Source organism: Nyctereutes procyonoides, unplaced genomic scaffold, assembly GCF_905146905.1.
Source record: "Nyctereutes procyonoides isolate TBG_1078 unplaced genomic scaffold, NYPRO_anot_genome, whole genome shotgun sequence".
Classification (NCBI taxonomy): Eukaryota; Metazoa; Chordata; class Mammalia; order Carnivora; family Canidae; genus Nyctereutes; species Nyctereutes procyonoides.
In genome coordinates, this window is record NW_026575125.1 from 71,620,897 (window position 1) to 71,692,985 (window position 72,089).

At 38.7% G+C, this 72,089-nt stretch overlaps 1 pseudogene; it reads right to left on the reverse strand.

Moving 5' to 3' along the window:
* Positions 1–21,481: 21,481 nt before the first annotated feature.
* Positions 21,482–21,607, reverse strand: LOC129519021 (U4 spliceosomal RNA; annotated as a pseudogene).
* Between the last annotated feature and the right edge of the window lie 50,482 nt (positions 21,608–72,089).

Here is a 72,089-nt window from a genome sequence, read left to right on the forward strand (position 1 = left end):
TTAACCTTTCCTCCTGGTCTTTTGTTTTTCTCTTTTTTCCTCAGCTTCCTTCCTTGCCATCAATTTGTCTTCTATGTTGCTACCTCTTTCTTCCAATTCATTAACCCTCATCGTTAAGACCTCCAGTTTGGATTACATCTCACTTAATTGATTTTTATTTTCAGCCTGATTAGATCTTAATTCTGCAGTCATGAAGTCTCTAGAATACTTTATGCTTTTTTCCAGAGCCACCAGTCGCTTTATAATTATGCTTCTGAATTGGCTTTCTGACATCGAATTATAATCCAAATTCTTTGTGGCAAAGAGTACTGTTTCTGCTTCTTTCTTTTGCGTTCAGTTCTACCTTCTAGTCATTTTGCTCAGTGCAGAGGGTCTCTATGAGCAGCTGAGTCAAGAATATCAACCACAACTTAAGTAAATTTCACCCTAGATGATTCTGCCAAGGTCAGAGACCAGAAATTGAAAACAAAGATCAGAACAAAATAAAACAGAAGGACCACTAAATTGCAAAACATATTTTAAAACAAACTAGTAAAAAATAAAAGGCCAAGAAACCCAAAAAAGAAGAAAAAAAAGAAAATAGAAAAAAGGAAGAGAAATAAGTAAAAGTAAAGTGGGAAAAAAGGGAGAAAAAAAGGGGAGACTGGGAGTTGGTGACAAATTTGTATTGGAGGGAGAATGTAGTCTACCTGAGTGGACCTAGAGGTTGATCCTCTTGGTTCTGAATATATTAAGTTTTGTATGTTAGAAGATGCTCAATCCCAAACTTATATAAAGAAGAAATACTTGTAGAGAGCTCCACCATTGACCATGAAAACGTATATGAGAAAAAAAAGGGGGTAGAATGGGAATGAAAAGAGAATATAATCTCACAGAATGAATAAGCATGATATACCACTTGGTTCTGGGTGCATGCTAGTCATGTTTTAGAAGGTATTAACTCTTGCCATTGTAGAACAAAATGATGTAGAGAAAACAAAAAAACACAAAACAAACAAACAAAAACACATATCTTATACATCTCCCAAAATTAAATTGAGTATGTTGAAGAGAATCTAGAAGTGGTAAATATACCTAAGACATGTAATTGTAGAAATATGAAAGTCAAAAAGGAAGAAACTGAAAAATGAAGAGGTGGTAAAATATTATAGTTAAGGTGGGAAAAGCAAAAAATATTGGAAATTTTTAGTCTAATATAAAAATGAGTTGTACTGGAAAAGGGAAAAAAATAGTAAGGGTACCCTCTAGTTCTATATACCGTAAATCCCTCGACTTCCCCTGTAGCTTTCCAGCGCTGCTTGGACAAGAACTCACTCTTCCCTGTCCTTCCAGCTGGTCTTCTGGGGAAGGGGCCTGCTGTGCTGATTCTCAGGTGTGTGTACTTGGTGGAGATGCTCCGCCCACACACCCCACCCGTGTGCCAGGCTCAGTGGGTGCTGTTTACCCCTTGAGGCCTCTGTTCCCTGGGTCCCCGCCCCTCCCAGGCACAGAGTGAAACAAGGAGGAAAAATAACAATGGTGGTGGCCAGAATTACAGCCCTGGAAGCAGCTCCCTGCAGTAACTACTGCAGTCTCTCAGTGTGCACTGGCTAGGTGCTCCTGGGATGGCGGGTGCGCTGATCTGCACAGCTTGGGGGTGCCCAGCAGCAGGAGCATCCTCACTGTCCTGTGCCCTCCAGGCCTCCGCCTGTCCCAGGGGAGCGCAGGATCCTGGGCTGCGTCTGCTCGGCGCCCTGGGATCCGCGGCCTATGCTGCTGGAATTGGCTCCTGGGGCTGTGGCTCCCAAAGGCAGCAGGGCGCAGACACCTCCGTCCAGAGCCACCTGCCTGACCTACCGGCTTCTCCCCGAGGCCCCACCGGGTGCGTGCTCCAGCCCTTTACCGGGATCGGTCCAGTCTGTGGCATGCTCTCCCCGGGTGCACTTCCTCTATTAGTGATTCCGGGGAAACTGGAGGTTCCAATGCCCTTCCTGTGGTTCTGCCCAGTTTCCCAGCTAAACGCTTTTCTGTCCGGGAAGAATCCGGTGCGGATTTTTTAAAGTTCCTGCTTCTCGGGGGCTGGGCTTTCCCATCCTGGAGGCTTTCACCGCCTGCCTTTAGCCTGGCTCCTTACGGGGCCCCTCCCCCACTTGATTCTTTTTATTTTTTTTTTCTGCCTTCCTACCTTGTTAGAAGCGAAAACCCTTCTCTCTGTAGCGTTCCAGCTGTTCTCTCTTTAAATCTCAGGTTGAATTCATAGGTTTTCAGGACGATTTGAAAGTTATCTAGGTTAGTTGGTGGGGACAGGTGAGTTGAGGACCCCTCCCTACTCCTCTGCCATCTTGCCCTGCCTCCATATATCTTTTCAAATTAGTGTTTTAGTATTTTCACTTACTTTGCATAAATACCCAGTAGTGGACTTATTGGATCATGTGGTAGTTTTATTTTTAATTTTTTGAGGAACCACAATATTGTTTTTCACAGTGGCTATACCAATTTGCATTCCCACTGTCAGTATACAAGCATTCTTTTTTCTCCACATCCTCACAACACTTGTTGTTTCTTGTCTTTTTTTTTTTATTTGAACAATTCTGATAGGTGTGAAGTGTTAGCTCATTGTGGTTTTGATTTGCATTTACCTGATGAATAGTGGTGTTGAGCATCTTTTTATGTGTATGTTGACCATCTGTATGTCTTCTTTGGAAAATTTTAAACAAAAGAAATTTATTTTCTCACAGTTCTGGAGCCCAGAAGTGTTAACAGGTTGGTTTCTTCTGAGGCCTCTTTCCTCGGCTTATAGATGGCCATTTTCTCCTTTTGTCTTCACATGGTCCTAACTTTGCATATCTGTTTTCTAATTTACTCTTCTTATAAGGACAGCAATCATATTAGATTAGGATCCACATTTATGATGCCACTTGATCTTAATTACCTCTTTAAAATCTCTATCTCCAAATGCAGCCACATTCTGATGTACTGGATGTTAGAACTTCAACATATGAATTTGTGGGGAACACAATTTGGCCCCTACCACCACCTTTGGGTTCCACTAGACAAATATGTTTATATTTTTGCATAACCCATATAAAGTTAAGCCACCATGTTGTTCAATTTCAACCCAACGTTGCATGTAAATAAATGTAAACTCAACATATAATAAATAATTGAAAATATTAAAATACTAACTGAAGTATTGGGAAATGCCACAAAGAGGTTCCAAAGTGTACACATAATTATTTTTAATCTTTCTCATCCAATTATCTCTTCAAAATCCCTATCATTGTAATATGTAGCTAATCTGAACATCTTTCCCTTTTATCTTTTTACTTCTTGATACTACAAGTCATCCAACCCCTGTTAACTCTTGTTCTTTTTTCCCCTATCTTCTCCCATTTTTGATCTATTATTTTCTTGTTTTATAATTACTTTCTTGTACTTCCAATAGAAATCATAAAGCCAGTCTTGGATTTTTTTTCATTTCCACACATCAGCAACTACACAAATTTGTCTCAATTGCAAATACAGCAAAGGCCTATTAACCTATCCCAAGTTATTTTCTGTTACCATAACTGAAAAAAAAATACTGACTATTCTGCAATTAAAGAAAATATTTGTTTCACTCTATTCCCTCTCTACAGCCATTTATTTTTCTTTCTTCCCTATATCTCTTCTAACTGATGTTAAGCCTACCTGTATTTCTCAAATTCTAAGGGAAAGATTTTATATAAGACTTTCTTCTCAGGGGTTGAAATGTTTTTGTGGTAGTGTAGAGCTATGACAATAGCTACCACCCTTCAGAGACCAAAGCAAGATTTCTCTCACTGCTGTATCAAGCTAGTCTAGTGACATCAGTGCACATATTATTGATAGAGATGCCCTAACAGTAAATAATATGTGGAGTAGCCAGACAACTATAAGATATTAGGTGACAGGTGCTGTCTCCCCTATCCAACAACAACAAAAAAAATCTTTCCTCCACTGACACCAATACAATTTCTATAATTTCAAGTGTTTGTCTCTCATTGGCTTTAGTAACTGAAGGGCCCTGATCAAATGTAAGTGTATATCCTGAGAACAAAAAGAAATTAGTACACTTAGCAAAGATAATGCCTTTGAGTGAATGTGACAGTGGACAGCTAAGTTTTAATGGATATATGGGCTTGGGACAGGCAGGAACATTTTAGGGTTTGGGAGGCTACTCAGGATGGTCAAGATAAGTAAGAGGTGGAATAAAGGCAGTGAATGCATGGGAAAGATAATGGGAAAACCCAACGACAGAAAGGTGTTGAACACAAGTATTTCTCACATATGTTCAATTATTTTCCACTGCAGCTGAAAAAAAACATTACTGTAAGTGTTAGTCTTGGTCATGGAGTAAAAGATATGTGCCCTGCCCTTTAGCTCAAATGCCAAGAGAGTCGCTCATAAATAAAACTTTCAAATTCTTAGTCAATGTGACTAAAACCACTGAAATCTCTTTATTTTCCCTCACTTCTACTCCAAGTCTTTCACATGTCACCAATAACTATACTATTAATCAAATAGAGATCCCCGAAGCTATAGCACTTATACCGTATTTGGCATACTATGCTTAAGAATCACAGAAACTTGTATTTCCTTGTGTGTTGAAAATATATCCATTTAGAAAACTCATTTGTGGGCAGCCTGGGTGGCTCAGCAGTTTAGTGCCACCTTCAGCCCAGGGCGTGATCCTGGAGATCTGGAATTGAGTCCCACGTTGGGCTCCCTGCATGGAGCCTGATTTTCCCTCTGCCTGTGTCTCTGCCTCTCTCTGTGTCTCTCATGAATAAATAAATAAAATCTCTAAAAATAAATAAATAAAGTCTTTAGAAAACTCATTTGCATCATTTTGAACTAGAATTCCTTTTTATTTTTCTTTGTGTCTCAGGATGGCCGTCTGCTTGGCTATCAGTTCACTCCCTTGATATTTTTCTCTCACTTTATATACTGCTTTTTAGAACTCAAAATTGTGTTTGTTCTCCTCCAAGGAGATTTCCTGAATTTGTATATGTGATAAACACTGCACTATGCTGGACTGGAGAAGCAGAATCTTGGGGCATCTTTACAGATCTGTTGCAACCAATTATCATGACTTATTTATTTTCTGCATATTTTCATTCTCTGTGATGTCTTTTATCCAAGGAGCTTAGAAAGTTTTTCAAAATATAGCCCTCACAGAACTCCTGGAAGTAAGAAGAGTAGATAAGGGATAGAAAGAAAATCAACCCATACAGCCTCCAAATGAAAAGAAAATTTCCTCTGCTCAATACAGTAGAGGAAGATCAGTCTTGGAAATATTCAGGTTAAAGAAACAAGCCTAAAAAATACAAAAATACATTGCCCCCCCCCACAGAATCAGGAATGAATGTAGGCACTCAAAAGTTATAAATAAATTACTTTTGTATTTCTCTCTTATAGAAAATCTCTGGAGACAAGAGCTATAGCAGGTAGCTTCTCAGAGGTGGTAAGATCGGAGAAGGACAAACAGTGTATGTTCTCACTCATTTGGGGAATATGAATAATAGTGAAGGGGAATATAAGGGAAGGGAGAAGAAATGTGTGGGAGATATCAGAAAGGGACACAGAACATAAAGACTTCTAACTCTGGGAAATGAACTAGGGGTGGTGGAAGGGGAGGAGGGCGGGGGGTGGGGGTGAATGGGTGACGGGCATGGAGGGGGACACTTGACGGGATGAGCACTGGGTGTTATTCTGTATGTTGGTAAATTGAACACCAATAAAAATTAATTTATAAAAAAAAAGATTTTAGAGGTGATAAGATTTTATTTTTATTTTTTATTTTTTTATTTATGATAGTCACAGAGAGAGAGAGAGAGAGAGAGAGAGAGAGAGGCAGAGACACAGGCAGAGGGAGAAGCAGGCTCCATGCACCGGGAGCCTGATGTGGGATTCGATCCCGGGTCTCCAGGATCGCGCCCTGGGCCAAAGGCAGGTGCCAAACCGCTGCGCCACCCAGGGATCCCGAGGTGATAAGATTTTAAATGTTCAGATGTGATTGTCACTGGCAACTTTTCCCTGACAGAGGAAGAGAGAGAAGATGACCTTGAAGCGGAATAGGGTTATGGCAATGGATCTATTTCTGCAATTGGCAAATCTCTACCATTAAGATATCTGAAGATAGTGTCAAGGGTGTGGACATCTGTGTTGGTCACTTCAAAGCAACTAGGGCAAGGTGGTAGGTTTAGAACAAATGAAAAGAAAAGGATTAACTTTATTTATAATGATTACTAAGCCAGTTCTCACTTCCCCTTAAAGACTCAGGCTGAAGGAGGGAGTGGGGAGAACAGTGATGCAAAAGCCTCTACATCATTCAAAAGTACTCATGCTCCTCCTTTCCATACTACCTTTGGGAAAGAGAGAAGGAGAGGGAGAGAGAAAGGAAGAGAGCTGCCTGATTTACAATGGGGATATTAAAATTATAAGTAATGTAAATACCATACTTATAATTAATACTTATTGACTGATTACAAAGTATCAAGCACTGTGAAAAACCTTTACATTCATAATCTCATAATCTTTAATTCTCATAATAACTTTACAAGGTAAGTCCTAATAATATCCTCCTGTAGCAAATGGGGAAGTGAAAATTCAGAAAGCTTAAATTATTTGTCAAGATTACAAGGCTAGTAAGCTGCAGAGCCAAGATGTGAACCCAGGTCTGTCTGACCTCAAAGCCCTTATCATCAGCCCCTCTGCCACCTTGCTTCTCTGTCTGAGAGGCTTTGGCAGCTCTGATTATATACCTGTAAATACATTCCAGTCTGACTGCAAACCTGGTGGGTGGTACTGATGTTACATAGGAAGCTCTAAGAAGAGGAAGAAAATCAAACAAAACACATTTGGCTGATATTAAATAATCCTTTCCTTACCTTCTTAGCCCATTTAGCCATAGAAAAATAGAAAAACATATTAATGATATAAATAAGTTTAGTTGGCAGTGGAGAGTGTCACTGGTCTATGGATATGGTAAATGAGAGTCCTCAAGTAGCTCCAGAAAATATCTGATTACACAATAATCATAAGTAATCTTTCTTTTGTTATCTTTCTTTCTGTATCAAAAATTACTTTGCAGCATAATCACCATCTATAAAACTGCTTAAAATGTAGAAACCTGGGGTGCCTAGGTGGCTCATTTGGTTAAGCATCTGCCTTTGGCTCAGGTCATGATCCTAGGACCCAGGGATCGAGCCCCACACAGGGCTCCCTGCTCAGCGGGGAGCCTGCTTTTCCCTCTACATCTGCCTGCCACTCCCTTCACTTGTACTCAATAATAAATAAATAAATAATTTACATCTTTTAAAAATGTATAAACCTATTTTTTATGTCTTTCCAATCACCATCTACAGTAACTCTCCCCCTTTTGGGGTCCACAAACAAATGTGGTATTTTCTGTTGCTTCCGGTCCTACACTGCCATATTCCATCTGTTTGCTTTTTCTACCAACAATACCTTCCCTAAATTCTGCTTGACTTTCTATAAAACTTATCTGCTTAGTGTTACATTTCCTTATAGCCCAGAAATTATAAGTAAAAACTAACTTTGTGATAAAGTATTGATAATAATTTAAAGGCTTACCATTTTCAGATCATATTGGCATTTGAACTTCAATAAGCTAATGTTAAGATAACAAGCCTTAGGTAGAGCCAGTGAAGTATTCTGGGTGAGGATCATTGGCAGCAAGCCATTTGAATCACATCCTTTAAGAAACTGGAAGCTTTGATGATATATAAAGCCAGCCTGGTGCTACATGGAGGCAGAGGTTAGTACACCATAACAGGTGTCTCATCAGCCCTGGCTGTAGTACAGAAGAAGCTAACCCCAAAGAAATATTGATTAGCAAAATTGCTCCTTAGCACAAAGAAAGAACTCTTCCATGTTGGAGAAAGTATGGCTAGAATAGCTCTATTTACATAAAGGACATCTGTCTAAAATACTTTGTTATTAGAAAACAATAGGTCATATAGATAAGTTGTCTTCCTTTGGTTGGTATGAATTCCAGCTCTGTTGACAGCAAAAAATGAAATCAAAATGAATAAATGAATAAAGGTTAAAAAAGAGAATGTAAATTTAAGTCATAAAGCATTATTCTATATAGATGGACATTCCCTATATACTAATAATGCAATCCAGCTCATTTTACTGTTATTTGAAATAAAAGAAAAAAATTTGTAGACAACATAGCTATTATCTTCTTTTCCTTTCAAATGAATAAAAATCAACAAATATATACTTACCTTCCCCTTTTGTGAGAATCTGAACATGATTGGAGTGTTGACATATTCCAACTTGAACATGTCAAGTGAAAAAAACTCTACTAGAAAGTTCAGGGGGCATAACAAAGTAATTCTTTAAAATAAAGAACATTTTGGAAAAATAAAATCTTTTTTTAAAAAAGGTGAGGGGGCCCTGGCTGCCTCCATTGGTGAAGTATGAGACTCTTGGTCTTGGGATTGTGACTTCAAGCTGCACTTTGTGTGTGGATATTGAAATAAAATCTTAAAAAAATAAACAAAATAAGGAGCATTTTGGCACTTCTGTCGGTGTTGTTTTTTCCTAGCAACCATTTACCCAACTTATTCCAAATTCTGCTCTGTCACTCACACTGCTAAAATCATTCAGTGCCTTTCCATGGATTATGGGTTAAATACAAACTCCTTAATATGATGTCTTAGTTCATTCAGGCTCCTACAACAAAATACCATAGACCAGGTGACTTATAAACAATAGAAATTTATTTCTCACAGTCCTGGAGGCTGGGAAGTCCAAGATAAAGGAACTGGTAGATTTAGTGTCTGATGAGAGCCTGTTTTGTAACTTTTTTTTTATTTTACTTATTTATGATAGTCACAGAGAGAGACAGAGAGAGAGAAGCAGAGACATAGGCAGAGGGAGAGGGAGAAGCAGACTCCATGCAGGGAGCCCGACGTGGGATTCGATCCCAGGTCTCCAGGATCGCGCCCTGGGCCAAAGGCAGGCGCTAAACCGCTGCGCCACCCAGGGATCCCCTGTTTTGTAACTTATAGATGGTATCCTTTTGCTGTATCCTCACATAATGGAAGGAACAAGTGAGATTCCTGGGGTCTTTTTCATAAGGACAAAAATCCCATTCAGAGAGCTCCACCCTCATGATCGAATCACCTTCCAAAGGTTCCACGTCCAAATACATTCACACTGGAAATTTTGGGAAGACACATTCAATCTGTAGCACATAATTTGCATAGTCTTGCATGATCTTATTCCTAAGTACCTCCTGCCCTCTCAATACAACCCATTGGCACTTAGATATTCAGTACTTCTGGGCTACTTTCAGTTCCCCAAATTACATATTTCTTATCCTGACCTCTCAGATGCATCTGCTTCTCACTAGAAAATATTTTAAGACCACATTACTTCTGCCCTAGATTTGGTTGGTGGCCTCCCAGATGACCTTTATCTCTACTTTCCCCCATTCCAATTATTCTCCTTACTATAGCTATAATCACTACCATCTTAATTGGCTTACTGTACCTCTCTTAAGGAATTCAAAACATGCTAATTTGATTATGTCTTAAGTTTATTTAGGAGCTCCCCATTTTTTTCAGGATAAAAATTAAAACTCCTTAGCATCAAATAGGCTATCCATGGCAAAATATCCCACCTGTCTTTCCAGCCACATAGCTCTCTACCATTTCACCTTCAATCCATGATCAATCTGCTGATCCCTCTAAATTCTGCACTCCCTCCCCCAAAAAAACTTCATTTATAGGAAGACTACATGTCACTACTAAGCTGTGATTTCAGATGTTCCAAAAAGACTCTGCCTCAAAATATCTTACACAATGCCCCCCTCATGCTTGTTATATAAGCACCTGAATGTACATCACTGGAGACTTATTTCTCTGGGTTTATAATGCATATGCAACTCATATGACCAATTCATTCATTATTAGTCATGCTTTAGTGTACCTTTATCGATTTCTTTCTTTTATGAAAACTAGCTTTAAGTAATAAATTAAGAAAGCAGAATCTTTATTAATATTAATAAATAATCCATTATATTTGTGTAGAATATAATAGTATAAAATAAACTTTATATTCTTATTTAATTCTTGATTTTATGTGATAGATATTTAAAAGTGGAGGAGCTGAAGCTTTAATAGATTAAATGAAGAGGGAATAATGAGGGAAAGCACTGTAGAAAGAAAAGATGAAAGATTATCAAAGTATCTTCATTTCAAACCAGTGAACTCTTTTTTGGCTTCTTCATTGGCCTCTACATTACACTAAATATTTGGATACTGAAAGCTTGTATAAGATTGGAATTTTGTAAATCATACATGTAACAATTGACTTTTTGATTCTTCAGAATATCCTAGCATTCTGCAGATGTTAATAAAGCAAAACTGCTTCAGAAAAGCAAAACTATTTCTCAAGTCACCCAAGTGACTGAAGTGAGATATAATCAGTACAACTCATACCTACATCAAACCTATTATTAGGGATTTTTGTGTCCAGCAACGAAAAATCAAGACAAGTCACAAGCTTATCACCAGACTCATTTGGCAAGACTCAGTTCCAAGAATAAGTATAAAATACTTTGATTATTTCCTTTAAATGAGGGTATTTTCTGATTCAACAAAAGTAATCTTATTCAGTCTAGGCAAAACAACTCTGAGAAGAACAAGTCTCCCAGATAATGAACTTTTATTAAACATTTTGCTTAAAAGTATTATAGAAACAAATTATGAATGGAAACAATTTTCTAAGTTTGGGGAAGATAAACAAGGCCAAATTTTCATTAGGCATTCCCAGATTAATATTTACATATGACCAACCACAAATGGAATTTCAAGAACACAGAAATTTTAAAAAGTGAGTGGTTGTGCTTTCCTATAAAATATATTAATGTATTAAAACTATATTAAAACTATATTAAATGTATTAAATTTATTATTTAATATAAAATTATATTAAATGTATATTGATGTATTAAATAATGTATTAAATTTATTATTTAATATAAAATTATATTAAATGTATATTAATGTATTAAAACTATATTAAAACTATAATTGAAACAAAACATAGAGGGGCACCTGGGTGGATCAGTCAGTTAAGCAGTTGCCTTCTGCTCAGGTTATGATCTTGGGGTCCTGGAATCTTGCCCCACATTGAGCTCTCCACTCAGCAGGGAGTCTGCTTCTTTCTCTCCCTCTGCCCCTCCCCCCATTTGTGCTCTCTCATGCTTTCTCAAATATATAAATAAAATCTTTTTTAAAAAAGAAACAACTCACAGAAACAAAATCCATAAATATTAACAACTAGATTGAATCTACATAAAAAATCATAAGAATTTGTTCTGAAAGGATGTTTATACTAGTGGAATTTGGTAGCTATGAAGGATTTGAACAAAGAAATACTAAGCACTTTCAACTCAATTTACAAATACCTAATGCCAACCTGCCCACCTTCAACTCATTCATTCAAAAATATTGGTTAAGTCTTTATTACTATGATTCTAGTACAATTCTAGTTGATAGTTCAGACACAAAGGTGAGTAAAATGCAGTCTTTGTGTCCAAGAAACAACTGAATAAGACAAATGACAGCTACACCAATAATTATGTCACAAAATGGAAAGAGAAATAATACAGTCTATTATAGAGAGCACAGAGAAGGGGTATCTTTCTGGAAGGGCTTATGAAAGTCTGAGGCTACTAATAACTGTCAAAAGAAAACATGTTTGGAAGTGTTCCAAACTCATTAACTGCAGTGCTTGGCTCAAATTAAATGAGCATATAAATTTTGCTGCCTTTAAAAGCACTAAATATTTTAAGGTTTTATTTATTTATTTATTTATTTATTTATTTATTTATTTATTTAAGAACTAGATAAACAGCACAAGTGGGGGGAGAGGTAGAGGAAGAAGCAGACCCTCCTGAGCAAAGGAGCCCAAAGGGGGGATCCCAGGGACTCAGGGATCATGACCTGGGCCAAAGGCAGAAGCTTAACCAACTGAGTTACCCAGGTGCCCCTAAGAGTACTAAATTAAAAGGAGTTACATAGTGTAGTTTTGATGGTGGGGTTAGGGAGGGTTAGAGGTTTAGATTACAAGTAATTATAAATGAAATACTCCCCTGGAACCTACTTCACTTCTTTCATTGTCTTGCAATTATCTTACTACCTGTAGCCAAGAAATGCTACCAAAATTGATAATCTAACAACTTTTAAGCACTTTGGCTTCTAGGAGAATCAAAGCATACTAAAAGAGAGATAATACAGCTATATATTTCTGCTCAATGTTTGTAATCTCTTAGTTCAGTCACTAAATTTGCTTTACCCAGTGCCGGTAAGATTTCTATAAAGCTTAAAAAAGATGAATTGTATATTCAGACTAAATTTATTACTTCTTCTCAAAACAATATCTCTATTGGAGTTTGAACCTGAACCTTTGATCACAAATAAGTAGGGTTGTGGGCTCCTGGGTGGATCAGTCAATTAAGTAAGTGACCTTCTGCTAAGGTCCTGATCTCAAGGTCCTGGGACAGAGCCCCGCATTGGGAATCCCTGCTCAGCGGGGAGTCCACCTCTCCCTCTCCCTCAGACCCTATCTCTGCTCATGTGCTCTTTCCATCTCTCAAATAAATAGATAAACAAAACAAAACAAAACAAAAAACCAAGGGGACTTGTGGAAGATAGCGGAGGAGTAGGGGTCCTCAACTCACCCAGCCCCACCAACTAACCTAGATAACTTTCAAACCAGCCTGAAAACCAACAAATTCAACCTGAGATTGAAGAGCTGATAGATAGAACAGCTGGAACACTACAGAGAGAAGGATTTTTGCTTCTAACAAAGAAGGAAGGCGGAAAAAAAAAAGAATCACGAGGGGGAGGGGCCCCACGAGGAGCCAGGCTAAGGCCGAGTGGCGAGAGTACCCAGGGCAGGAAAGCCCAACCCCGGAGAAGCGGGAACTCTAAAAAATCCACACCAGATTCTTCCTGGACAGAAAGACACTTAGCAGGAAAATCAAGCAGAATCACAGGAGAGGCAGTGGAGCCTCCAGTCTCCCGGAGTCAATAATAGGAAGTGTGTGCCTCTGGGAAAAGCGCGCCACAGACTGTGGGCCAATCTCAGTAAAGGACTGGAATGTTCACCCAGCAGGGCATCAGGGAGAAGCCAGTCGGTCAGGTGGGCGGCTCCCGGCGGAGGGGGGTGACCCCTTCCCTCGGGAGCCACAGCCCCAGGAGCGTGCTTCCAGCAGTGCAGGGCCTGGATCCCAGGGTGCCGAGCAGACACAGCACAAGATCCTGCACTCCCTCTGGAGCAGGCTGAGGCGGGGAGGGCTCAGGACAGCGAGGACTCTCCTGCTGCCGTGGGCAGCTCCCTGCTGTGCAGATCAGCGCCCTCCCCCCCTCTGCCCCTTCCCCCCCCACCTCGGGAGCAACTAGGCCAGTGTGGACTGGGAAACTGCATTACTTACTGTGGGGAGCTGACTCCAGAGTTGGAGATCTGGCCGCAGCCAGTGTGGTTGTTCCTCCTTGTGTCGCCGTGTGCCTGGGACGGATCAGGGCTGCCAGGGAACAGAGGCATCACGGGGTAAACAGCTCCCAGTGAGCCCAGCACCCAGCAGGGGGCAGGGCATCTCCCCAGTTGCACACACCTAAGTATCAGCACAACAGACCCTCCCCCAGAAGACCAGCCGGAAGAACAGGAGAGGAGTGAGATCTTGACCAAGCAGCACTGGAAAGCTCCAGGGGAAATTGAGGGACTTATATAGAACTAGAGGATACTCCTCCTTTTCCCCCTTTTTCCAGTAAAACTCATTTTTATATCAGACTGTAAATTTCCAATATTTTTTTCTCCTTTCCCACCTCAACTACAATATTTCACCACTTCTTCATTTTTAAGATTCTTCCTTTTTGACTTTCATATTTCTACAATTACAGGTCCTAGATATATTTTCCACTTCTAGATTCCCTTCAACATACTCAACTTAATTTTGGGAGATATACAAGATGTTACTTTGTTTTGTGTTTTTTGTTTCCTCTGCCTCATTTTGTTCTACAATGGCTGAAGTTAATACCTTCTAAAACATGACTAACATGGACCCAGAACTAAGTGGGATACTGTACTGATTCATTCTCTGAGATTCCTCATTCCCATTCTGCCCCCCTTTGTTATCTCATTTATGTTTTTGTGGTCAATGTTGGGGCCTTCTACAAGTATTTCTGGTTAATATAAATTTGGGACTGAGCATCTTCTAACATAAGAATTTAATATACTCAGAGACAAGTGGATCACCCTCTAGAACCCCTAAGGTAGACTACATTCTACCTCCACTACAACTTCATCACCATCTCCCAGCCCATCTCCCAGCCCCCCCCCCCTCATTTTTTTCCTTCTCCTTTTCAAAAATTTTTTCTTTCTTTTCCTTTCCTCTTCTTCTTTGGGATTCTTGGCCTTTTATTTTTGACTACTTTGTTTTAAAATTTGTTTTGTTGGGACCCCTGGGTGGCGCAGGTTCCCGGTGCATGGAGCCTGCTTCTCCCTCTGCCTATGTCTCTGCCTCTCTCTCTCTCTCGCTGTGTGCCTATCATAAATAAATTAAAAAAATAAAAATAAAATAAAATAAAATTTGTTTTGCAATTTAGTGGTCCTTCTGTTTTATTTTGTTCTGATCTGTGTTTTCAATTTCTGGTCTCTGACATGGCAGAATCATCTAGGGTGAAATTTACTTAGGTCGTGGTTGATATTCTTCACACAACCCACTCATACAGCCACTTTGCACTGAAAAATTACTAGAAAGAGGAACTCACCACAAAAGAAGAATCAGAAACAGTACTAGTACTCTGCCACAGAGTTAGAGAATTTGGATTATAATTCGATGTCAGAAAGCCAATTATAAAGCTACTGGTGGCTCTGGAAAAAAGCATAAAGGACTACAGAGATTTCATAATTATAGAATTTAGATCTAATCAGGCTGAAATTAAAACTCAATTAAGTGAGATGCAATCCAAACTGGAGGTCCTAATGATGAGGGTTAATGAGTTGGAAGAAAGAGGTAGCGACATAGAAGACAAGTTGATGGCAAGGAAGGAAGTTGAGAAAAAAAGAGAAAAACAATTAAAAGACCATGAGTAAAGGTTAAGGAAAATAAATGATAGATTCAGAAGGAAAAATCTAGGTAAAATGGGGTTCTAGAAAGCGCCGAGAAGGACAGAAGGACAGACAGCATATTTGGACAAATCATAGCTGAGAACTTCCCTAATTTGGGGAGAGGAACAGGAATTCAGATCCAGGAGATAGAGAGGTCCCCCCCAAAAATCAATAAAAACCATTCAACACCTCAAAATTTAATTGTGAAACTTGCAAAATGCAAAGACAAACAGAAAATCCTTAAAGCAGCAAGAGACAAGAGATCCCTACATTATATGGGGAGAAATATTAGAAAAACAGCAGACCTGTCCACAAAGACCTGGTAGGCTAGAAAGGGCTAGCAGGATATATTCAGGGTCCTAAATGAGAACAACATGCAGCCAAGAATACTTTATCCAGCAAGGCTCTCATTCAGAATAGAAGGAGAGATAAAGAACTTCCAAGACAGGCAGGAACTAGAAGGATATGTGACCACCAAACCAGCTCTGCAAGAAATATTAAGGGGACCCTGTAAAAGGAAGAGGAAGCCCAAAGAAATAATCCACAAAAACAGGGACTGAATAGGCATTACGATGACACTAAATTCATATTTTTCAATAGTAACTCTGAACGTGATTGGGCTTAATGTTCCCATGAAAAGATGCAGGGTTTCAGACTGGATAAAAAAGCAAGACCCATCTATTTGCTGTCTACAAGAGATTCATTTTAGACATAAGGACACCTACAGCCTGAAAATAAAAGGTTGGAGAACCATTTACCATTCAAACGGTCCTCAAAAGAAAGCAGGGGTAGCAATCCTCATATCAGATAAATTAAAGTTTATCCCAAAGACTGTAGTTTGAGATGAAGAGGGACACTATATCATACTTTAAGGGTCTATTCACAAGTGGAACTAACAATCATGAATATTTACACCCTTAATGTGGAGCTGCCAAGTAGATCAATCAATTAAAAACCAAAGTAAAGACATACTTAAATAATAATAATAAAATAGTAGTAGACTTCAACATGGCATTTTCTGCAAATGACAGATATTCTAAGAGCAACATCTCCAAAGGAACAAGAGCTTTAAATGATACACTGGACCAAATGGATTTCACAGATATTTACAGAACTTTGCAACTGAATACACAGTCTTCTCAAGTGCACATGGAACTTTCTCCAGAATAGACCACATACTGGGTCACAAAATAGGCCTCAGATTATACTAATTGTTTGGGATTGTCTCCTGCATATTTTCAGACCAGAATGCTTTGAAACTAGAACTCTAACACAAGAAGAAATTTGGAAGAAACACAAACACGTGGAGGTTAAAGGTCACCCTGCTAAAAGATGAATGGGCCAACCAGGAAATGAGAGAAGAATTTAAAAAGATTCATGGAAACTCATGAAAATAAAGATACAACTGTTCAAAATCTTTGAGATACAGCAAAAGCAGCCCTAAGAGGAAAATACATCACAATACAAGCATCTCATAAAAATTAGAAAACACTCAAATACACAAGCTAACCTTGCACCTAAAGGAACTGGAGAAAGAAGAGCAACAAAGACCCACACCAAGCAGAAGAATAGAGATAATAAAGATTCGAGCAGAACTGAATGAAATAGAGACCAGAGGAACTATAGAACAGATCAACAAAACCACGAGTTGGTTCCTTGAAACAGTTAATAAGGTAGATGAACCATTAGCCAGCCTTATTAAAAGGAAAAAAAGACTCAAATTAATAATATCATGAATGAAAAAGAAGAGATCACAACCAATACCAAGGAAATACAAACAATTTTAAAAAACATATTATGAGAAGTAATACACCAATAAATTAGGCAATCTAGAAGAAATGGATGCATTTCTGGAAAACCACAAACTACCAAAACTGGAACAGGAAGAGGTAGAAAACCTGAACAGGCCAATAATCTGGGAGGAAATTGAAGAAGTCATCAAAAACCTCCCAAGACACAAAAGAAGGAGAATTATAGACCAATATCCCTGATGAACACAGATGCAAAAATTCCCAACAAAATACTACCCAATAGGGGCAGCCTGGGTGGCTCAGCGGTTAAGAGCCGCCTTCAGCCCAGGGCGTGATCCTGGACACCCGGGATCGAGTCCCACATCAAGCTCCCTTCATGGAGCCTGCTTCTCCCTTTACCTGTTTCCGCCTCTCTCTCTCTCTCTCTCTCTCTCTCTCTCTCTCTCTCTCTCATAAATAAATAAAATCTTTAAAAATAAAAAAAGATACTACCCAATAGGATCCAATAGTACATTTAGAAGATTAGTCATCATGACCAAGTGGGATTTATCCCTGGGATGCAAGGCTGGTTCAACACCTGTAAAGCAATCAACATGATAGATCTTATCAACACGAGAAAAAACAAGAACCATAGGATCCTCTCAATAGACTCAGAGAAAGCATTTGACAAAAGAGAGCATCCATTCCTTAACAAAACTCTTTAGAGTGTAGGGAGAGAGGGAACATTCCTCAGCATCTTAGAAGCCATCTACGAAAAGCCCACAGCAAATATCATTCTCAATGGGGAAACACAGGGAGGTTTTCACTAAGATCAGGAACATGACAGGGGATGTCCACTCTCACCACTGCTATTCAACATAGTACTAGAAGTCCTAGCCTCAGCAATCAGACAAGAAAAAGAAATAAAAAGCATTCAAATTGGCAAAGAAGTCAAACTCTCCCTCTTCGCAGATGACATGATACTGTACCCAGAATACCCAAAAGACTCCACCCCAAGATTGCTAGAACTCTTACATCAATTCAATAGTGTGGCAGGATACAATATCAATTCCCAGAAATCAGTGGCATTTCTATACACTAACAATGAGACTGAAGAAAGAGTAATTAAGGAGTCAATCCCATTTACAATTGCACCCAAAACCACAAAATGTCTAGGAATAAACATAACCAAAGAGGAAAAGGATCTATACCCTAAAAACTATAGAACACTTCTGAAAGAAACTGAGGAAGACACAAAGAGATAGAAAAATATTGCATGCTCATGGATTGGAAGAATTAATATTGTGAAAATGTCAACGATACTCAGGGCAAATTACACATTCAATGCAATCCTTATCAAAATACCATGGACTTTCTTCAGGGATTTGGAACAAATCATCTTAAGATTTGTGTGGAATCAGAAAAGACCCAGAATAGCCACGGGAATATTGAAAAAGAAAGCCAGAGCCGGGGGCATCACAATGCCGGATTTCAAGTTGTACTACAAAGCTGTGATCACGAAGACCGTGTGGTACTGGCACAAAAACAGACACATAGGTCAATAAAACCAAATAGAGAACCCAGAAATGGACCCCAACTCTATGGTCAACTAATTTTGGACTAAGCAGGAAAGATTATCCACTCACAAAAGGACAGTCTCTTCAATAAATGGTGCTGGGAAAATTGGATGGCCACATGCGGAAGCATGAAGCTAGACCATTCTCTTACACCATACACAAAGATAAACTCAAAATGGATGAAAGATCTAAATGGGAGACAAGAATCCATCGAAATCCTAGAGGTGAACACAGGCAACCCCCTTTTTTTAACTTGGCCACAGCTACCTCTTGCAATATCCATTTATGAAGGCAAGGGAAAGAAAAGCAAAATGAACTATTGGGACTTAAGATAAAAAACTTCTGTACAGCAAAAAACTGTCAACAAAACTAAAATAGAACCTATAGAATGGGACAACATATTTGCAAATGACCTATCAGATAAAGGGCTAGTATCCAAGATCTATAAAGAACTTATGAACCTCAACACCCAAGAAACAATCCAAACATGAAATGGGCAAAAGACATGAACAGAAATTTCACCAAAGAAGACATAGATAGACCTGGCCAACAAGCACATGAGAAAATGCTCCATATCACTTGCCATCAGGGAAATAGAAATCAAAACTACAATGAGATACCACCTCAAACCAGTGAGAATGGTGAAAATTAACTAAAATATAAGAAAAAGACAGTCTCATTAGGTCTTAGTATTGTACAATAACAAATAATAACCATGATTTTCAACAGTTTCGTCTTAGATAAGAACTGATTTTTTCTTTCTTTCTTTCTTTCTTTCTTTCTTTCTTTCTTTCTTTCTTTCTTTCTCTTTCTTTCTTTCTTCTTTCTTTCTTTCTTTCTTTCTTTCTTTCTCTTCTTTCTTTCTTTCTCTCTCTCTCTCTCTCTCTTTCTTTCTCTCCTTCTCCTTCTCCTTCTCCTTCTCCTTCTCCTTCTCCTTCTCCTTCTTCTTTCAGAACTGGTTCTTTCTCCCATAGCTCAATCCCACAACTTCTGGTGTACACTCAAACACACATGTATGCATAGGCACTCCCCCTTTTAAGAACTCACTTGTTCATTTCAATTCTCTTCAGAAGAATATCAGAGCAATAAGGTCAGTTTTATTGTCCCAGGTCTATATTTTACAAACTGTGTGACCTTAGACTAATTATTTACTCTTTCTGAATGCCAGCATTTTCAATTCTACAAAGTTAACAGTCATGCCTACATCTCACAGATTTGTGGACAGCTTTAAATGAGATAACCAGTATGAATGCACTTTTAAAACCCTGAGATACTAGACAGAACAGAAGGAACTGTACTATTTTCATGATAACTGTTGTCTGTAGTGTCTGAGACAGGTTTGACTGTGCCCTGCCGTCCAATGGGGGTGAGTTAGGCAGAATGCTTGGTACATATACAACATACTTAAAGACACACACAAACATACACACACAAACATAGTATGGTCCTGAACTTATAATATGTGACAAACTGTTTTTTTCCCTATTGAAGTATTCTTCCCTGGTAATACCATGAAGATACATTAGTTGTTCAGGGCTGAAAAATTTTAATTTAGTATATGATGGCAATAGTAATAGTGCCCGGTAACTCATTAGGGCTCATTTAGTATATGGCAATGACATTGTATTAAATAATATCTCCATAATTGAAGTGTCTTTAAACTTCCCGTGGGACTGTTGGATCTCTTCTCCCAGAGCTACAGATTCAAACAGCTAAAGATTCAAGCCCTTCCCACCTTAACTTTTTTTTTATTGGAGTTCAATTTGCCAACATATAGCATAGCACCCAGTGCTTATCCCATCAAATGCCCCCTTCAGTGCCCCCCACCTCAACTTTTAAACAATGACCAGTTTGTACTTGATAATTTATATGACTTCAAGGTGGGTAAGCTTTCAGATGCTAATTCTCACAAGAATATTCACCCAGCGTGAAGGCATTTCTAGCTCTTTCAAATAACATGCATTTTCACAGTGTCCTTAACACCATACCATTGTTGCTGAAGCCAGAGAAGTAATTCTTCCATATGCTAGTAGAAGAATCCTAAATTGCAGTATAAAGGTAGGCAGCTGTTTAATGACAGGAAACTTTATTTCTGTACCCCTCAGATAAAATCATTTGGAAATTGTGCACTGAACATTCATATTTAGACCTGACAATAAATTGAGTTTATTCAACTTATCATAGATTATCAATATGTGCAATGAATATTAGCCCTCCAAATAAAAACTGAGACTTACTACCCAGCATCAAAATTCAGGATTCAGAGTTAGAAAGACAATCCACTTGAACATAAGGTGAACAATTCACCCTATGTCAACTAGCTTATGTTCTATTTGGCCAACTTATAATAAAAACCACTAAAAGATACGAGAATGTGGTACCTAGGGTTGGGGAAGTATTGATATAATCATTAACAATTATTTGGGCAACCAGATAATCCAAAGTCTACAAATTAATCTTCAATATATATATACACTCTCAGAGCCCTATTTAGGTCATAAATGGATCAGAACCAAGACTTTTAGAAACAATATCCAAATATGAATCCTACCATATTGTGTCATCCGTTGTGCCTATAGCCTTCAATATTATCCAACTATAGTAGTAATTATTGCTGGTTTATCTGTTATTTTCTAATCAGTAGAGTAGCACAAAGGGATAGAGGTGAGGTTCCCATGGGAACCATATGCTGGTAAAAATATCATTAAAGTCGCATCATCAGGACTTAGCTATTCATCTAAGCAAGTGACACCAATGTGATGTGAAAATGACAAAACTGACCCACCAGCAATTGGACATGAACTCTGTGTTCGGTTTTTGTTTTTGTTTTTGAGTTGTAAAGAGAAGATAAATTGATTCATCTCTAGTCTCTCACTCAGGATGCTGTTACCAAGGAAACTATCACTTTTATAAGAAGATTGCATGGTTTAAGGGTAGAAACTGGCATCTTCTGTACATATTATTGCTTAAATATTGTCTTGAAAAACACAAAATAAAACTTTCAAACTAGAGCAATTCTGTATTTACACCCTAGCATTGAAAAAAGACATGCCTATCCAAATTAAATTAGGAAAAGTTTTCAATTAGCAATAATCGCACCTTAGATAAACTTCATTGGCTATGATACTGCCACTGCAAACAAAGGGTAGTGGAAGAGGAGGCGGGTGGGGGAATGGGGGACTGGGTAATGGGCACTGAGGAGGGCACTTGATGGGATGAGCGCTTGGTGTTATACTATATGTTGGCAAAATGAAATTCAATAAAAACAAAAACAAATTAAGAAAGAAACCTAAAGTTTACGGAGAAAACAAACAAACAAAAAAACCCACCAAATAGAAATTGCTTTATGAAATAATGATATCTATGATATTTAGAAAACTTGCACAGTTTATGTTAATCCAAATGGCTGGGCTTTTATTTCTGCCACAGATCTGCTTTATATAACAACACTAACTAATGGCCCCATCTACTGCCCTGCTCAATCCATCACCATGTTTACAGTGAGGTCACTCTTCTCAAGGGCTTGTTCCAACCAAAGATAGCATGGCAGTAGTACAAATAGAGACCCATTACTCAGAGATGCAGGACTCTTCCAATTGGGTAACTTTAACTCAAGAGCTCCTATAGGACTAGCCAAAACTCTTGAACTGTGCTGCAGTCTTTCTACCCAATCCTCTTTATTTTCCTCTCTCCTTCACAAGTAACTGATGTACATCAAGACCTGAAGGCTATCCCTCAAATCTTATCCAGTTCTCTCAAATCTTATCTCTCAAATCTTATCTCAAAACTTCCTCTTGAATCTTCAATGGAATTTATCTCATAAATATATTGCACATCCAATCCCATCTTGACATTTTCTCAGAGGACCATAACACAAATAAATGGTGATAGCAGAGGTACAATAAAATAGGCAGAAATATGGGCTTTTGAAACTGGCTCACTCACTACCTAATGTGGAAAAAAATACTATCTTGAGTGTTATGTAAGTTTCAGATAGTCCCTAGTAGAAAGTGGCATTCCAATTGATAAATTTCACTTATAATGACCTGGGGAAATGTTCCAGTGGAGGAACAATGCTCTACAATGCTCTCGTAGAAACAATAATTTAGGCATTTTAGAAATAGAAACCAAAAGAACAGTAGAACAGATAAATTAAACTAGGATCTGGTTCATTGAAAGAATTAAAAAGATAGATAAATCCCTAGCCAGTCTTATCAAAAAGAAGAGAGAAAGGACCCAAATTAATAAAATCATGAATTAACGAGGAGAGATCATGACCAACACCAAAGAAATACAAATGATTTTAAGAACATATTATGAGCAACTATAAGCCAAAAAATTAGGCAATCTGGAAGAAATGGTTGTGTTCCTGGAAACTTATAAACTACCAAAATGGAAACAGGAAGAAATAGAAAACTTGAACAGACCCATAACCAGCAAGGAAATTGAAGCAGTCATAAAATCCTCTTAAAAAACGAGACTCCAGGGCCAGATGACTTCCCAGGGGGATTCTACAAAATATTTTTTTTATTTTTTTAAAATATTTTATTTATTCATGAGACAGAGAGAGAGAGAGAGAGAGAGAGAGAGAGAAGCAGAGACACAGGCAGAGGGAGAAGCAGGCTCCATGCAGGGAACCTGATATGGGACTTGATTCTGGGTCTCCAGGATCACGCCCTGGGCTGAAGGCAGTGCTAAACTGCTGAGCCACCCGGGCTGCCCACTACAAAATATTTAAAGAAGAAATAATGTGTATTCTACAGAAGCTATTTCAAAGGATACAATTGAAGGGAATATTTCCAAACTCATTCTGAGGCCAGCATTATCTTGATCCCAAAACCAGACAAAGACCCCACCAAAAAGTAGAATTAAAGACCAATAACCCTGATGAACATGGATGCAAAAAGTCACACCAAGACACTAGCCAATAGGATCCAACAGGACGTTAAGAGGATTATTCAGCCTGACCAAGTGGGATTTATCCCTGGGATGCAAGGGTGGTTCAACACTCATAAAACAATTAACGTGATAGATCACATCAATACAGGAAAAGACAAGAACCATACGATCCTCTCCATAGATTCAGAAAAAGCATTTGGCAAAATATAGCATCCTTTCTTGATTAAAATTCTTCACTGTGTGGGGATAAAGGGAACATATCTCAGTATCATAAACTTCATCTATGAAAAGCCCACAGCAAATATTCTTAATGGGGAAAAATTGAGAGGTTTTCCCCCAAGGTCAGGAATATGACAGGGATGCCCACTTTCACCACTGTTGTTTTTACAGAGCTGGAACAAATAATCCTAAAATTTGTGTAGAACCAGAAAAGACCCCAAAGAGCCAGGGGAATATTGAAAAAGAAAACCAAAGCTGGGTGTATCCCAATGCCTGCCTTCAAGCTGTATTACAAAGCTGTGATCATCAAGACAGCATGGTATTGTCACAAAAAAGACCCATAGATTAATGGAACAGAATGGTGAACCCAGAAATGGACTCTCAACTCTACTATGGTCAGCTAATCTTTGACAAAGCAAGAAAAATTATCCAATGGTAAAAAAAAAAGACAGTCTCTTCAATAAATGGTACTGGAAAAATTGAACAGCCATATGCAGAAAAATGAAACTAGACCATACTCTTACACCATAAATAAAGATAAACTCAGAATGGATGAAAGACCTAAATGTGAGAAGGAATCTATCAAAGTCCTAGAGGAGAACAATGGCATCAAACTTTTGACCTGGGCTTCAGGAACTTATTTCAAAACATGTCTCTAAAAGCAAGGGAAACAAAAGCAAAAATGAACTATTGGGACTTAATCAAAATAAAAAGCTTCTGCACGACAAAGGAAACAGCCAACAAAATGAAAAGGCATCCTACAGAATGGGAGAAGATATCTGCAAATGATATATCAGATTAGGGTTATTATTCAAGTCCTATAAAGAACTTATCAAACTAAACACCCAAAAAATAATCCAGTTAGGAAATGGGCAGAAAACATGAACAGATATTTATCAAAAAAAGACAAAATGGCCAAGAGACACATCACTTGACATCAGGGAAATACAAATAAAAACCACAATGAGATACCACCTCAAACCAGTCAGTATGGCTAAAATCAGTAAGACAGGAAACAACAAATGTTGGTGAGGATACAGATAAAAGGGAACCTTCTCACACTGTTGGCAGGAATGCAAGCTGGTACAGCCACTCTGGAAGACACTATGGATGTTCCTCAAGAAGTTAAGAATAGAGCTATCCTACCACCCAGCAATTGCACTACTAGGTATTTACCCCAAAAATACAAATGTAGTGATCTAAAGGGGCACCTGCAAGCTAATATTCATAGCAGCAATGTCCACAATAGTGAAACTGTGGAAAGAGCCAAGATATCCATCAACAGATGAATGGATAGAGAAGATGTGAGATATATATAGGATGAATACTTACCATTTACATCAATGTGGATGTAAATGGAGGGAATTATGCTGAGAGAAATAATCAGAGAAAGACAATTATTATATGGTTTAACTTATATGTGGAATATAAGAAGCAGGGCAGAGGATCATAGGGGAAGGGAGGGAAAACTGTATGGGAAGTCATCAGAAACGGAGAAAGACCTTGAAAGACTCTTAACTCTTGGAAGCAAACTGAGGGTCACTGACAGAGAGGTGGGTGGGGAGATGGGGTAAGTGGGTGATGATCATTAAGGAGGGTTTGTGATGGCATGAGCACTGGGTTATATGCAAATGATGAATTATTGAAAACTACATCTGAAAGTAATGATGTAATATATGTTGGCTAATTGAATTTAAATACAAAAATAATTCAGGCATTTAAAGACATGGGAAGAATATGTCTATAAGAACAATGGAGTAGACTGGCGATTGCTAAGTTGTATGAACAAAAGCGGGTTAATAAGAAACATAGAGGTAAAAAAAAAGAAACTTAGAGGTTAACTAAGTGTTAACAGTTAAAGGGTAAAGTTTAAAATCACAGAACCTCTTTAGTAGATTAATAGAGGCATTTATCTTCTGTAGTAAAAGAACAAACACTGTGAGGAAAAGACACAGGATCTTATAGTCAAAGTCATAGAGCTCTAGAGATATATATATTTCTTAGGATTTTATTTATTTATTTATTTATTTATTTATTTATTTAAGAGACAGTGCACAAGTGGGGGGGGGTTGGTTAGAGGGAGTGGGACAAGCAGACTCCTCACTGAGTGAGAAGCTAGCAGGGTGGGCGGGGTGGCAGTGCTGGAGGCAGGGCTTTATCCTAAGACCCCAATCATGAATGGAGCTAAAATCAGACATTTAACTGACTAAGCCACCCAGGAGCCCCTCTAGAGACACTTAGTCTCAAAGCAAGTATGTTATGCTTAGGTTAGGTCCCTGGATGGAAAAACCTGGAACCTTAAAATGCAAGGAGACATTTGGATTGATTCTCCTGAAAATGTTTTTTCTGCAGACCCCCAAGTCCTCAGAACTTGTAGAGATGTCCCACCTTCCCTATAAGCAGTGTGCTGGAAATGCTGTAGAGACTTCTCCCCTACAAAATTATAGTATCTATTTGTCCATCCTTCCAGCCCTCGGAAGATGTTCCTACCTCCTTTCCTGGATACAAGTTATATAACTAGGGTTAAATCCCCAGATCACCTGTCTGAGGACATGTTCAGTCTGATAAAGGGAAAAAAGAAAATTATACCCTGAAGAAAGTGCAAGAATTAGCTAGCTTGTACCAGCAAGAGTCAGGGAAATACTCCTGGGAGTGGATTTTGAAGGTGTTTGATTAAGTCTTCCAGAATATAAGACTGTATAAACAAGAATGCATTAATTTAGTGGTATTTTCTGGGGACATCGGATTTAATACTCTTGCAAAGACCCCAGAGGATTGAGGCAAACTCACTGCTATTGTGATTCTTAGAAGCCTAGAGAAAGCAATGGCCTATGTTGAATAAAGTGGAAATGTCTGAAGTACCTTAGCATACAGTACTGGAAGAAATATAAAGTCTCAAGGAGGTGGGCCAGCTGGAAAAAATATATTATAGAGTCCAGAAGACCCAACCAAGGATAGTATTCCACAGAAGACCCCAGAGAACATACTTTTCACCAAGGCCAACAGAAATGCACTGACAAAAGGGGCACCAGCATCACTGAGAATTTCAGTGTTGGCTCTCCTCTGCAGACCAAAGATGATAGAAGGAGATTTGGTCACAGAACTGGACTTATTAATATCTATGGAGATAATAAGGCCCTAAAGTAATAGAAGACAAAGGACAAGGTGTAACTGCCCCAGGTCAGGAGGACACAATTACAATAACAACCAGTAATGTAGAAGGACTGTCAAGTAGTTTTCACATATAGGGATTTGTGGAGATGGTTGATAGAATATGGCATTCCTAGGAGCAATATAGATGAACTGCCAACAACATTTATAAGCTGAAAAGACAAGAGTTGATGAGCAAGAGGCTAAGGGAGATTACCTCAATAAAAAGTTGTGATCTTTTCATCAGTTTCCAGACAATTTTTGGAATTTTGCTGTAGTCAAGGCTATTTCTACTTAATCTTCCTTTCTTTCTCCTCTCCTTTACAGATGTCAGATCTGTAATGTGGTCTAAAGGTTCTCCATGACAATTTAGCTCCCTGTTCTTTATACTTAGTAATTTCTCCTAATAAATCTTTGCATGTCTTATCCTGTCTTGGTTTCTGTTTCTGAAGGATTTGAACTAACTTACTTCTCAAAGACAGTACAAAATTGGCTTGTGGCTAAACTGTTGCTACAAAATAGTTTAAATGCCACACTTTTTTGCAGTCCTTCTATTAACAGATGGCATCTGTGTCTTCACACTTTGGATGTGAACTGGCCTTAGGACTTTTTGGTCAATAAGTGTAGTAGAAGTAATGTTATAAGAATTCTGAGCCTGAGATTCAATAGATTTTGCAAATTTCTTCTTCCATTCTAGTTACCCAGCTACTGTTACCATATAAACAAGTCTAAGACCACAGATGTCTTTCCAGTGGCACCTTTTGAGAGAGAATGTTCTAAGGAAAAACACTGGGAGGGATCCCTGGGTGGCGCAACGGTTTGGCGCCTGCCTTTGGCCCAGGGCGCGATCCTGGAGACCCAGGATCGAATCCCACGTCAGGCTCCTGGTGCATGGAGCCTGCTTCTCCCTCTGCCTGTGTCTCTGCCTCTCTCTCTCTCTCTCTCTCTCTGTGTGTGACTATCATAAATAAATAAAAATTAAAGAAAAACACTGGGAAATGTAAAATCCAATCAGATAATGTTGGAAAGTGAAGGCATTTTGCCTTAACCAAATGGGATGTCTCCACAGGGGTGATTTTAGGCACCATGGAAAATATTATGACACCTCTGCCACAGAGAAAATACATTAACAGTAAAACTTAGGGAATTTTTTAACCTAGTGACATGAAAGTGGCTACCTACTCAAAATGCACATAGACTCATTTATTATGCCAGTAAAAATTAAAACTACTATTACGACTAATAATAACAATAACAATATAATTACATTACCAGCTATAAAGTTTAGAGAATTATTTTGCTAATCAATGCATCTGCCAGAAAAAAAAAAAACCTATAAACTACAAAAAAAGGATAAAATAACAAAACAAAAATTGCTTGAAGGTATAGTTGCTGCCCAGTCAACCAGGAACTAAGGTGTTAAGATTGCAGAGATAAAGCTAAGATGAGGCTTCATTCTCTATACACTGCTTCCCTCATAAGGGTATTTGCCAATTTTTCATAAAGGGCAAGAGAGAGTGAAAAGCTATGCAGAAAGCAATGGCTAAGAATCAAAGATGCCAATAAAGAGTTTTGGTTATCTCATGGGCTAAGGAAACAAAAATTGGAATCTGAATTTTCCGGAGAAAATTTTATAAAATGTGAAAGGAGGCCCAGAAGAGAAAGAATGGAAGAAGCAGATGAAGCAATATTTGTTTGAAGTTTTTCTACAGCTAATAAAAGATCCACAGATTCAAGAAGCTCATTAAACCCCAAGTTGTAGGGGAAAAAAAAAGGAAGGCATATCATAGTAAAACTTCTAAAAAGCAGGGACAAATAGAGGAGTAAAAACAGCCAGAGGCAGGGAAAAGGAGGAAGGACATATTACCTTCACAAGAGCAAATTTCGCTCCTGATGGCTGACTTTTCAACAAACATGCTAGACACCAGAATACAATGTCCTTGAGGCAAGAAACACTTGGTACATGAACAGTATAGAAATAGGTCTAGTGCGACTTAAACATAAGAAAGAGTAACTGGAAAGAGAGAAGCATGAAGCTGGAAAAGTGGACAGGAACTAAATCATGCAGATAGGTTTGTGTTTTATTATACCGTACTGCACTGTTGGATTAAGTGAACTATGCAGAGATTAGATGGAGAATGTGACGGGGTGGGAAATGTGGGAAGTAAAAATAGGTAGGACAGTGGAGCAGAACGCCTTGCTAGAAATAAAACCTGTTTTCCTGTTTTCTTCACCATTAAAGCACCTTAGGCTATAGTGAGAGTTTGATCTTGATCTTTATCTAAATGGGATAAGAAGCCATTTAAGAGTTTTTAACATGGTAAATGATTCTTGTTATGTCCAACATTTCCTCTTCTGTCTGATTTCCAAACCCACCTTCAAACTACTCTCCCTCCTCTGAATACAACTTGGTTGATCAATACTCCACATAAAATGTGATACCCAGAACAGAATACTATACTAAAAATATAAGCTGATAAACTCCAGGGTAGAGTGAGACCATGAATTTCTTTTATTTAATGGACATTATATGTCTGTCCACACAGACTAAAATTTGATTTGCTTTGTTCAGCAGCCTCTAAAAATGATTTTTCTTCCATTTCCAGTAGCTTAATTTGAATTAAAAAATACCAAGCAGGATAGAAAGAGCGATAATTTTTCAACTTCCAATATCATATACTTTTTGCATTAGTGCCCTAAATGTCATCCCCCTGGTGTTCTCTACTCCCACCCTTTACCAAAGCCTCTGTTGTTTTCTTGAGGTCAAGTTTTTTTTTTTTTTATTGGAGTTCAATTTGCCAACATATAGCATAACACCCAGTGCTCATCCCGCCAAGTGCCCCCCTCAGTGCCCATCACCCAGTCACCCCATCCCCCCACCCACTTCCCTTTCCAACCCCTTGTTCGTATCCCAGAGTTAGGAGTCTCTCATGTTCTGTCACCCTCACTGATATTTTCACTCATTATCTCTCCTTTCCCCTTCATTCCTTTTCACTTGATTTTAAATTTAGACCTTGGTTAGAAAAACTCCAACAGGCTGGCCTTGATTCATATGCGGATTCTATTCCAAGGTTAGAGTTCTGTAAGCAGGATGGTTGCAAAAGCCTCACTAGAAGAAGAGTTTTAGGCACGTTTAATTTAAAACACTAACTATTTCATCTATAAAATGTGGATGGAAGAGCTCATATCTGAGCTTTTAGCTTCTTTTTCTTTTCCCAATATTTAAGAGTTGGGAATTTTAAGACTTTTAAGAAGCTGGCAGAGAACATGACATGGGAAACTGCTACAATGTTGACCTCTCCCATGGGACTGAAAACTAGTAAGCAAATGCTATTCCAAAGATATTAGTAGAAAGACATCTGTCCATCCCCCTGCTCCACAATCTGGACAAAAATAAACACTTGAGTGTATCAGTCAAGCCTTTTATAAAATTCAGTTTGATGCATATTAGCTGACTAGGGGCTGAGCAGTGTGCTTGGCTCTAGGATTACATGCAAAATGAGTTAGTTAGGGGGCATCGGGGTGGCTCAGTGATTAAGCATCTGCCTTGGGCTCAGGTTGTGATCCCAGGTCCTGGGACCCAGTCTTGAATTGGGCTCCCCGCAGTAAGCCTACTTCTCCCTCTGCTTATATCTGCCTCTCTGTTTCTCTCATGGATAAATAAAATATTTTAAAAAGGAATCAGTTAATAAGATACTCCCCCAGCCCTTGGAGGTCTCTTACATGATCAATATTGACATTTTGATATTTTTTCATTAAAAGTCTCTCTCTCTGTCACACACACACACACGCGCGCGCGCACGCATTTGTTTTATTTTTCTCAACAGCCATAGCCTCACTCAAAGCCCTGCTGAAGATATCAATTTAGTATGAACAGAAAGTCCCATTTAAGTGTCTTCCAAGTATTCCAGCCCCAACAGTATCTTAACACACTAGTGTGAATAATCAACTACATTTGTGTTCTAATAACAACCTTTTAGGGATGGCAGTTTTAGGACTGTTGAGTAAGGTACAATGACAGATTATTAGACACTGCTAGCAATCTCCACTGCTTGTAGTACTTTAATAGATTAGTAGGAGCTTTGATTTCATTTTTCTTTTCTTTATTTTCTTTCTGAAAGACATTTTTGACAAAACAAAAATGCTTCGAGTTTAAAATTAATAATCAGTGAAACACATGATTGAGTTGATGTGCTCAACCTGTAATCACACAATTCTATACAATTCATTTATTTTATACAACACTGCTTCTAGAATTTTAAATTCTGCTTACAACAGGATAGCCAGGTTTATTGTACCCAGCTTTTTACTAGTACTAGTAACAGTAAATTCTAACCAGGTTACTGAGTTCCTCAGTGTGTTTCAGGAGACTGATGCTTTCCAAAGTATTTGAAATTGGTATCTGGATTTCTGTGCCTCATTGCTTTGTTGTTGGTAGGCCCAGGAGATGGGTGTCTCTCTTACTAAGAAACCACAGTACCTCATCCATGATATGCCCATTGGTGCAGATTTTTATCAACTAGGCATGCTGAACACAGGCTTTTCCAATTCTCCAGAAAGGGAAAATGTCTGGTTTCATCTTTCATGTGATAGAATTAATTCTACCATCTATTATTTTATCTAAGGCCAAATTTGAAGGTATAATAATAATAATAATGACAATAATAATACCTAGCAATTAATGAATACCCATTATATCACAGGCACCATTCTAGATCCTCTATATCAGCATTCCCATGTTAATTATCAAAGCAACTCTATGACATAGGCAAAGTCAAAGAGATTAAATTTCTTTTTTAACTTACTTTTGTCAGGGGCTGGGGGTGGGAGGAGTAGGGAGAGATTGGTAAAAGGAAATAAACTTTCAGCTATAAGATGAATAAGGTCTGATGATCTAATGTAAGACATGGTGACTATAGTTGACAACAATGTATTGTATAACTGAAATTTCTAAAAGAATAGAACTTAAATGTACTCCCCACCAAAAAAAAAGTGAGTATGTGAGGAGTGGGAAAAAAAGAGATATTAGAGCCATCAATTGCAAAGGCAAGATTCAAGTTTACAGTCACAGCCCACAGCCTCTATATGGAAAACTAACTAATTCTCCAACATTCCTGATGAAATATAGAAAATTATTAACCCAATAACAACTTGAATGTCAACATTTGTTAAAGTTGTCTACTAACAATGCAAAGTCAGATTTATCCGGAATGGTGAATAACACACTCAATGGCACCTGAGATAACTAAGATTTGAGAAATTTTCCCAAGTTAATTAGAGAAGCCAAGAGTAGCAGATGATTTTTCTCTTTAGGTAAAGGCTTGTTTGGCCTGCTCATCTGAAGTTAGAACCAACTGTACTGAAAGCTTTACAGAGTTCTTGATATTTCATCATATTAGAATAGGAATCTTGGCTTCATTTCCAGGTAAGGCATGCCTATCTTGAAGTAGGTCAGTTTCTGAATATAGACAACAAAAGGTTTGCATATATGTTAACATTTACTTAAATTCAGCTATATAATAATAAGTATCTGGACTGAACCAAGGAATATTGCATTGAACATTGTGTATGAATGATTGTTAGACATTATGATAAAATTTGTAGAAAGAAAAAAATCCATAAATTTTGTTGCCAATATTACCTTTGGGGAGATCATTAATACCATAAGACATCAAGGTCAGCTCTGAGGATGTGTTGATTTTTAGAGTAAATTACCTTCTCAATGATATTCATTCACATGAAACCAAAAACTTCATTTGAGACACCTATTGTATTCCCCAGTACTTGACTGTGTGGCTTGAGGGAACACAGTTGATATAGTTTATAAGTAGTGGGAAGATTTGCTACATTGGTAATCATGCTGTCATCAACCAAAAGTCATTGCTTCTATATGAAATAATGGCAAATGTCTTAAATCTACTTTTAGAATGAGCTAATACTAGTCTCCTTTTTTATCACTAGGTGTCATGGGTCACAAAAGTATCTTGTTAAACGAAAGTCCTTTTTTGAGAGAGAAATTGTTTTCAAAGTTCTAACAGCTCTCACTTTCACAAAACATATTACTTATGTACCTCTCTAGGCATACTGGGTACATGTAGATTTTGCAGTGATGGAAATTAGGTAAATTGGTCAAGCACCTGATTTTGAAATAGATATAAGGATAAAATTCACTTCAAGAGTAAAAACCCAAGTACTAAACTTCTTTTTTTTAAAGATTTTATTTATTTATTTTGAAAGAGTGAGAGAGAGAAGTGAGAATGAGACAGAGGGACAAGGGAGAAGCAGTCTCCTCACTGAGCAGGGACCCTGAAACAGGGCTTGATCCCGGGACCCCAAGATCAATGTCCTGAGTCCAAGGCAGCTTAACTGACTGAGCCATCCAAACTTCTAATCAAAACTGAGTGGTTCTGTCATCAAGTTGGAAAAGATAGACTTACTATTTTAAAGTAAACCAAATTTCTAAATGGCCTCAATATTCTTGTACATTAAATTTTTGGCTTTATTAAAGGAAGAGGAAACAAGAATTCACCATTTGCCAGTATGCTCATTTGTCCTGTTCACACTTCACATGGACAATGGAATATAACCAAAAATTTTTTTCCTTCAAAGTAAAAAAAACTAGTATAACTTAATATTTATTGAGTTGTAATTGTATGTCAGACAGTGCCTCATTTAATCTTTATAACAACCCCATGAATTAGGTACTATTTTACAGAAAAAGAAAATAAGTAAGATAAGGAAAATAGGTAAGGTTAAGTGATGTACCCAAGATCGCAGAGCTGATAAATATCGCAGCCAGAATTTGAACTCAAATCCAAGCATCTCAAACTAAAGAAAAGTATAAATATGTGTAGAATGGGGAAAGCAACTGAATTTAAAACTATTAGGTCAATTTAAAATGGTAAAAAAGAAAAGTGATTTTTTTCATGGAAGTTAGGTTGGCCCAAACAGCATTTATTTATTATTTTTATTATTTTTATTATTTTTTATAAATTAATTTTTATTGGTGTTCAATTTACCAACATACAGAATAACACCCAGTGCTCATCCCGTCAAGTGTCCCCCTCCGTGCCCGTCACCCATTCACCCCCACCCCCCGCCCTCCTACCCTTCCACCACCCCTAGTTCATTTCCCAGAGTTAGAAGTCTTTATGTTCTGTGTCCCTTTCTGATATCTCCCACACATTTCTTCTCCCTTCCCTTATATTCCCCTTCACTATTATTCATATTCCCCAAATGAGTGAGAACATACACTGTTTGTCCTTCTCCGATTGACTTACTTCACTCAGCATAATACCCTCCAGTTCCATCCACGTTGAAGCAAATGGTGGGTATTTGTTGTTTCTAATGGCTGAGTAATATTCCATTGTATACATAAACCACATCTTCTTTATCCATTCATCTTTCGATGGGCACCGAGGCTCCTTCCACAGTTTGGCTATTTATTATTTTTAAAAGATGTTATTTATTTATACATGAGAGACACAGAGAGAGAGGCAGAGACACAGGCAGAGAGAGAAGCAGGCTCCACGCAAGTAGCTTGATGCGAGACTCAATCCTGGGACCCCAGGATCACGCTCCAAGCCAAAGGCAGACGCTCAACCCCTGAGCTAGCCAGGCGTCCCTCAAACAACATTTATTAACCTGGACTGTAAGTCTATTTGTATCCCAGTATCTATCCCAGGGCCTGAAATATAACAAGCACTAAAAAATATTTGTTAAAGAAATGCCTAATTGTGTGAATAAATTAACAAATGCCATAGTGATCCTCAAAAACTGACTTCCAGGCTCTTACAGGGACATACATCAAACTCTTATTCAAAGTTTGGAGCAGAATGCTTGAATTAAAAACACTAACAAGAATTTAGAGGAATCTATAGATAAACTACACAAGTTCTAGAGACCCTTAGTCAAGATGTCAAAGATAAACAGTGAAGACCAACTGTTAAACTCATGGATTTGAAATACAGACCTGGAACCGTTAGATGAGCCTGCAGCCTTCTTTGCCAAATTTCATTTCTGTGGTGGACAGCTGATTCTTGCTTTAGTTTAGAGATGAGCTGACCTTTCTAACTCTATTGATTAAGACATTAAGAACAAACCCTATGTTCAGCTTAGGATAGCATCATTATTTCATAAGCCTTTTCTTCTTTTAGATGTGAGAGGAAAAAAACAGCATAAACTAAACATTTACTGCAGGGAGATTTTCTCCTTATTATTCAAGGATAAAATGTAACTAGGATTATGGGGTCAGCTATTCTCTAGCAACACAAAGCAGTTTCTTTAGGTAGATCAAAATAGGCAGAAGGTATTCTGCAGCCTTTGCTAGGCATGTAGCACATCCTAGTGCATGTTACATCTCTGGCTGAAAAGAGATTGCTTGAGTATATGCAGCAATGCCACAACCCTCATTTCCTTTTGATCAATCAATAAAGGACACAGATAATTCGACAAGGTAAAATCAGTCTCTTTTCAATCCCATACAATATGGGTCCTAAATTAACTGCCATGGATACAAATCTATTGAGAAAAAGAAATTCTTTTCAAACCAGCTGGACCTGAATGTCTGCTTTCTTCCTGGAGGTACTAGATGTCCCCATCCTGGGGGGAAAAAAACCTTACTCCACTGCAACCCCCAACCAGCTAAAATAAAAAGGAAATAAATTTAGCAGGATGTGAATTGTTGGGCTAAGTGTTATCTGAAAGCCTCTGTGCAATTAACACAAGAGCTACCAATTTGAAGGCTAAAGCAGAGCAAACCATTAAACATTCAGAAGGTATGAGAGGCTTTCAATAAACACATCGCCACACACACACATACAGGGCCATTCAAGTCTGATCTCCCTGACCAAAACCATTTCATATTCTGCTTGCTTTTTCCAATTTTGAGGTCTCCTATAAAAGAGAATTCATGCAAACAGGTTTCATTGGGGTATTTAGTTTATTGTTAAAGCCTGAAACATTACACTGAGGCTACTGTTACCTAAAGCAATTTATAGGGGTTACCTTCTCAATAACTCAACACTTTCCAATGCCTAGGAATGGCATCTAGGCTTCTAGATTCTAAGAAAGGTGCTGCATTTCTTAAGTGACTCCATGGAAGGTTTGAAATCCATCCAGCAGGTTTCACTACCATAGTCCAGTCAACAAAAATAAACAACTGTAAAATATTTGTCCTTTTTCACTTTTTTTTAATAAATTAATTTTTACTGGTGTTCAATTTACCAACATACAGAATAACAGAATAACAAATAACAACCAGTGCTCATCCCATCAAGTGTCCCCCTCAGTGCCCGTCACCCATTCACCCCCACCCCCCGCCCTCCTACCCTTCCACCACTCCTAGTTCGTTTCCCAGAGTTAGGAGTCTTTATGTTCTGTCTCCCTTTCTGGTATTTCCCACACATTTCTTCTCCCTTCCCTTATATTCCCTTTCACTATTATTCATATTCCCCAAATGAATGAGAACATGCACTGTTTGTCCTTCTCCGATTGACTTACTTCACTCAGCATAATACCCTCCAGTTCCATCCACGTTGAAGCAAATTGTGGGTATTTGTCGCTTCTAATGGTTGAGTAATAGTCCATTGAATAAATAAACCACATCTTCTTTATCCATTCATCTTTCGATGGACACCGAGGCTCCTTCCACAGTTTGGCTACTGTGGACATTGCTGCTAGAAACATCGGGGTGCAAGTGTCCCGGCGTTTCATTGCATCTGAATCTTTGGGGTAAATCCCCAACAGTGCAATTGCTGGGTCGTAGGGCAGGTCTATTTTTAACTCTTTGAGGAACCTCCACACAGTTTTCCAGAGTGGCTGCACCAGTTCACATTCCTACCAACAGTGTAAGAGGCTTCCCTTTTCTCTGCATCCTCTCCAACATTTGTTGTTTCCTGCCTTGTTATTTTTCCCCATTCTCACTGGTGTGAGGTGGTATCTCATTGTGGTTTTGATTTGTATTTCCCGGGTGGCAAGTGATGCAGAGCATTTTCTCATGTGCATGTTGGTCATGTCTATGTCTTCCTCTGTGAGTATCTATTCATGTCTTTTGCCCATTTCATGATTGGATTGTTTGTTTCTTTGCTGTTGAGTTTAATAAGTTCCTTATAGATTTTGGAAACTAGCCCTTTATCGGATATGTTATTTGCAAATATCTTCTCCCATTCTTTAGGTTGCTTTGAGTTTTGTTGACTGTATCCTTTGCTGTGCAAAAGCTTCTTATCTTGATGAAGTCCCTAAAGTTCATTTTTGCTTTTGTTTCTTTTGCCTTCGTGGATGTAACTTGCAAGAAATTACTGTGGCCGAGTTCAAAAAGGGTGTTGCCTGTGTTCTCCTCTAGGATTTTGATGGAATCTTGTCTCACATTTAGATCTTTCACCAATTTTGAGTTTATCTTTGTGTATGGTGCAAGAGAGTGGTCTAGTTTCATTCTTCTGCATGTGGATGTCCAATTTTCCCAGCACCATTTATTGAAGAGACTGTCTTTCTTCCAGTGGATAGTCTTTCCTCCTTTACCGAATATTAGTTGACCATAAAGTTCAGGGTCCACTTCTGGGTTCTCTATTCTGTTCCATTGATCTATGTGTCTGTTTTTGTGCCAGTACCACACTGTCTTGATGACCACAGCTTTGTAGTACAACCTGAAATCTGGCATTGTGATGCCCCCAGATATGGTTTTCTTTTTTAAAATTCCCCTGGCTATTCGGGGTCTTTTCTGATTCCACACAAATCTTAAAATAATTTGTTCTAACTCTCTGAAGAAAGTCCATGGTGTTTTGATAGGGATTGTATTAAACGTGTAAATTGCCCTGGGTAGCATTGACATTTTCACAATATTAATTCTGCCAATCCATGAGCATGGAATATTTTTCCATCTCTTTGTGTCTTCCTCAATTTCTTTCAGAAGTGTTCTATAGTTTTTAGGGTATAGATCCTTTACCTCTTTGGTTAGGTTAATTCCTAGGTATCTTATGCTTTTGGGTGCAATTGTAAATGGGATCGACTCCTTAATTACTCTTTCTTCAGTCTCATTGTTAGTGTATAGAAATGCCACTGACTTCTGGGCATTGATTTTGTATCCTGCCACGCTACCAAATTTCTGTATGAGTTCTAGCAATCTTGGGGTGGAGGCTTTTGGGTTTTCAATGTAGAGTATCATGTCATCGGCAAAGAGGGAGAGTTTGACTTCTTCTTTGCCAATTTGAATGCCTTTAATGTCTTTTTGTTGTCTGATTGCTGAGGCTAGGACTTCTAGTACTATGTTGAATAGCAGTGGTGAGAGTGGACATCCCTGTCTTGTTCCTGATCTTAGGGGAAAGGATCCCAGTGCTTCCCCATTGAGAATGATATTTGCTGTGGGCTTTTCTTGGATGGCTTTTAAGATGTCGAGGAAAGTTCCCTCTATCCCTACCTTCTGAAGAGTTTTGATCAGGAATGGATGCTGTATTTTGTCAAATGCTTTCTCCGCATCTAATGAGAGGATCATATGGTTCTTGGTTTTTCTCTTGCTGATATGATGGATCACATTGATTGTTTTACGAGTGTTGAACCAGCCTTGTGTCCCAGGGATAAATCCTACTTGGTCATGGTGAATAATTTTCTTAATGTGTTGTTGGATCCTATTGGCTAGTATCTTGTTGAGAATTTTTGCATCCATGTTCATCAGGGATATTGGTCTGTAATTCTCCTTTTTGGTGGGGTCTTTGTCTGGTTTTGGAATTAAGGTGATGCTGGCCTCATAGAATGAATTTGGAAGTACTCCATCTCTTTCTATCTTTCCAAACAGCTTTAGTAGAATAGGTATGATTTCTTCTTTAAACGTTTGATAGAATTCCCCTGGGAAGCCATCTGGCCCTGGACTCTTGTGTCTTGGGAGGTTTTTGATGACTGCTTCAATTTCCTCCCTGGTTATTGGCCTGTTCAGGTTTTCTATTTCTTCCTGCTCCAGTTTTGGTAGTTTGTGGCTTTCCAGGAATGCGTCCATTTCTTCTAGATTGCCTAATTTATTGGCGTAGAGCTGTTCATAATATGTTTTTGAAATCGTTTGTATTTCCTTGGTGTTGGTAGTGATCTCTCCTTTCTCATTCATGATTTTATTAATTTGAGTCTTCTCTCTCTTCTTTTTAATAAGGCTGGCTAATGGTTTATCTATCTTATTAATTCTTTCAAAGAACCAACTCCTGGTTCTATTGATCTGTTCCACAGTTCTTCTGGTCTCAATTTCGTTGAGTTCTGCTCAAATTTTAATTAACTCTCTTCTTCTGATGGGTGTCGGGTCCATTTGCTGTTTTTTCTCTAGCTCCTTTATGTGTAAGGTTAGCTTTTCTAATTGAGTTCTTTCTAGTTTTTGAATGGATGCTTGTATTGCGATGTATTTCCCCCTCAGGACTGCTTTTGCTGCATCCCAAAGATTTTGAATGGTTGTATCTTCATTCTCATTAGTTTCCATGAATCTTTTCAATTCTTCCTTAATTTCCTGTTTGACCCCTTTATCTTTTAGCAGGATGGTCCTTAACCTCCACGTGTTTGATGTCCTTCCAAACTTCTCGTTGTGATTTAGTTCTAATTTCAAGGCATTATGGTCTGAGAATATGCAGGGGACGATCCCAATCTTTTGGTATCTGTGAAGACCTGATTTGTGACCCAGTATGTGGTCTATCCTGGAGAAAGTTCCATGTGCACTTGAGAAGAATGTGTATTCAGTTGAGTTTGGATGTAAAGTTCTGTAGATATCTGTGAAATCTATCTGGTCCAGTGTATCATTTAAACCAGGTATTATGCTGAGTGAAGTAAGTCAATCGGAGAAGGACAAACAGTGTATGTTCTCATTCATTTGGGGAATATGAATAATAGTGAAGGGGAATATAAGGAAAGGTAGAAGAAATGTGTGGGAGATATCAGAAAGGGAGACAGAACATAAAGACTTTTAACTCTGGGAAATGAACTAGGGGTGGTGGAAGGGGAGGAGGGTGGGGGGTGGGGGTGAATGGGTGACGGGCACGGAGGGGGACACTTGACGGGATGAGCACTGGGTGTTATTCTGTATGTTGGTAAATTGAACACCAATAAAAATTAATTTATTTTAAAAAAAATAAAGCTCTCGTTTCTTTGGAGATGTGGTGCTTAGAAGACCTATCAAGGGTAGAAAGAGCTAGATTGAATTCGCCAAGTATAAGTGTATTATTATCTAAATATTTCTTCACTTTGGCTACTAATTGGTTTAAGTATTTGGCAGCTCCCACATTCGGGGCATATATATTGAGGATTGTTAAGTCCTCTTGTTGGATAGATCCTTTAAGTATGATATAGTGTCCCTCTTCATCTCTCACTACAGTCTTTGGGGTAAATTTTAGTTTATCTGATATAAGGATGGCTACCCCTGCTTTCTTTTGAGAACCATTTGAATGGTAAATGGTTCTCCAACCTTTTATTTTCAGGTTGTAGGTGTCCTTGTGTCTAAAATGTGTCTCTTGTAGACAGCAAATAGATGGGTCCCACTTTTTTATCCAGTCTGTCACCCTGTGCCTTTTGATGGGGTCATTGAGCCCGTTCACGTTCAGAGTTACTATTGACAGATACGAGTTTAGTGTCATCATGATATCTATTTAGTCCTTGTATTTGTGGATTATTCCACTGAACTTCTTCTTAAAGGGGAATTTTAAGAGTCCCCCTTAAAATTTCTTGTATACCTGGTTTGGAGGTCACATATTCTTTCTGTTCCTGCCTGTCTTGGAAGCTCTTTATCTGTCCTTCCATTTTGAATGAGAGCCTTGCTGGATAAAGTATTCTTGGTTGCATGTTCTTCTCATTTAGGACCCTGAATATATCCTGCCAGCCCTTTCTGGCCTGCCACGTCTCTGTGGAGAGGTCTGCTGTTACCCTAATATTCCTCTCCATAAATTCAGGGACTTCTTGTCTCTTGCTGCTTTAAGGATCTTCTCTTTATCTTTGGAATTTGCAAGCTTCACTATTAAATGTCGAGGTGTTGAACGGTTTTTATTGATTTTAGTGGGGCATCTCTCTATCGCCTGGATCTGAATGCCTGTTTCCCTTCCCAGATTGGGAAAGTTTTCAGCTAGGATTTGTTCAAATACATATTCTGGCCCTCTGGCCCTTTTGGCGCTCTCGGGAACCCCAATTAAATGTAGATTTTTCTTCCTTAGGCTGTCATTTATTTCCCTTAATCTGTCTTCATGGTCTTTTAATTGTCTGTCTCTTTTTTCCTCAGTTTCCCTCTTTGCCATTAACTGTCTTCTATGTCACTCACTCGTTCTTCCACCTCGTTAACCCTCCTCGTTAGGACTTCTAGTTTGGATTGCATCTCATTCAATTGATTTTTAATATCTGCCTGATTGGATCTAAATTCTGCAGTCATGAAGTCTCATGAGTCCTTAATGCTTTTTTCTAGAGCCACCAGTAGCTGTATAATAGTGCTTCTGAATTGGCTTTCTGACATTGAATTGTAATCCAGATTTTGTAACTCTGTGGGAGAGAGGACTGTTTCTTTGTTTTGAGGTGAGGTTTTCCTTCTAGTAATTTTGCTCAGTGCAGAGTGGCCAAAAACAAGTTGTATTGGGAAAAGGAGAAAAAGAGAGAGAAGGAAAGAAAAGAGAAAAAGAAAAAAGAAAAGGAAAAAAGAGAAGAGAAAGAGAAAGGAAAAGAAAGGTGAAAAAAGGGGTGGTGGTGAAACAATCAGAAATCAAAAAGAAAAAAAAGAAAAAAAAAACAAAAAACACGGGGGAGTATCTTCTGATTCTGTATACTTTAAGTCCCTTTACTTCCTCTGGAACTGGTCCGTCTAGCTGGTCTTCTGGGGGAGGGGCCTGCTGTGCTGATTTTCAGGTGTTAGCACTTGGGGGAGCTGCTCTGCCCCCTGCCTGCTGCAGGGCTCAGTGGGGGTTGTTTATCCCATGAGGCCCCAGGAGGAACAGCCACAGTGGCTATGGCAGCTCTGGAAACCTGGATTCAACTCCCACAGTAACTACGGGGCTCTCCATCCGTCCGCAGGGCCTGGAGGCTCCGGGGCGGGGCCGCTGATCTGCTCAGCTCAGGGCAGGATTTCCTTGCTGTCCTGGGCCCTCCCGGCCTCTGCCTGTCCTGGGGGAGGCCGGATCCTGGGCTGCGTCCCGGCGCCCTGTGCTCTGGGGCCTGCGCTGTTGGATTCGTGCTCCCGCCCTGCAGCCCCCTCCGCAGAGCCGCGCCCGAGCCCCTCCGAGCTGCTCCGGGTCCCACCGAGCGCGCTGCAGCCCTTAGGGAGCTCGGCGCACTCTCCCGGGGCGCAGGTGTCTGTTAGTGTCCCCGGGAGCCCGAGGGCATCCCCGCCCTCCTGGGTCCTGCTCTAACTCCCTGCGGGCGCCTTTCCGCCAGGGAAGATTGGTGAAGCTCCTGCTTCTCCGGGACGGGGCTCTCCTGTCCTGGGACACTCGCCCCGGCCTCAGCCCGGCTCCTCGTGGGGCCCCTCCCCCTTGGAGGCCTTTTGTTTCTTTATTTCTTTTTCCCCGTCTTCCTACCTTGATTAGAAGCGCGAACTCTTCTCACTGTAGCATTCCAGCTGTTCTCTCTTTAAATCTCAGTCCGAATTCGTAGATTTTCAGGATGACTTGAAGGTTATCTAGGTAATTTGGTGGGGACAGGTGATTTGGGGACCCTGCTCTTCCGCCATCTTGCCCCTGCCTCCTTTTTCACTTTTATCTGCTTTTCTAGCTCTGGTGGACATACTATCATTGCAGTTTTCTTTAACCCAGAGTATGCACACTGAGCTTGTAATTATTCTAAATGCCTAAATTTCTCTTAAAATGCAGATTTTCCCAAAATGGAAAAATTGACTAAGAGGAAAAAGTTGATGTTTTATTTTTGTTAAGGCTGACATGTGGATGGATTCCTCAATTATGAATTAAAGTAGAGAGTTCCCATAAGATTAACATGGATCACTAATGCCCCAAAGACTCAATCTGACCATATATATATATATATATATATATATATATATATATATATATATACACACACACACATAAACACGAACAGGTATGAACAACACATCACAAGTCAGCTTAGTCTCTTAGTACATTAGAAGCTCAAACATACCCTTATTGTCCAAAATCATCTCCCCTCATCTTATTTTCCCCATCAACTCAGTCTTGAAACCTGTAAGTCATCTTTTATTTCTCCTTTTCTTCCTTCTATAACCATTCTTCATGTTGTAGCAATTCTTTCATTGTGATATTTCCTGGCCATGGCTTCCTTTCCAAATCAGCCCCTACTCCAAAACTGACCTCTTTAACCTCCTATGTAATATAGTAACAGTCATTCTGTCTCCAGTTTCTCTCCTCTCCAAACCATTTTCTAGACTATTAAAAGGTTAATTGTCCTAAAATTGCACAGTGCACATGCTATTCTCTTCTTCATAAACTTTCAGTGGTTTCCCATGCCTAAAGGATAAAATTGGTAATCTAAGTTAGGCCCAACACAACTTACCTCTCCCTATTCTTCTACTTCTACCTCTATTCCAGTTAAAACAACCAAAAAAAGGAACTGCCATTAAATTAGTGTCTACATCTACCAGATATTATATGAGGCATTTTATTTATAGTTTATGTAACTCTCACACCAACTCTATGAATTGAACACTTTTATCAGTATTCTTATGGAAGATATTAAGACTCAGATAAGTGAAGGTAAAAAAGCTCCTACATGGCTGATTAGGATTTTAACCAACATCTATCTCCCTGATTCTAATTATCAGTTCTCTTTCCATGGCACCTGCTATCTACTCTTTTCATATTTTTTTTTCAAAATAGGCCATGAATATTTCACCTCTGCCCTTTTATCCATACTGATTTCCCAGTCAGGTGTACTCTTTATTTATTTATTTATTTATTTTTTTATTTATGATAGTCACAGAGAGAGAGAGAGAGAGGCAGAGACACAGGCAGAGGGAGAAGCAGGCTCCATGCACCGGGAGCCCGACGTGGGATTCGATCCTGGGTCTCCAGGATCGCGCCCTGGGCCAAAGGCAGGCGCCAAACCGCTGTGCCACCCAGGGATCCCAGGTGTACTCTTCACATCTCATCCCAACCCTCAGTTTAAACACACTCTTAACCCAATGTGTATTTGATTATTCATTTGAAGTCTAGCATTTACAAAATTATACTTCTTCATCTAAATTTGTTCCTCCTACAGGTGTCTTGGTGGCTCAGTTGGTTAAGTGTCTGACCCTTGAATTCAACTCAGGTTATGATCACAGGGTCATAAGATTGAGCACTGCATCATGCTCTATGCTGGGTGTGGAGCCTGCCTAAGTTTCTCTCTCCTTTCTCCCTCTGCCCCTCCCCCTGTCTAAAATAATAAATAAATACATTTAAATACAAATAAATTTAATACAAATAAATGTATGTGTTCCTATCATATGCCAGTTGTCATTATTATTTATTCTTTTATGAATGTATTATTCTTTTCAATAGATCATAAGCTTCTTACGGTCACAAATTTTTCTCACTCATGCCCCTAACACATATTAAACACTTAATTTTTTTAGTTATTGGTTATGATAATGGTAATGATTATGTCTTATCTAATTTCCTTCATTCAGGTTTCCTGATGTGATCCTAATTGAATTTTGGTCACCTTACCAATATATAACATCAAAATCCAAAGCTATTTCTCATAATGAAAAAGACCCTCATCAGAGTTTAGCAAGTACTAGTATGCTTCCAAGAGTTTCTAGCACACGAGTAGGAATATAGAAGATATGCATCAAAAGTTTTATCAGTGGGGGTACCCGGGTGACTCAGTCAGTTTAGTATCTGCCTTAGGCTCAGGTCATTATCTTTAGGGTCCTGGGGTGGAGCCCTGCATTGGGTTCCCTGCTCAACAAGGAGTCTGCTTCTCTCTCTGCCTCTGTCCCTCTCCCTGCTTGTACTCTTTCTATCTCTCAAATAAATAAATAAAATATTTTTTAAAAATTTCTGAATGATTATGTCAAAAATCCAAGGAAAAATTACTAGAGCACAGCACAATGGGGATTTAAATTCTAGAGTATGTCTAAAAGCTAAGGCTTTGTTGTCTCAGTAAAACTGAAAAAAACATTAAACAGCAGAAATAATCAAGCTGGAAAGTCACAAAGTTTAAAATTGAGATGTAGTCTAGCCATATATCACAATCATTATGCCACTTAAAGGAATGAAGTAGAAGGGATGATGAGATTAATTAGAATTTGACATTATTCTTTAGCGAAGAAGAAGTTTGTTAGCATGTTAAGATGTTTCCTTATAAACAAAGTAAATATTCTATTTGTACATATTCTGTACTTTGTATCTTCAATTGTAAATTCATGTGGTAAGACATATGAAGACAAAGTACTTTTAACATTTGAACTCAATGTGATTACTTCTACATGAGTATCTATAATCTAACAAGAGAGACCTTTCACCAATTTGTTGTAACGGGAAGAGCACTAAAATGAAGAGTCAGTTATCTGAATTCTAAGGCCAACTCCAGCAATGTGATTTGAGACAAATCATTTCAACATTTTAGAAATTAATTTTGTATCTACTTAACACAAAAAGGTCTCTGAGATAATTTCCAGTTTTAATATTCTAAAATTCTGTATCATGGTATCAAGATTCTCTTATAGCATTAAGGAAAGCACAAAATGAGGGAAGATACGAGACTTCAAATAGTCAAAATCATACACACATACACACATACCATACATATATATATGTGTGTATATATGGCTACAAAGAGATAGATACATATATATATGTATATACAGAGAGACAAATAAAGGTTTTCTAGTTATACAAATTATTATACTCTGAACTATGTCTCCATGAATGGAGTATGCTATCTGATCATATTACTTGCTTCTCTAAATCAAAACTCTACTCAAGACTCATTTTCTTGGGGTGCCTGGGTGGCTCAGTTGGTTAAGCATCTGCTTTCTGCTCAGGTCATGATACCAGGGTCCTGGGATCTAGCACTGCATCAGGCTCTCTATTCAGTGAGGAGCCTGTTTCCCCCTCTCCCTCTGCCTGCAGTTCCCCCTGCTTGTGCTCTCTCTCACTATTTCTCTCTCTCTCTCTCTCTCTCTCTCTCTCTCTCTCTCTCTCTAAAATAAATAAATAAAACATTTTTTGAAAGACTGATTTCTTCTACAACACCAACCTAGACTAGCACTCCCTGGCATCAGTTACTTTAATCACTTCAGCAATTTTTCAGCATTTCAGCATAAGGAGCTAGTAATACCGGTTTCTAGTAACATCAAAGAGTTAAATATCAAGTGATACATAAAAATACTATAATAAAATATAAGCCAATATGTATTTGACCTGAAAATAGGGAAGCACTGTCTAGGCATTAAAGCTGTGAAAAATAGTAAAGAAAAAGATGAATTGAATTGACATTGTAAGAAATTTAGAAGGCAAAAAGGGTAAGATTATTTAAAGAAGAAAAATAATATTATTATTTATCAAACTTACAAATAATTTTTTATAGCTAATAATGGGAAGGAGATAAATCAGACATAATAATGGGAAGGTAAATTAGTAAAAATCTTTCTGAAAGTTAACCATATGGTGTTAAAGCCTTACAACTGTTTGGATCCATTATCCTGGTAATTTTGTTCTTAGAAAAATATCCTATAAAATAGAGACATCAGAATAGAGAGTCCAGAAATAAACCCATGTTTACATAGCTAATTAATCTATGACAACAGTGGCAAGAATATACAATGAAGAAAGGACAGAATCTTCAATAAATAATGTTGAGAAAACTGAACAGCTACATTCAAAAGAATAAAATTGGAGCACTTTTTACACCATACAAAAAAATAAATTCCAAATAGATTACAGACTTAAATATAAGACCTTAAAACATTGAAGTCGCAAGAGAAGACATAGGCAATAAAATCCAGAACATCAGACTGAGCAATATTTTCTTGGATCTGTTTCCTCAGGAAAGGGAAAGAAAAGCAAAAATAAACAACTGAGACTATTTGAACTAAAATTATTTTGCACAGTGAAGGAAACCATCAACAAGACAAAAGGCAACCAACTAAATGGGAGAAGATATTTGCAAATGGCATGTCTGATAATGGTTTACTATGCAAAATATATAAAAGAACTCACAAAACTCAACACCAAAAATACAATCTGATTTTTAAAATGGGCAGAATACCTGAATAGACATTTTTCTAAGGACATAAAAATAGCCAGCAGACACAAGAAAATATGTTCAACATCACTAATCACGAGGGAAATGCAAATCAAAACTACAATGAGGAGTCAATGATCTGAAGATGGTGGAAGAGTAGGGTCCCCAAGTCACCTGTCCCCACCAAATTACCTAGATAACCTTCAAATCATCCTGAAAATCTATGAATTCGGCCTGAGATTTAAAGAGAGAACAGCTGGAATGCTACAATGAGAAGAGTTCGGGCTTCTATCAAGGTAGGAAGACGGGGAAAAAAAGAAATAAAGAAACAAAAGGCATCCAAGGGGGAGGGGCCCCGCGAGGAGCCAGGCTAAGGCAGGGGCGAGTGCCCCCAGGACAGGAGAGCCCCATCCCGGAGAAGCAGGAGCTTCACCAATCTTCCCGGGCAGAAAGGCGCTCGGAGGGAGTTGGAGCAGGACCCCAGGAGGGCGGGGATGCCCTCAGGCTCCCTGGGACACTAACAGACACCTGCACCCCGGGAGAGTGCGCCGAGCTCCCTAAGGGCTACAGCGCGCCCATGGCTTGACCCAGGAGCAGCTCAGAGGGGCTCGGGCAGACGCTCCGCGCGGAGGGTGCTGCGCGGCCAGGAGCGCGAATCCAACAGCACAGGCCCGGGAGCACAGGGCACCGGGGACACAGCCTAGGATCCGGTGCTCCCCCCGGGACAAGCAGAGGCCAGGAGGGCAAAGGACAGCAAGGAAACTCCGACCGCAAACTGAGCAGACCACGGGCACCACCCCCGGAGCATCCAGGCCCCTGCAGACTGAGAGCTCTGTAGTTACTGCAGGAGCTGAATCCAGGCTCTAGAGCTGGCCTCTGCCACTGTGGTTGTTCCTCCTGGAGCCTCACAGGGTAAACAACCCCTACTGAGCCTCATAGTGGCCTCACCAGATAAGCAGCTTAAACATCACTCACTGAGCCCTGCACCAGGCAGGGGCTGAACAGCTCCCCGAAGTGCTCACACCTGAGATATAAGCACAGCAGGCCCCTCCCCTAGAAGACCAGCTAGATGGACAGTGGAAAAACAAAGTATTGACCAAGCAGCACTGGAAAGTTCCAGAGGAAGTCATGGGACTTACAGTATACAGAATCAGAGGATATTCCCCCTTGGTTTTTTTGTTTTCTTTTCTTTTTTTATTTGCCTTTTGATTTCTGTTTGCTTGCCCCACCCCTTTTTTCCTATCTTTCTTTTTGTTTCTCTTTTACTTCTCTCTCTTTTTCTTTTGGTCTTCCTTTTTACTTTTTTCTTTTTCTCTTTTCTTTCCTTCTTTCTCTCCTCTCTTTCTCTCCTTTTCCCAATACAACCTGTTTTTGGCCACTCTGCACTGAGCAAAATGACTAGAAGGAAAACCTCACCTCAAAAGAAAGAATCAGAAACAGTCCTCGCTCCCACAGAGTTACAAAATTTGGATTACAACTCAATGTCAGAAAGCCAATTCAGAAGCACTATTATACAGCTACTGGTGGCTCTAGAAAAAAAGCATAAAGGACTCAAAAGACTTCATGACTGCAGAATTTAGATCAAATCAGGCAGAAATTAAAAATCAATTGAATGAGATGCAATCCAAACTAGAGGTCCTAAGGATGCGGGTTAACAAGGTGGAAGAACGAGTGAGTGACATAGAAGACAGGTTGATGGCAAAGAGGGAAATTGAGGAAAAACGAGACAATTAAAAGATCATGAGGCTAGATTAAGGGAAATAAGTGACAGACTGAGGAAGAAAAACCTACGTTTAATTGGGATTCCCGAGGGAGCCTAAAGGGACAGAGGTCCAGATTATGTATTTGAACAAATCTTAGCTGAAAACTTTCCCAATCTGGGAAGGGAAAAAGGCAGTCAGATCCAGGAAATAAAGAGATCCCCCCCTAAATTCAATAAAAACCGCTCAACACCTTGACATTTCATAGTGAAGCTTGCAAATTCCAAAGATAAAGAGAAGATCCTTAAAGCAGCAAGAGACAAGAAATCTCCAACTTTTATGGGGAGGAGTATTAGATTAACAGAAGACCTCTCCACAGACACCTGGCAGGCCAGAAAGGGCTGGCAGGATATATTCAGGGTCCTAAAGGAGAGAAACATGCAACCAAGAATACTTTATCCAGCAAGGCTCTCATTCAGAATGGAAGGAGAGATAAAGAGCTTCCAAGACAGGCAAGAACTGAAAGAATATGTGACCTCCAAACCAACTCTGCAAGAAATTGTTAAGGGGGACTCATAAAATTCCCCTTTAAGAAGAAGTCCAGTCGAAAAATCCACAAAAACAGGGACTGAATAGACATCATGATGACACTAAACTCATATCTTTCAATAGTAACTCTGAACGTGAATGGGCTTAATGACCCCATCAAAAGGCGCAGGGTGACAGACTGGATAAAAAAGCGGGACCCATCTATTTGCTGTCTACAAGAGACTCATTTTAGACAGAAGGACACCTACTGCCTGAAGATAAAATTTTGGAGAACCATTTACCATTCAAATGGTCCTCAAAAGAAAGTAAGGATAGCCATCCTTATATCAGATAAACTAAAATTTACCCCGAAGACTGTAGTGAGAGATGAAGAGGGACACTATATCATACTTAAAGGATCTATCCAACAAGGCGACTTAATAATTATCAATATATATGCCCCGAATGTGGGAGCTGACAAATATATCAATCAATTCATAACCAATGTTAAGACATGCTTAGATAATAATACACTTATGCGTGGAGACTTCAGTCTACAACTTTCTACACTCGATAGGGCTTTTAAACACAACATCTCCAAAGAAACAAGAGCTTTAAATGATACACTGGACCAGATGGATTTCACAGATATCCACAGAAATTTACATCCAAATGAAACTGAATACACATTCTTTTCAAGTGCACATGGAACTTTCTCCAGAATAGACCACATACTGGTCACAAATCAGGTCTGAACCGATACCAAAAGATTGGGATCGTTTCCTACGTATTCTCAGACCATAATGCCTTGAAATTAGAACTAAATCACAACAGGAAGTTTGGAAGGCCTTCGAACACGTGGAGGTTAAGGACCATTTTGCTAAAAGATGAAAGGGTAAACCAGGAAATCAAGGAAGAATTAAAAAGATTCATGGAAACTAATGAGAACAAAGATAAAAAACGTTCAAAATCTTTGGGATACAACAAAAGCAGTCCTGAGGGGGAAATACATCGCAATACAAGCATCCATCCAAAATCTGGAAAGAACTCAATTAGAAAAGCTAACCTTACACATAAAGGAGCTAGAGAAGTAACAGCAATTAGATTCTACACCCAGTAGAAGAAGAGAGTTAATAAAGATTCAAGGAGAACTCAACAAAATTGAAACCAGAAGAACTGTGGAACAGATCAACAAAACTAGGAGTAGGTTCTTTGAAAGAATTAATAAGATAGATAAGCCATTAGCCAGCCTTATTAAAAAGAAGAGAGAAAAGACTCAAATTAATAAAATCAGGAATGAGAAAGGAGAGATCACTACCAACACCAAGGAAATGCAAACGATTTTAAAAAAATATTATGAACAGCTCTACGCCAATAAATTAGGCAATCTAGAAGAAATGGATGCATTTCTGGAAAGCCACAAACTACCAAAACTGTAACTGGAAGAAATAGAAAACCTGAACAGGCCAATAACCAGGGAGGAAATTGAAGCACTCATCAAAAACCTCCCAAGACACAAAAGTCCAGGGCCAGATGGCTTCCCTGGAAAATTCTATCAAACGTTTAAAAAAGAAACCATACCTATTCTACTAAAGCTGTTTGGAAAGATAGAAAGAGATGGAGTACTTCCAAATTCATTCTATGAGGCCAGCATCACCTTAATTCCAAAACCAGACAAAGACCCCACCAAAAAGGAGAATTATAGACCGATACCCTGATGAACAGGGAAGCAAATATCCTTAACAAGATACTAGCCAATAGATACAATAGATACAATACAATACAATACAACAACACAATACATGCAATAGATACAATACAATACAATACAATACAATACAATACAATAGATACAACAGTACATTAAGAAAATTACTCACCATGAACAAGTAAGATTTATTCCTGGGACACAAGACTGGTTCAACACTCATAAAACAATCAATGTGATCCATCATATCAGCAAGAGAAAAACCAAGAACCATAGGATCCTCTCATTAGATGCGGAGAAAGCATTTGACAAAATACAGCATCCTTTCCTGATCAAAACTCTTCAGAGTGTAGGGATAGAGGGAACATTCCTCAACATCTTAAAAACCATCTACGAAAAACCACAGCAAATATCATTCTCAATGGGGAAGCACTGGGAGCATTTCCCCTAAGATCAGGAACAAGACAGGGATGTCCACTCTCACCACTGCTATACAACATAGTACTAGAAGTCCTAGCCTCAGCAATCAGACAACAAAAAGACATTAAAGGCATTCGAATTGGCAAAGAGGAAGTCAAACTCTCCCTCTTTGCCAGTGACATGAGTCTCTACATAGAAAACCCAAAAGATTCCACCCCAAGATTCCTAGAACTCATAAAGCAATTTGGCAGTGTGGCAGGATACAAAATCAATGCCCAGAAGTCAGTGGCATTTCTGTACACTAACAATGAGACTAAAGAAAGAGAAATGAAGGAGTCAATCCCACTTAGAATTGCACCCAAAAGCATAAGATACCTAGGAATAAACCTGACCAAAGAGGTAAAGGATCTATACCCTAAAAAGTATAGAACACTTCTGAAAGAAATTGAGGAAGACACAAAGAGATGGAAAAATATTCCATGCTCATGGATTGGAAGAATTAATATTGTGAAAATGTCAATGCTACCCAGGGCAATTTACACGTTTAATGCAATCCTTATCAAAATACCATGGACTTTCTTCAGAGAGTTGGACAAATTATTTTAAAATTTGTTAATCTTAAAATTGGAATCAGAAAAGACCCCGAATAGCCAGGGGAATTTTAAAAAAGAAAACCATATCTGGGGGCATCACAATGCCAGATTTCAGATTGTACTACAAAGCTGTGGTCATCAAGACAGTGTGGTACTGGCACAAAAACAGACACATAGATCAATGGAAAAGAATAGAGAACCCAGAAGTGGACCCTCAACTTTATGGTCAACTAATATTAGACAAAGCAGGAAAGACTATCCACTGGAAAAAAGACAGTCTCTTCAGTAAATGGTGCTGGGAAAATTGGACATCCACATGCAGAAGAATGAAACTAGTCCACTCTCTTTCACCATACACAAAGATAAACTCAAAATGGATGAAAGATCTAAATGTGAGACAAGATTCCATCAAAATCCTAGAGGGAATACAGGCAACACCCTTTTTGAACTCGGCCACAGTAACTTCTTGCAAGATACATCCACGAAGGCAAAAGAAACAAAAGCAAAAATGAACTATTGGGACTTCATCAAGATAAGAAGCTTTTGCACAGCAAAGGATACAGTCAACAAAACTAAAAGACAACCTACAGAATGGGAGAAGATATTTGCAAATGACCTATCAGATAAAGGGCTAGTTTCCAAGATCTATAAGGAACTTATTAAACTCACCACCAAAGAAACAAACAATCCAATCATGAAATGGGCAAAAGACATGAATAGAAATCTCACAGTGGAAGACATAGACATAGCCAACAAGCACATGAGAAAATGCTCCACATCACTGGCCATCAGGGAAATACAAATCAAAACCACAATGAGAGACCACCTCACATCAGTGAGAATGGGGAAAATTAACAAGGCAGGAAACAATAAATGTTGGAGAGGATGCAGAGAAAAGGGAACCCTCTTACACTGTTGGTGGGAATGTGAACTGGTGCAGCCACTCTGGAAAACTGTGTGGAGGTTCCTCAAAGAGTTAAAAATAGACCTTCCCTACAACCCAGCAATTGCACTGCTGGGTATTTACTCCAAAGATTCAGATGCAATGAAACGCCAGGACACCTTCACCCCGATGTTTATAGCAGTGATGTCCACAATAGCCAAACTGTGGAAGGAGCCTCTGTGTCCATCGAAAGATGAATGAATAAACAAGATGTGGTTTGTATTCAATGGAATATTACTCAGCCATTAGAAATGACAAATACCCACCATTTGATTCGACGTGGATGGAACTGGATGGTATTATGCTGAGTGAAGTAAGTCAGTCGGAGAAGGACAAACATTGTATGGTCTCATTCATTTGGGGAATATAAATAATAGTGAAATGGAGTAGAAGGGAAGGGAGAAGAAATGGTGGGAAATATCAGAGAGGGGACAGTAACATCGAAGACTCCTAACTCTGGGAAACGAACTAGGTGTTTGTGGAAGAGGGGGAGGGCGCGGGTGTGGGGCAACTGAGTGGCTGGCACTGAGGGGGGCACTTGACGGGATGAGCTCTGGGTGTTATTCTGTATGTTGGCAAATTGAACACCAATAAATAATAGATTTATTATTAAAAAACAAAACAAAACTACAATGAGATATCAACTCACACAGGTCAGAATGACTGGTATCAAAATGTCAAGAACTTGCGTCGCCTGAATGGCTCAGCAGTTAAGCATCTGCCTTCGGCCCAGGGAGTGATCCTAGTGTACCCTGATCAAGTCCTACATTGGGTTCCCTGCATGGACCTTGCTTCTATTTCTTCCTATGTCTCTGCTTTTCTCTTTCTCTGTCTCTCATGAATGAATGAATGAATGAATGAATGAATGAATGAATAAATAAATAAATAAATATTTTTTGAAAAGGCCCAAAATATCAAGTGTTAGTGAGGATGTGGAGGATACTCTTTGTCATCTCCAGCATTCTCTATCGTTTCCTCAACACCAAATCCAATGTGCTCATGTGCATTTACCTACCTGGTCTCTTGTATTTATAACACCCTAATTTAATTAATCAACCTAAAAACAATCAAGGAGGAAAAATTCTTCCCTCTTTACTCAGATATTGAAGTGAAATCTTAGGTTAAAGATTACTATTTATTGTCTTATCAGATAAAGGGTTAGTATCCAGAATCCATAAAGAACTTATCAAACTCAACACCCAAAGAAACAAATAATCCAGTCAAGAAATGGGCAGAAGATGTGAACAGACATTTCTCCAAAGAAGACACATAAATGGCCAACAGATACATGAAACAAATGCTCCACATCACTCAGCATCAGGGAAATACAAATCAAAACCACAATGAGATATGACCTCACACCAATTAACAACTCAGGAAACAATAGATGTTGATGAAATTGAGGAGAAACAAGAACCCTATCACACTGTTGGTAGGAATGCAAATTGGTGCAGCCACTCGGAGACAGTATGGAGGTTCCTCAAGAAGCTAAGAATAGAGCCACTCTATGACCCAGCAAATTGCACTACTAGGTATTTATTGAAAGGATACAAACATACTGATTCAAAGGAGCACCTGCCCACCAATGTCATAGCAGCAATGTCACAATAGCCAAAATATTGAAAGATCCCAGATGTCCATAAATATTATATATATATATATATTATATATATAACACAGTATATACACAAACTGAAGTTTGTTGGAGGAGATTTAGGTGGGGGAAAGTATTAACTGGGTGATGAGAATTAAGGATGGCACCTGATGGAATGAGCACTGGGTGTTATTTTTTTAAATTTTTATTTATTTATGATAGTCACAGAGAGAGAGAGAGAGAGAGAGAGAGAGAGAGAGGCAGAGACACAGGCAGAGGGAGAAGCAGGCTCCATGCACCGGGAGCCTGACGTGGGATTCGATCCCGGGTCTCCAGGATCGTGCCCTGGGCCAAAGGCAGGTGCCAAACCGCTGCACCACCCAGGGATCTCAGCACTGGGTGTTATATGCAACTAATGAATGCATTAAATGAATCACTAAATCCTACCTCTGAAATAAATAAATAAATAAATAAATAAATAAATAAATAAATAAATACAAAATAAAACCAGAAAAAGAAATGTGTTCATTTTTTGCTTTATTACAAATCAAACAGAAATATGTTAAAATATTTAAAATTACTTAAGTCAATAAAAACACCACAATATTAGCTGAATTATCTTCCCTATCTGGAGGCTATAATGTTTTCCAATAACTAAAAAATAGTTTCTAATATTTGTTAAGATAAAGCTCTTGAAGTTTTACTAACAAAAAAGTTGAGTTTTCCCTCTTATGAGGTCTTGACGTTACTTAATATTAGAATTAGAATAATAGCATCCACTATCCCACATTTGGCGTTAGTGAGGGATTAAATCAATGTTGACCATGGTACAAATGGTTTAACCCAGAGAGTTTCATTGGAGAGAGAGAGGGAGGAAAAGGGAGATATGGGGGAAGGGAGGGAGGGAGAGATAGAGTGAGAAGATGGAGGGGAAGGAAGGAAGGAAGGAAGGAAGGAAGGAAGGAAGGAAGGAAGGAAGGAAGGAGAAAGAAAAAAAACGAAAGAAAGAAAAAAAGGAAAGAAAGAAAGAAAGAAAGAAAGGAAGGAAGGAAGGAAGGAAGGAAGGAAGGAAGGAAGGAAGAGAATAGACAGTGTCAGGGAGAGGAAATAAAAACAGAGGGAAGGAAGGAATACAAGAAAAAGGGGAAAATATCTTGAGCCCTGAAGGATATAAAAAGAGACAGGAACAGAACATGATGGGGAGTCAGTGGCTGACACAGATATGGCTTATCCAACCCTACTTATTTCTATAGATTTTATTTGTTGGCCTAGAAATATATCGACTCTACAACATACTACTAATTGGAAAAGGAAGGCTACGACAACATATATAACATGATATCGTTTAAGTAAAATTCTCTATTGACATCTATACATATATTTGCACAGAAGATGTCTAGAAGGGTGTTCCCTGAATACTGGTGGTTATATAAGGAGTTGAGATTTGGGGTTATTTGGGCTTTCTTATTTTTACTACACTATTTGATTATTATAGTAAACATTTATGCATTTTCATAAATCTATTTAATTTTTAAGGACAGCAAGGCAACTGTCCAATTGTCTAATTGGTACCATCCCTGGACTCACTGTGTTAGACAGTAAAGGTGAAAAAACGAACTCTTGTCTTTGAGTGAGTAGACTGCTGCTTTGGGAACTTTAAGATTGCATAAGATCTTCATTGTTCTTCAAGTTATTAGACATTCGTTTTAGTTCTAGCAACAATTTCTCAGAAAATCAGAAATTGGAAAATTTAGTTTTCCAAATTTCCTTCAGCTCCTCTTAGTTTGTTTATTTATTAGCATTTTAGCAAAATTTGGGCAAGTATCTTAACTTTTGCTAAGCCAGGTTGGAAGACACTGGTGGAGTAGGAAGACCCTAGGTGTGCCTTATCCCATCAACACAACTGGATAACTATCAAATAATCCTAAATATTGCAGAAATTAACCTGAAGACTTGCAGAACAAACTCTACAACTAAAAGCAGAGAAGAGGAAGAGACTACATCAAAGAAAGTAGGAAGTGGGGAGACATTTGGTAAGGAAATGGCTTGTGGTCACTGCAGTGGGGAAAGAGCTGTGATCCCTGAGAAGGGCAAGAAAAAGATTATCATACAGGGGAGCACCTGGGGAAAATGAATTCCCATAGCAATTGGATTGGAAAGCAAATAGCAATGACTTCCAGCAACCAGTGGGTCTTAAACTTTAGAGTTTTTAAAGGTCAGCAGGCAAGGTTGGGGTAGAGCCCAGAAGATATTGCTCTGCTCTTGGAGAGAAAGAATGCAAAAAACCCATGGACATACAACCTGGAAATAGCCATCTGAAGAGCACCTGGGGCACATAGTAGAAAGGTTATTTGCTCATCTCAGAGCAGCATTCATGGAAAGAACCCTCTGGGAATAAAGGAACCGTGCAGCACCATTTCCCTCCCCAACCCATCTTCATAAGCACAGACCCACCTGCAGGAACCAGTACCAACCCAGCACCAACTCTCTACCTAACTTACTTACACCAACCACTGCCCACCCATGATCTAGTGGAACCACCCTTCCCAGTTACACTTGCTTCAGTCCTCGCCTGGTGGTTCCCCTAGGGAATGGGGATACTACATGGCAGAGCACTACAGGACCTCTTCATAAGGCTATTACCCTCAAGAAGAGGAGATGTGGCTGACTCTCCTAACACAGAGAAATAGGCACAGAGGGTATTATGCTGAGTGAAGTAAGTCAATAGGAGAATGACAAACATTATATGGTTTCACTCATACAGGGAATATAAAAAATAGTGAAAGGGATTATAGGGGAAAGGAGAGAAAATGAGTGGAGAAAAATCAGAGAGGGTGACAAAACATGAGACTCCTAACTCTGGGAAATGAACAGGGGGTAGTGGAATGGGAGTTGGGCAGGGGGATGGGGTGACTGGGTGATGGGCACTGAGGGGAGCACTTGATGGGAGGAGCACTGGGTGTTATACTGTTGGCAAATCAAACTCCAATAAAAAATATACGAAAAAAAATCCAGAAAAACTCCACCAAATTAGAACTGATACACAAATTCAGTAAAGTGGCAGGTTACAAAATCAATGTACAGGAATCTCTTACATTTCTATACACTAATACTGAATTAGCAGACAGAAAATTTAAGAAAACAATCCCATTTACAATTGCACCAAAAATAATAAGATACCTAGGAGTAAATTTAACCAAAGAGGTAAAAAACCTGTACTCTGAAAACTATAAAAAGGTGACACAAGGAAATGGAAAGACACTCTGTGCTCATAGATTGGAAGAACAAATTTTGTCTATACTACTCAGAGCCACCTACAGATTTAATGTAATCCCCATCAAAATACCAACAGCATTTTTCACAGAACTAGAACAAACAGTCCTAAAATCTGTATGAAACCACAAGAGATCCTGAATAGCCAAAGCAATCTTTAAAGAGAAAAGCAAAGCTGGACTTTAAGTTATATTACAAAGCTATAGTAATCAAAAAAGGATGGTACTAGATTAAAAAATAGGCACATAATTCAATAGTATAAAACCCAAAAATATAACCATAACTATATGGCCAATTAATCTTCAACAAAGCAGAAAAGAATATCTAATGGGAAAATGATAGTCTCTTCAACAAATGACTTTGGGAAAACTGGACAGCAACATGCCAAAGAAAGAAACTGGACCACTTTATTATATCATACACAGAAATAAATTCAAAATGGATTAAAATGTGAGACCTGAAACCATAAAAATCCTAGAAGAGAACACAGGCAGTAATCTCTTTGACACCATCCAAGGCAACTTTTTTTCTAGATATGTCTCTTGAGGCAAGGAAACAAAAGCAGAATTAAACTACCCAGACTACATCAGAATAAACAGCTTCTGCACAGCAAAGGGAACAATCAATAAAACTAAGACAGCCCACAGAATGGAAGAACATATTTGCTAATGACATAACCAATAAAGGGTTAGTATCCAAAATATATAAATATCTTATAACAGTCATTACTCAAAAAACAAATAATCCAATTAAAAATGGGCACAAAACATGATCTGACATTTCTCAGAAGACATCTAGATGGTCAACAGCCCTTCAACCTGGCTTATTATAACAGGGTCTGAAATCTTGCACCTAGACATAATTAGGCCAGATCAAGATGAAATCATTCGGGGCAAGGGAAAACCAATAAAAAAAAAACCAGGACAATATTATTCTAAGGGCATTATTATTCATTTTCAAGTCAATGATGAGAAATAAAGAAAGGATTAAATTTCTTTGAAATGGAAAAAAAAGTTAACAAAGAAGTACTCTAAAATGATTTGTAATATTGGTTCATTATATGCTTGTGGTTTAATGAAATTTGAAGAACTCACTAATTTTATTTTTCACTTAGAACTGAGACCATTTCAGTATACTTTTAAAAGATATGTGACTCAAGATGAATTTATGAGTACAAAAGAGTTGTTTATCACGAATATTAAAACAATGTTTTTATCCTGTACCATGCACCCTGTAAGCTGTATTTCTGAAAATGAAGTTATTTTTGTTGCATGCTATTTGCGGAGGGGAAGTAAATAAACTGTTTTGGCTTAACCAAAATATTTATTAAGACTATTATATTAAATATTATAAACACACAACACTAATATTAAAGCAGTACACAAGACAAGGTTTAACTTCATTGAAAAAAATAAAAACCAAAATTCAGGAAAACAGTGATACTTTTGAAACACAATTACAGCTACCATAATTGTTTCAGAGCAAGATGCCTTTTGGGATTGTAACCAAATTCTGTGGGCTTCAATAATTTGTCCTGAAAGTATAGGATGCTACAGAGAGCAAACCGAAAGTCCTAGGATCCAACAGAGAGAAAACAGAAATAGGCCTGCATCCAAGACTATCTAGATAAAGATCTTTATCCAGGGCTTTTGTCACAGTAGAAGCCATGTATAAAAAGTGTTTAGTTTTTGAAAATGAATTTTATCTGCATTTTCTTTTTTTTTAAAATTTTATAAATTAATTTTTATTGAGTTCAATTTACCAACATACAGAATAACACCCAGTGCTCATCCAGTCAAGTGTACCCCTCAGTACCCATCACCCATTCACCCCCACCCCCCGCCCTCCTCCCCCTCCACCACCCCTAGTTCATTTCCCAGAGTTAGAAGTCTTTATGTTCTGTCTCCCTTTCTGATATTTCTCACACATTTCTTCTCCCTTCCCTTATATTCCCTTTCGCTATTATTCATATTCCCCAAATGAATGAGAACATACACTGTTTGTCCTTCTCCGGTTACTGTGGCCAAGTTCAAAAAGGGTGTTGCCTGAGTTCTCCTCTGGGATTTTGATGGAATCTTGTCTCACATTTAGATCTTTCATCTATTTTGAGTTTATCTTTGTGTATGGTGCAAGAGAGTGGTCCAGTTTCATTCTTCTGCATGTGGATGTCCAATTTTCCCAGCACCATTTATTGAAGAGAGTGTCTTTCTTCCAGTGGATCGTCTTTCCTCCTTTATCGTATATTAGCTGACCATAAAGTTCAGGGTCCACTTCTGGGTTCTCTGTTCTGTTCCATTGATCTATATGTCTGTTTTTGTGCCAGTACCACACTGTCTTGATGAACACAGCTTTGTAGTACAACCTGAAATCTGGCATTGTGATGCCCCCAGCTATGGTTTTCTTTTATAAAATTCCCCTGGCTGTTTGGGGTCTTTTCTGATTCCACACAAATCTTAAAATAATTTGTTCTAAGTCTCTGAAGAAAGTCCATGGTATTTTGATAAGGATTGCATTAAACGTGTAAATTGCCCTGGGTAGCATTGACATTTTCACAATATTAATTCTGCCAATCCATGAGCATGGAATATTTTTCCATCTCTTTGTGTCTTCCTCAATTTCTTTCAGAAGTGTTCTATAGTTTTTAGGGTATATTTTGAGAACCATTTGAATGGTAAATGGTTCTCCAACCTTTTATTTTCAGGTTGTAGGTGTCCTTCTGTCTAAAATGAGTCTCTTGTAGACAGCAAATAGATGGGTCCTGCTTTTTTATCCAGTCTGAAACCCTGCGCCTTTTGATGGGGTCATTAAGCCCATTCACGTTCAGAGTTACTATTGACAGATATGAGTTTAGTGTCATCATGATATCTATTTAGTCCTTGTTTTTGTGGATTGTTCCACTGAACTTCTTCTTAAAGGGGAGTTTTAAGAGTCCCCCTTAAAATTTCTTGCAGAGCTGGTTTGGAGGTCACATATTCTTTCAGTTCCTGTCTGTCTTGGAAGCTCTTTATCTCTCCTTCCATTTTGAATGAGAGCCTTGCTGGATAGAGTATTCTTGGTTGCATGTTCTTCTCATTTAGGACCCTGAATATATCCTGCCAGCCCTTTCTGGCCTGCCACGTCTCTGTGGAGAGGTCTGCTGTTACCCTAATATTCCTCCCCATGAAAGTCAGGGACTTCTTGTCTCTTGCTGCTTTAAGGATCTTCTCTTTATCTTTGGAATTTGCAAGCTTCACTATTAAATGTCGAGGTGTTGAACGGTTTTTATTGATTTTAGGGGGGGATCTCTCTATTTCCTGGATCTGAATGCCTGTTTCCCTTCCCAGATTGGGAAAGTTTTCAGCTAGGATTTGTTCAAATACATATTCTGGCCCTCTGGCCCTTTCGGCGCCCTCGGGAACCCCAATTAAACGTAGGTTTTTCTTCCTTAGACTGTCATTTATTTGCCTTAATCTGTCTTCATGGTCCCTTAATTGATTGTCTCTTTTTTCCTCAGTTTCCCTCTTTGCCATTAACTTGTCTTCTATGTCACTCACTCGTTCTTCCACCTCGTTAACCCTCGTCGTTAGGACTTCTAGTTTGGATTGCATCTCATTCAATTGATTTTTAATTTCTGCCTGATTGGATCTAAATTCTGCAGTCATGAAGTCTCGTGAGTCCTTAATGCTTTTTTCTAGAGCCACCAGTAGCTGTAGAATAGTGCTTCTGAATTGGCTTTCTGACATTGAAGTGTAATCCAGATTTTGTAACTCTGTGGGAAAGAGGGCTGTTTCTGATTCTTTCTTTTGAGGTGAGGTTTTCCTTCTAGTCATTTTGCTCAGTGCAGAGTGGCCAGAAACAAGTTGTATTGGAACACGGGGGAGTATCACTGGTCCGTCCAGCTGGTCTTCTGGGGGAGGGGCCTGCTGTGCTGATTCTCAGGTGTTAGCACTTGGGGGAGCTGCTCTGCCCCTGCCTGCTGCAGGGCTCAGCGGGGGTTGTTTACCCCGTTGGGCCCCAGGAGGATCAGCCGCAGTTGCTATGGCAACTCTGGAAGCCTGGATTCAGCCTCCGCAGGAACTACGGGGGCTCGGGGCTCTGGGCTCTCGGCCCACAGGGTCTGGAGGCTCCGGGGCGGGGCCGCTGATCTGCTCAGCTCGGGGCAGGAGCGTCCTTGCTGTCCTGGGCCCTCCCGGCCTCTGCCTGTCCCGGGGGAGGCCGGATCCTGGGCTGTGTCCCAGCGCCCTGTGCTCCGGGGCCTGCACTGTTGGATTCGCGCTCCCGCCTGCAGCCCCCTCCGCGGAGCCGCCCCGAGCCCCTCCGAGCTGCTCCGGTCGGTCCCGCCGTGCGCGCTGCAGCCCTTAGGGAGCTCGGCGCACTCTCCGGGGGCGCAGGTGTCTGTTAGTGTCCCCGGGAGCCCGAGGGCATCCCCGCCCTCCGGGGTCCTGCTCCACCTCCCTGCGGGCCCCTTTCCGCCCGGGAAGGTTGGTGCAGCTCCTGCTCCTCCGGGACGGGGCTCTCCTGTCCTGGGGACACTCGCCCCGGCCCTAGCCCAGCTCCTCGCGGGGCCCCTCCCCCTCGGAGGCCTTTTGTTTCTTTATTTCTTTTTCCCCGTCTTCCTACCTTGATAGAAGCGCGGACTCTTCTCACTGTAGCATTCCAGCTGGTCTCTCTTTACATCTCAGGCCGAATTCGTAGATTTTCAGGATGGTTTGAAGGTTATCTAGGTAATTTGGTTGGGACAGGCGATTTGGGGACCCTGCTCTTCCGCCATCTTGCCCCTCCCCCCTCTGTTGTCTGCATTTTCTGAACAGTCTCTTGATACATCTCTTTTAAGTGAAATTCACACACACACACAAAATGTCACCCTAGTTGTAGTTTAATGAAATAATTGGGAAAACCCTGGAACCCCCAACCACTGTGAATCATGAAAAAAGTAGTCAACTTGGCTTCATTCATGGTAACATGGAAACAGAAAGAATCAATTTGAAATGCTTCTCCTTCTAATCTAACAAGCTAGTGAATTATGAGTTGATTTTAGACCCTCTGAGATAAATATTAATGGTAATCAAAATAACAAAAATGAATAAATTCTGGTCACATAAACCACAATTTAATGTGGCAGAAGGAAAGTGTGTGTGTGTGTGTGTGTGTGTGTGTGTGTGTGTGTAAAACACTGACATTAAACAAAGAATGTCTTGTGGGTGATTTCAAATGGTGGTTTCTCAGCAAGTCCATGTAGGAGGCAGTAGGACAATATCCATTTGTACCTGGCCCTCAATATCCTCTATAATAACAGATATGTACTGCAAACACCAAGCCCATTTAACTTATACTTGTAAACTGGAAGTATACACTGTGAGATGCCAGAATCTGAGGAATAAACAAAGGCATTATTATCATTCTTCCTTACAACTTAATTCCCAGTAATATTTGTGATTCAGTACACCTTATGTCAATGTGATGCTCTTAGTGACTCACAGCCTATGAAGAATCCTGTTCCTTTTAGTACCATCTATCACATTACACTTGAAATTCAATAAACCTGCCCATACAACACACAATTTTCCTCCTAACAGTTCACACTTCATTAGCATGTCCCCCCATCAAGAAAGAAATTGATTCTGAGACCAATGTTATTTGCCATTTAAATCTCTGACTTGGGCAATAGAATACACATTGAGTTGTGCTTCCTGTTCACTCAAATCTGTATAGGCAAAACATATCTATCACTTTTGACCTGTAAATGACCTCAGGTACCTTGAGACTTGATCACAGATCTGAATTTTAAAAACAATTTAAAAAACTAAATGTTTTAAAAACTCACCAGGGATAAGTTCTCAGAGTGTTTTGTCAAAAGAAAAAGTATTGCCCACACATCCTTCTTCCTTTTCCTTTGATCATCCATTAATCCTTCAGATTTTCCATTCTTGTTTGCTTGCCTACTTTCCCCATTTTCAATTTCATCTTAGATGTGTAATGTTCATTAAGCCATGTGTTTAAGTTCTCTGTATAGTGCCTTAAGCTTTTAGAGAGGAAAACACCATATAAATCTAACAATAAATAAATAATAAATAAGAGAAATAACTGACCATGTGTGAGTGGGACTAAAAAGGATCTATGGGGCATGGTGATAAATAGAGGCTGAAAATAAGTCAGCAATGTAGTATCACTGTCAGTAAAACCAACACAGTTCTTCAAGGCACAAACAAAAACGGAGTTCTAATGCAACAACCACACCCTAAAGGCATCTTGCAAATGAGCTAATGGGGTGGTAACCACTGCCTGAACATCTTAGTAGCATTTTTACATATTTCTTGTACCAAAGTAAAATGGACAAGTCCAACATGGGGGATAACAACTTACTGAGGTTGAAATCACTGAGTTAAAGTTAAACAAAAAGGTGAGTGGCAAATTTAACATGCGTTGAATAATTTTTATGTACCAAAAGCTTTATATCCACTATTTCATTTAAGTCTCATAACTATCATCATCCTCAATGAATAAATAAGAAAACTGAGATGCAGGGAGGATAAGTCATTTGCCTAAGATGACACAACAACCAAATAACTGAGCTTCATTGAATTCAATGTACAGTGTGTGTAATATCAAAGTCTGTGATTTTTTTCACCCAATTATGATACTTTAAGAATATTTTATTTGAATTCTAGGAACACAAGTTGCCCTTACTGAAGAAACACTTCGGGGATAATGAAGTAAAATCTGAAAATTGGCTTTTCTATGAAAGCACCAGAACACTGGCAAAAATGGTTAATTTTTTCAGCACAATGTAAATTAACCAAAAGTTTGCAACAATTCAAGAAAACTGGCTGAATGTTAGTAAGAACAGTGAGTTTTATGACATTTCAACTTGTTCTATTCCCATTCTCTCCAGCTCTGCAGTAACCTTGAAAACTGACAGTCTTACAATAACTGAAGCTGTGAAAACCAACAGCCTAGCAGACAATGGAGGAGGATAGATGGAGTTGGATTTCCTAAAAGCCCTTTACTGAAGTGTTTGCCACAATATGACCTGTCTGGAGACTCCTGAATAGCTCCTTTCTCAAAGCTTGTCTTTATTTGCTCTGACTCAGAGCTCATTCTGCAAATAGGCCTACCCCTTAGGGCATTTGCCCCAAAAGCCCAGCAACAAATGTTTAATATTGCAGCTGCCTGAGGTAGCAATATCAGTGGGGGTAACAAAAGTATGACAAAAAACTATAAAAGAAAAACCAGGAATGAAACATTACTGAGAATTTTGATAAACCTCAAATATACTCATATGAATCTAGAAAACCAAATGCATGCTCAGGGTTGTGTGCAATGTATAGAAAGATATGAGAATGGCCCAATCTCTCCTATCTATCTGACACTGATGTCCTGTGTTATCAGGAAGCATACTCCAAAACACAAACAGAGCCCTTTGACAAAGGCAAGGAAATATATTCATTCAAGGCACTTAAGGAAATCTCTTTACAGGTATTACCTGAAAACTAAGACAGTGAAGGAGAGACTTTAATGGTCATAAATAGCAAAGAATACTCACTTTAAATAATTAATTCAGAAAAGTAACTAAGCTAACAACAATAATAACAAAGAGCAACAAAATCAACAACAAAAACCCTGGAGTGAGGGTTAATCAGATTCCTAGAGTTGTCACATAATATATGTCTTTTTTAATTAAATTCAATTAGCCAACATATAGTACATCATTTGTTTCAGATACAGTGTTCAATAATTCATCTGTTGCATTTATCACCCACTGCTCATCACATAACATGTCTCTTTAATGCCTATAACCTTATCCCCCAACCCTATCCCCTATAACCTATCCCCCAACCAAACTCCTTCCAGGAACCCTCAGTTGGTTTCCTATAATTAAGAGTCTCATGGATTCTCTCCCTCTCTGATGACTTCCCATTCAGTTTTCCTTTCCTTCCCCTATGATCCTCTGCCTTGTTTCTTATATTCCACATATGAGTGAAGCCATATTATAATTGGTTTTTTTCTGACTGACTTGTTTAACTCAGCATAATACCCTGCAGTTTCATCCATTTCAATGTAAATGGTAAGCATTCATCCTTTCTGGTGGCTGAGTAATATTCTATTCTACATATATATCACCTATTCTTTATTCATTCACCTGTCAATGGACATCTCAGCTCTTTCAACAGCTATTGTGGACATTGCTGTTATAAACATTGGTGTGCAGATGCTCCCTAATTTCACTACATTTGTAACTTTGGGGTAAATACTTAGTATTGCAATTGCTGGGTCATGGGATGCTCTATTTTTAACTTCTTGAGGAACCTTCATGCTGTTTTCCAGACTGGCTATACCAGCATGCATTCCTACCAACAGTGTAAGAGGATTCCTCTTTCTCCACATCCTCACCAACATTTCTTGTTTTCTGTCTTGTTAATTTTAGCCATTCTGACTGGTGTGAGGTGGTATTTCATTGTGGTTTTGATTTGTATTTCCCTGATGGCAAGTGATGTGGACCAATTTTTGGTGTGAGGTGGCATTTCATTGTGGTTTTGTTTTGTATTTCCCTGATGGCAAGTGATGTGGACCACTTTTTCATGTGTTTGTTGGCCATTTGTGTGTCTTCATTGGAGAAATGTCTGTTCAGGTCTCCTGTCCATTCCTTGACTGGATTATATACTTTGAGGGGGTTGAGTCTGATAAGTCCTTTATAGATTTGTGAATACTAAACCTTTATCTGATATGTCATCTGCAAACATCTTGTCTGATTCTGTAGGCGGCCTTTTAGTTTTGTTGACTGTTTCCTATATATAGTTTTTAAAGATTTTACTTATTTATTTACTTACATATTTATTTATTTATTTGTTGATCAGGAGAGAGAGAGAGAGAGACTGCAATCAGTGAGGAGGAAGGGAGAAGGAGAAGCAGAATCTGCACTGAGCATGGAGTCTGATGTAGGGCTCAATCTCAGGACCCTGAGATCATGACCTGAGCTGAAGTCAAGAGTTGGGCACTTAATCAACTGCACCACCCAGGTGCCCCAACATTTACATATTTAAATGCCTACTTTTCAAGAAAATTTTATGAAACATGAAAGTATGGTTAGAACTGTTCCTGAGAAGTTGGGATACCTGGGTGGCTCAGAGGTCGAGCAACTGTCTTTGGCTCAGGGCATGATCCCAGAGTCCTGAGATCAACTGCCACATCTGGCTTCCTGCATGGAGCCTGTTTCTCCCTCTGCCTCTTTGTCTCTCTCTCTGTATCTCTCATGAATAAATAAATAAAATCTTTAAAAAAAGAACTGTTCCTGGGAAATCAACACATGGGAATTACTAGACAAGGACTTTATTTTTTAAAAGATTTTTATTTATTTATTCATGAGAGACACACACACACAGAGAGAGAGAGGCAGATACACAGGCAGAGGGAGAAGCAGGCTCCATGCAGGGAGTCTGATGTGGGACTCGATCCCGGGTCTCCAGGATCATGCTCTTGGCTGAAGTCCGTGCCAAACTGCTGAGCCACTAGGGCTGCCCTAGATAATGACTTTAATCAAATGTCTTAAGTAATCTCAAGGAGCTAAAGAAACCATAAACAAAACATTAAGAATAATATGAGAACAATGTTTCACCAAATAAAGAATATATATATATATATATGATAGAAATTATATAGATTATATATATGATAGAAATTATAATAAAAAATGAAATAAAAATTTTAGAAATGGAAAGTACAAAATCTAAAATGAAAAATTAACTTAGCTCAACAGCAGATTTAAAGTCAATAGAACACTCCACCCAATAGTAGAAGAATACATTTTATTTTCAAGTGTACACTTAACATTCTCCAAAATAAAACATATATAAGGCCATAAAACAGTTCTTAATAAATTGAACAGAACTGAAATCATAAAATTATATACTTAGATTACAACAGAATAAAATTGTAAATCAACAGAAAAAAATGGAGAAATTTACAAATGTGAGAAAGTTAAAAAACATAGTACTAACTAGATAACAGAAGAAAACACAGGATACTTAGAAAATACGTTGAGATAAATGGAAACAAAATACAACATAAGAAAACCTATGGGATAAAGATAAGTTGTGCTTAGAAGAAATTTATATCTAAAAATCCTGTATTTAGAAAGAAACTATTAAGTAAATAACTTTTCACCTTAAGAAACTGGAAAAGAAGAGAAAACTAATATCAATCTTCACAGAAAGAAGTAAATAATAAAGATTAGAAAATAAATTAATGGGGGAATGGGCAAGATGGTGGAAAAGTAGGGGTCCTAAACAAATCTGATCCCATAAACCTATCAAGATAACTTTAAAAACATCCTGAACACCTATGAATTCAACCTGAAATGTAAAGAGAGAATGACTGGAATAGTACAGAGACAAATGATTTTGCTTCTAACAAGGGTGTATTTTAGTTAGGTTGTGGTTGATATTTTGGACTCATCTCATACAGCCAATCTGCACTGGACAAAATGACTAGCAGGAAGAATTCAACACAAAAGAAAGAACTGGAAGCAGTACACTCTGCCAAAGAGTTACTGAATGTGGATTTAAATACGATGACAGAAATTCAATTCAGAAGTACAATTACCGTACTGTTCAGAAGTACAAAGTTACTGGTGGCTCAGGAAAAAAAATAAAGGACTCTAGAAACTCTGTTACTATAGAACTGAGATCTAGTCAAGCAGCCAAAATTAAACATACTTTAACTGAGATGCAGTCCTAACTTGATGCTATAACTTCTAGGATTAATGAGATGGAAAGAGAGTGAATGACATAGAGGACAAGTTGATGGTATAGAAGGAAGCTGAGGGAAAAAAAAGCGAAAAACAATTAAGAGCCCACAAGAAAAGGCTTAGGGAAATAAATGATAGTTGAAAAAGGAAGAATATATGTATAATTGGGCTTCCTGAAGAGACTGAGAGAGAGGACCACAAAGTATATTGGAACAAATCATAGCTAAGAACTTCCCAAATCTGGGGAAGGAAACAGACATTCAGATCCAAGAGATAGAGAGGACCTTTCAAAAAATCAATAAAAACTATTCAACACCTTGACTTTTAATAGTGAAACTTGCAAATTTTAAAGATAAAGAGAAAATCCTTAAAGCAGTAGGAGACAACAGATTCTTAACTTATATGAGGAGAACTATCAGATTAACAGCAGACTTCTCCACGGAGACCTGGCAGGCCAGAAAGGGCTGGCATAGCATATACAGGGTACTAAATGAGAAAAACATGCAGTCAAGAATACTTTATTGAGAAGGGCTGTCATTCAGAACAGAAGAAGAGATAAAGAGCTTCCAGGATAGACAGAAACTGAAAGAATATGTGACCACAAAACCACCTCGGCAAGAAATATTAAGGGGGACACTGTAAAAGAAAGAGGAAGCCCAAAGAAACAATCCACAGAATCACAGACTGTATAGGTAATCTGATGACACTAAATTCGTATATTTCAAGAGTTACTCTGAGCATAAATGTGCTAAATGATCCCATCAGCAGACTCAGGGTATCAGACTGGATAAAAAAGAAAAACCAATCTATATGCTGTCTACATGAGACTCATTTTAGACCTATGGAAACCTCCAGCCTGAAAATGAAGGGGTGGAGAATCATTTACCATTTGAATGGTCCTCAATATAAAGCTGGGATAGCAATCCTCCTATCAGATAAATTAAAGTTTATCCAAAATACTGTAGTAAAAGATGAAGAGGGACACTATATCATACTTAAAGGGTCTATCCAACAAGAATAACTAACAATCATGAATATGTATGCCCCTAGTGTGAAAGCTGCCAAGTACACCAATCAATTAATAACCAAAATGATACTTAGGTAATAATACACTAATTGTTGGAGACTTCAACAAGGCACATTCAGCAAAAGACTGATCTTCTAAGCAGAACATCACCAAAGAAACAAGAGCCTTGAAATACCAAGGATATTTCACAGATATATACAGAACAGCCCATATGAATGCAACTGAATGCATATTCTTCTCAAGTGCACATGGAACTTTCTGCAAAATAGACCACATACTGGGTCACAAATCAGGTCTCAACCAATACCAAAAGACTGGGATTGTACCCTGCATATTTTCAGACCACAATGCCTCGAAAATAGAACTCAATCACAAGAAGAAATTCGGAAGACACTCAAACACATGTAGGTTAAAGAGCATCCTACTAAAAAAGATGAGTGGGTCAACCAGTAAATTAGAGAAGAATTAAAAAGATTCATGGAAACTTCTGAAAATGAAGATAAACGGCTAAAAATCTTTGGGAAACAGCAAAAGTGGCCCTAAGAAGGAAATACATTGCAATACAAGACTCCCTCAAAAATTGGAAAAGACTCAAATACACAAGCTAACCTTGCACCTAAAGGATTTGGAGAAAGAACAACAAATAAAGCATAAATCAAGCAGAAGGAGAGATAATACAGTTTAGCAGAACTCAATGAAATAGAGACGAAAAGAATTGTAGAACAGATCAATGAAATCAGAAGTTGGTTCTTTGAAAGAATAAGATAGATAAACCCTTAGACTTATTTATTTTAAAAAAGATTTTATTTATTTATTCATGAGATACACACACACACACACACACAGAGAGAGAGAGAGAGAGAGAGAGAGAGAGAGAGAGAGGCAGAGACACAGACAGAGAGAGAGAGGCAGAGACACAGAGGGAGAAGCAGGCTCCATGCAGAGCCTGATGTGGGACTTGATCCCAGGACTCCAAGATCACGCCCTGGGACCAAAGGCATGGGCTAAACCACTGAGCCACCCAGGAATCCCCAGTCAGACTTATTAAAAAGAAAATAGAAAAGACTCAAATGAATAAACTCATGAACGAAAGAGGAGAGATCACAACCAATACCAAAGAAATACCAGCGATTTTAAAAACGTATTATAAGTAACTATATGCCAACAAATTAGGCAATCTAGAAATAGACGCATTTCTGGAATTCCACAAATTAACAAAACTGGAACAGGCCAAAAACCAGGAAGGAAATTGAAACATCCATCAGGAATCTCCGAAGACACAAATGTCAAAGGTCTGATGGCTTTCCAGGGGAATTCTACCAAATGTTTAAGGCAGAAATAATACTTATTCTTCAAAAGCTGTTTTGAAGGATAGAAAGGGAGGGAATACTTCCAAAATCATTTTATAAGGCCAGCATTACCTTGATCCCACAACCAGATAAAGATCCCACTAAAAAGGGGGAATTAAAGATGAATATTCCTGATGAAGATGAATGTGAAAATTCTCATGAAGATACTAGCCACTAGGATCCAACAGTACATAAGGAGGAATATTCAGCATGACCAAGTGGGGTTTATCCCTGGGATGCAAGGGTGGTTCAACACTCGTAAAACAATCAATGTGATAGACCACATCAATGAAAAAAAAAACGAATCATATGATCCTCTCATTAGATGCAGAAAATCATTTGAAAAAATACAGCATCTATTCCTGACTAAAACTTTTCTAATTGTGGGATAGAGGGAACATTACTCAATATGATAAAAAGCCATTTATGAAAAGCCCACAGCAAATATAATTCTCAATAGGGAAAAACTGAGAGCCTTTCCCCTCAGATCAGGAACACGACACGGATGTCCATTCTCACGACTGTATTCAACATACTACTACAAGTCCTAGCCTCAGTAATCAGAAAACAAAAGGAAATAGAAGGCATTCATGTTGGCAAAGAAGAAGTCAAGCTTTCCCTCTTCACAGATGACATGATCCTGTATATAGAAAGCACAAAATAATCCACCCCAAGATTGCTAGGACTCATACAGCAATTCAGCAATTTTCAGGATACAAAATCAATGCACAGAAATCACTGCCATTTCTGCACGCTAACAATGAGACTGAAGAAGAGAAATTAAGGAGTCAATCTCATTTACAATTTTACCCCAAATCATAAGATACCTAGGAATAACCCTAACCAAAGAGGAAAATGATTTATTCTCTAAAAAGTACAGAACACTTATTTAAAAAATTGAGTAAGTGGGATCCCTGGGTGGCGCAGCTGTTTGGCGCCTGCCTTTGGCCCAGGGCACGATCCTGGAGACCCGGGATCAAATCCCACGTCGGGCTCCCTGCATGGAGCCTGCTTCTCCCTCTGCCTGTGTCTCTGCCTCTCTCTCTCTCTGTGTGTGTGTGACTATCATGAATAAATAAAATAAAATCTTTAAAAAAAATTGAGTAAGACATAAATAGATGGAAAAAAATTCCATGTTCTTGGATTGGAAGTATAAATATTATGAAAAATGGCCAGAGGAATATTGAAAAAGAAAACCAATGTCGACAGCATCACAATACCTGATTTCAAGCTGTATTACAAAGCTGTGATCATCAAGATAGTATGGTACTGGCACTATAACAGACACATTGATCAATGGAACAGAATAGAGAACCTAGAAATGGACTTTTAACTCTATGGTC